This window comes from Eleutherodactylus coqui, chromosome 9 (assembly GCF_035609145.1).
Source record: "Eleutherodactylus coqui strain aEleCoq1 chromosome 9, aEleCoq1.hap1, whole genome shotgun sequence".
Classification (NCBI taxonomy): domain Eukaryota; kingdom Metazoa; phylum Chordata; class Amphibia; order Anura; family Eleutherodactylidae; genus Eleutherodactylus; species Eleutherodactylus coqui.
Genome location: NC_089845.1, coordinates 119,217,100 through 119,289,188, shown reverse-complemented (window position 1 = coordinate 119,289,188; position 72,089 = coordinate 119,217,100). Strand labels below are relative to the sequence as shown.

The 72,089-nt window shown below is 43.5% G+C and overlaps 3 protein-coding genes across 8 annotated transcripts; 2 read left to right on the top strand and 1 right to left on the bottom strand.

Moving 5' to 3' along the window:
- The first annotated feature begins 18,974 nt into the window (after positions 1-18,974).
- Positions 18,975-26,090, top strand: LOC136578383 (RNA-binding protein 12B-B-like). 3 transcript variants are annotated; one of them, XM_066578412.1, is made up of 2 exons: positions 18,975-19,047; positions 23,255-26,090. In XM_066578412.1, the coding sequence occupies exon 2, from the start codon at positions 23,261-23,263 to the stop codon at positions 24,686-24,688; it is 1,428 nt and encodes a 475-aa protein (XP_066434509.1). In that variant the 5' UTR covers positions 18,975-19,047; positions 23,255-23,260; the 3' UTR covers positions 24,689-26,090. The 3 variants fall into 3 exon arrangements, with proteins under 3 accessions (XP_066434509.1, XP_066434508.1, XP_066434510.1); XM_066578411.1 differs by lacking the exon at positions 18,975-19,047 and adding an exon at positions 19,061-19,157; XM_066578413.1 differs by lacking the exon at positions 18,975-19,047 and adding an exon at positions 19,240-19,416.
- Positions 26,091-34,052: 7,962 nt separating this feature from the next.
- RBM12B (RNA binding motif protein 12B) lies at positions 34,053-58,657 on the bottom strand. 4 transcript variants are annotated; one of them, XR_010786626.1, is made up of 4 exons: positions 58,497-58,657; positions 50,309-50,341; positions 44,106-44,150; positions 34,053-34,855 (listed from the first exon to the last, which is right to left on the bottom strand). XR_010786626.1 is itself a non-coding variant. In XM_066578408.1 (3 exons), the coding sequence occupies exon 3, from the start codon at positions 49,517-49,519 to the stop codon at positions 47,621-47,623; it is 1,899 nt and encodes a 632-aa protein (XP_066434505.1). In that variant the 5' UTR covers positions 49,520-49,542; positions 50,309-50,341; positions 58,497-58,657; the 3' UTR covers positions 47,377-47,620. The 4 variants fall into 4 exon arrangements, 2 of the variants coding, with proteins under 2 accessions (XP_066434505.1, XP_066434506.1); XR_010786625.1 differs by lacking the exon at positions 44,106-44,150; XM_066578408.1 differs by lacking the exons at positions 34,053-34,855; positions 44,106-44,150 and adding an exon at positions 47,377-49,542.
- Positions 58,658-59,255: 598 nt separating this feature from the next.
- On the top strand, positions 59,256-71,583 carry LOC136578381 (RNA-binding protein 12B-like). The gene is made up of 3 exons (XM_066578407.1): positions 59,256-59,331; positions 61,527-61,578; positions 69,478-71,583. Exon 3 carries the CDS (start codon positions 69,501-69,503, stop codon positions 71,328-71,330), a length of 1,830 nt encoding a protein of 609 aa, XP_066434504.1. The 5' UTR covers positions 59,256-59,331; positions 61,527-61,578; positions 69,478-69,500; the 3' UTR covers positions 71,331-71,583.
- Positions 71,584-72,089: the final 506 nt, after the last annotated feature.

The window sequence follows — 72,089 nt, the reverse complement described above, 5'->3', positions numbered from 1 at the left end:
CCACCTTTAAGCTACACAATAATTACAAGCTGTGTGGTCGACCCCAATATCAATATGTTCACTGTTATTTAACAAGTTATGGGCTTGTTATAACACAACCAATACCTAGGTAAGATATTGGACAAGCGTGGTGAACAAGAAGTTGGCAGGAGACAGTTTTGAAATGTGCTCTATAAAAGGTCATTAAAAAAAAACATTTCCAAGGCTGTGTTCACATTACGCCCCGTGAACATGTCTGGACAACAGACAAGACCGCTTTCACCGAATGGATGCCAATAGTGGTATTTTGACCTCTGGTAGGGCATTCTGTATCAGACTTTTTATTGGAATCCGCTGCGAAATGTATGTCACTGTGTAGTCGTACATCAGGGTCTTCTATCAGTGGGAAACTTTGGGAAATACTCCTCCCATACTTCTTAATATGCATTAGGGATCAACTCCTCGCGTGCATTTGTTTTTTTATTCCAAGACCCTTACTCTAAAGGAGGGACTTTAGAAATATGCCGTGTCATATTTATTAAATAAAAAATATATATTTTCCCTCAGTCCACGCAGCAGAATCCCCAACTGTACTTCATTGTCCTAAGCCATTAGAACTTGAAGTCGCACTTATTGGAATGGCATTACCATTGTCTACATGTGTATTACTTTTATTCACAATACACAAGGTACTTGGTGCATCATCTACATAGACAGCAGGAGAATCAGGTTCATCGTCATCATCTTCCTGAGTGACATACACATGAGTATTGTCCGTTTGGTGGAAACCTGAATCATCCGGCATGTTGTCATCCGTCTTCTCTTCATCAGGTGAATCATCCTCCTGAGTTACGCAGTCGTAAGGATCAGCCATGAGGCTTACAGATTTTGCACACAAGAAACCTTGCAACCTTTCCTCGGAAATTAGTTTCATTGTAATTCTCCTATCCTGAAAAATTTCCGATGCAGTCTTTGAGCATTCTCCGCAACTTCTTCAGATGAGAAGGTGACTACTACTTCTCCTAGGCCAACTCCATGTTTGTCACATAACAGGGAAATGTCTTCTTCATTGAGGGAAAAGCCACGAAGAACTTCTGAATGTCACTTTTTGCTACAGATGAAAGAAAGTTTCTTACATAAAGGCATTTTCGCCTTTTATAATGTGACTGTAATGTTTTTTTGCCTGTGAGCAAATCTCTCATTTCTGATTTAGAAATGGGAGATATAAACAAAGGAGATCCGTAATATGTAACTTTGTTAAGCTGAAGAACCCTATTAAAATCCATTCGTCTTTTGAACACGAAAAGACATCTTTTTCTTTCACCGTCCTTCTCATCATGCAGAAACTTAACGTCATCCTTAGACAAAATGTTAAATAACTTTTTCAAGTCTTCTCTTGTAGCGGCATAGTTCAGGGTTTTCACAAGTACATGAAAGTATCCATCATATATTGGATCTTGCTTATTTAACGAGGCTTCTGGAGACCTCAGATGCCCTCTTTCATTCCTCATGTTAAAATACTTCATCCACTCTTTTTCACTGGACCTCACCACAGTTACGTCCCTACTATGTCTATATATTCTCTTGGCCTCAAAAGCATCAATACTATTAGAAAACTTAACCAATGCATCACCACGTCCTATTGCTCGGCTATTACTAGTGTTCATTATATCAAGAACATTGAGTCCTTCAAAATATCTTCTGACGAAGTCTTTATTTGAGACAACAGGACCAGCAGTAATATGCAAATAATATGAAGATGTTCTGGGAGATAAAGAATCTCGTCTTTCCAGCTTCCTGTTCTCATAGAATCCACTTCTACTCGGGAAAGACGCTTGATGGTTTTCCAAGGACCGCTCCATTTGTTCTACAGAGCTGGGAGAAACATAAGCGGTAGAACCTTTTATGCGGTGGCCCGATAACCGAACAGCAAATTGTGCATCTGCCGACATGGTAAATTCAATATAAGCCACACCGAGTTTACCCCCAATGATAATTATTCCACCCGAGGGGATTTCTAATCCTGTAAAGTATAATCGGAGGTCTTGCGTGGTAACATCAGCTGAAAGACCATTTAGCCTGACAGTTCGTGACATTTTTACCTGCGAGGGGGAAGAGGGAAAAAAAAAAATACCACACATATTTACTACTAAATGGGTTACAAAAAAAAAGTGCTCTTTGTTACTGAATATGTGAACTACAGCTCTGAAAGGAATCAACAGGCCCCAATCAGACATAACTCCGATGACAGCCATTCTCACACTCAGATGCCGCAGTCAATGCTGACCACATCACCTAAACCATCAGCTGGGAGCCGCCTCTGTCACCACGCAATCCAACTGCTGGATGCTAAGGCTCTCAGACCTCCCATATATTGATGTCTATTAAGCTCTTCTGCAGGTATGGCTTAACAGGCCAACATTGAAAAGTACAATATACTGTAAAGCGGAAGTATTGTAGTAATATTATGCAAGCAGTCAAATATTCAGGTCTCCTACTGCTACAAAAAACAGCTTATATAATAAAATAATAAAAAATTTAATAAAACCTAAAGGGGTATTATCGGCATATTAACCTCTTAATGGCATGGCCTATTTTGGGCCTAAGGCCGGCTGCACACAGCTGAGTCAGATTCCGCATGCAGGATCCCGCAGCAACTCTGTGTCCGGCTGGTGACCCCTGCGTACCTGTCCGCAGTCCTCTTATCTGTATTGCGGTTGTGCGGGCTGGCATTATATATATTACGCTGGGCAGTCACTAGGTGATGACGCAGATCCTGCGACCTTTCCACAATGATGATTGCAGAAGGGCTGCAGGTCGGGCAGCTTCCTTTTACTGCAGTGGAAGCTGTCCATGTGGAATCCACTTAGGAATAGAGCATGCTGCGATTTTTTTTCCCCCACGAGCAGAAAAATCAGTTGATTTCCGCTCGTGGGCAGGTTGGGGAAAAAAAAAATCACTTTTCCATAGCATGCTATTTGTTGCGGAATCCAGAGGCGGATGCTCACCCCCAATTCTGCAATGCAAATCCGCCTGTGTGCATGAGGCCTTAGTACGCAAAGATTTTTTTGGGGGGGGAAGGGGGTGTTCATCTACATATTTCAAACGCCATTATTTTTTCCACTTCCATCACTGCATAACTTCATTTTTCCATGGGCAGAAAAATATCTACTGTATATACTTGAGTATAAGCCGAACCGAGTCAATAAGCTTTACCACAAAAAAAAAAAAACTGGTAAAACTTATTGACTCGAGTATAAGCCCTGCTGTACTCCAGTATATACTAGGTTAAAAAAAAACCTTGTGATGGTCTCCCCGGCAAGCTGCTTGATAATTCTCCTCGCTGTCATCTCCCTGTTTGGCTTTGAGTTCCCCCACCGTCAACGCTGTGTATGTAAGCGCTGTGATTGGATGGAGCGCCAGCCAATCACGGACGGCGCTCGATCATTCACAGCCATTCTGAATGGCTGTGATTGGTTTATCGAGTGCCAGCTGTGATTGGCTGGCACTCTATCCAATCACAGCGCTTACTTACACAGCGCTGACAGCGGGGGGACTCAAAGCCAAACAGGGAGATGACAGCGAGGAGAATTATCAAGCAGCTTGCCGTACCGCCGCAGAGAACATTGCGTCGGAGATGCACACGCCGGCTGAGAGGTGAGCATTGTGGGTTTTTTTTTTTCCTCACTCGAGTATAAGCCGAGGGGGGAAGGGAGGTGTTTAGCACAAAAAAAAGAGTGCTGAAAAACTCGACTTATATTCGAGTATATACGGTAATTTTTTTCTGTAGGTAACTTGAACCAGAAAAACTAGAATTGCCCTCATAATGTATCGCAGTACTACTGTAAGCTGTACTGCAATACATTATAGCTTACAACAGCAGCCATCGTCTTCTAACCCCTTTAACTTCTCTCCACCGCGGCTGATAGAATGCAGCGCCTTCACACCTGAGATCGCGATATCGCTGCGTTTTTTTTAATGCAAATGTCAATAGGACTTTCTAATGTCAAAAACGCATCGCACAAAAATAACACGTTTGTGCTTTGCGATTTTTGTCTGATGCATTTTAAAATTAGAAAGTCATATTGAAATTTGCATTAAAAAAAAATGCAGCGATATCGTGATCGCAAATGTAAAGGCACCCTTAGGTTTAAAAACTTTTTGAAATGGAAAAAAAGGCTTGCAATTATACCATTTTTTTGGGTGGGCGGTTGCTTTTGCAGCTTTCATGGCTCTGTAAGACTGGGTTCACACAGAGCGGATTTGCCGTGGAAATTCTGTCCGAAATTTTGCTACAGCAAATTCGCCATGTGGATGAGATTTGTCAAAAATCTGGGTCACACAGGGTCGCGAATCTGTTGCAGCAAAGCCGGCAGGATCCGGCGCTGCGACGCTGATTTCCCGGCCGCAGCATGTAAATTTTCCTTTTCCGTTGCGGCCACGCTCTCCTCTTTGGGAGCGCAGTCCGCAGCGGAAAAGCACGCGGCCAAGCCGCTCCAAACCCCGCGGCTAAGTGCCGTGGGTTTTGAAGCAGCACTTTCCCGGCAGAAATCTCTGGGTTTTTCGCTGCGGCTAAACCGCAAGATTTCCTCCTGGGATTCTGCCCTGTGGAAACCCAGCCTAAAATGCCATGTTAACCCCTTAGTGACCACCCCATAGACTTTTTATGTCCTGCTTTGCTGGGTTTTAATCTCCAAGGCCGTAAAAACACATTTCCTCTGGGGATTAAAGCACTGCAGGCTGTGGAGGTGACATCTCCATGCTGTCGGTTACCGGAGGTAGCCGACATTCTGGAGCTGTCATGGGGGGCCGTGGGAGCCCCCCTCCCCACGGTCACGCGATCGACAGCGATCGTATTAAAGTCAATATACAGTTAAAAAAAAGTTAAAGTTTCAGCTCCCCTTACGGATCGGATCCGAAAGGAGAGCTGAGGATACTTACTCCTTTCCTCCGTGATGTCCCGCAGCGATCTGGTCCTCCAGGACCTGACACCGGCGTCTGCGCATGTGCGCCAGACACTATTACGTAACGCACAGAGGGCCGGGAAGCCTAGGAAATGTAAAAACTCCCTACTCTCTGCTAGTATGAGTAGCCGAGAGCTATCACTGGGGGCCGCTGTGTAAAAAAAAGATTAAAAAAAGAGATGAAATGACTTATGATTTATCCACGGACCTAACACGGCTTCTGCGCACACGCCCATCGCCAAAATGGCGGATGCATGCACAAAAGCCACGGATTGCCGGGGTAATTTAAATTCGCCCTGCTCCTGGCTGCCAAACGTAGCCGAGAGCCTGGAGATCTCACAGTAAGCCAGGGTCCTTGGTCATGTGATCGCCGTTATCAGTAGCCCTTATCCACGGACCTTTCCCCAGCTTCGACGCATGCACCTGTCACCAAAATGGCGGGCGGAAGTGCAGAAGCTAGGGAGGGCCAAGGAAATTTAAAATCTCCTTGCTTCTGGCTACTAGAGGTAGCCGAGAGCCTGGAGCAGTGACCGAGGGCCGCGGTGAGTGGTCATTTTGGCAGCTTAAGGGCTCTACAAGTGGGAAATGGGGCCTAAAACACCTCCGAGCAAAATGTCTGTTCTGAAAGCCACTGGCTGCTCATTTAATTTTAGGCCCTGTTGTACATCCAGACATAATATTAGGGCCACAATGGGTATGTTTCTGAACACAGGACAAATGGGGGTATCCATTATGGAGCTCAAATCCTCATTTTCATGTGCACTATAGAAAAAAAAACTGTCATTAAAATAACATATTTGCAAAAATATGAAATTTTATTTTTTTCTCCTCTAAATTGCATTAACTCCTGAAAAGAAACTGTGGGGTCAAAATACTCACGACACCCCTCAGTGAATATATTAAGGGGTGTAGTTTTTAAAATGTCATTTGTGGGGTTTTTTTCGCTTTATGTTTTTAGTGCTTCTTCACTGACTTCTTGTTTTAGAAATTTAAATGGTTTCTTTTTTTCACTTATTGCCCCCCTTACAGTCCTTCTATTCATAGTTCTTTTATTTTTGAAGGGTATGAACTGCTCACATGAGGTATTTATGGTGTTTTTAAATGTCTCCCATTTGTCGACTGTACTGTTATTTTTGACGACGTTGTCCCATTTATTGTTGCCAAGAGTAATTCTGAACTGATCAAATTTTGCTTTACTAAAGTTCTGTTTTTTTCTTGCTCCCTGGAAAGGCTTCCTAATGAAGTGGAAATTAATTATGTTGTTGTCACTATTTCCCAGTTATCCCTCAACCTGCACCCTTATGATTCTGTCTGGTCTGTTAGTTAATAAGTCCAGAATGGCCCTCGCTCTCATTGGCTCCCGTACAAGTTGGGTAAGGTAATTATCTTAAATTGTTCTCAAGAACTTATCGCCCATGTGAGATTTGCAGGTTTTATCTTCCCATATTATATCCAGATAATTAAAGTTCCCCATAATAATTACTTCATATAATTTAATTTACCTCTTCTATTTGTCTTAGGCCGCCTGCAGACGGCCTGGCCGGATCCCGCTCACCTCTCCCGCGGCTCCGGCTCTTTTATGTGCTCCGGCAGCCCGGGTGACATTTCTGTGCAGGCCTCTGTAAGACCGCTATTTGTTTTCCACGAGTGATTTCATGTGGACAATTTGCAGCTGCATAGGATTGCATATTGTAATGCAAACCTATGTAGGCGTGCAGGGGGCCTTAGTAATAATCTTAGTAATAAGTTTTTAGTTTTTTGTTATTTTTGTGGCCTGTAGAAAACTCCTATCAGGATTTTATCTGATTTTCCTCCCTAGAGATTCCACTTGTTCATCTCCTACTGTACTAACTTATATCTTCTTGTAGTCTTGGCATTAAGTAGTGTTAGCGCAAATTTCGCTATTATAGATATACCATGTGTTTCCAAATTAAGATAATATGTGCAGGCCTGGAGAGCCTTTCAAAGACCACACGTCTCTACATCATGTGTTCCCAAAAGAGTCTGTCTTTATTCTGCGCGCGTTGAAACTTAAATAAGTTTTCACCCAGGAAGTATACAGTTACATTATTTAGCGTGCTGATTGGTTGTCCTCAGAGGGAGGTATTTGTGAGGTAGCTTGTGATGTCATCCATCTGGGAGGAACTTCAGTGAGCACGCTCAGTTCATTCTTGAATTTAGCTTCATGAGAGAAACATCCTGTATCTCCTCTCTGTTTGCCAAGGACAGAGACATTCCTATGCCATGTGCTTTCAATTGGACCCCCCCCCCCATCTGAAGTAGCCAGTTTCTTTGATCAAAGGTTCAGAATCAACAACTCAATTCCCTAGACAATGCTGATGGTATAACAGGATTAACAAGACTCAACAGATTCCTGGCCATACAATGTATATGGACAGAGTTCAAACAAACCTATACAAATGGAATTGTAGTAAAAGCAGGTAGCATTGTTCTGTATAAGTAAGACCAATATACATATGTTAGACCTCTATCTTATACAAAGAACTAACAAGTCACATACACAGTTCACAGTTACATCAAAGCTTCCTACACCAAACAGGTTTGAAGTCCACATGAATGTTCATAGCTATTCGTATGTAAAATGCAGAATGGAGAATAAAAGAAAATACAAAATGGAGGATGAAGGACAAAATGGAGGGCTACAAATAGTCAATTATATTTGCACCACAATCCACCCTTTAGCTATTTGTAGCCATCATATCACTATTTCATAATGTGATCAAGAAACATAAAATAAACATACGATTTAGGGCTGGAATATGCATTTTGACATATCATGGTTTGATCTTCAAGTTCTATTAATGAACAATTAGCAGCTTCCAAATGTTTCCTTCAAATGTTCCATATTTTATATTCGTTCAATACGTCAAATACTAAAACATGCATATATATATATATATATACATCAGACAATAATATCATGGAACTTTTCATTCCGCTCACAATTCCCTCCTTTGTTGTGCGTATTTTCATTCTCCTGGATAGTTTTTCCTTCCTATTTGTGTTCTCGGGCCTTTCCCTACCGCCTACAGGGGACCCTAGCTGTCACCTTCGCCATGAGGCTGCCTCCCGCAAGGGTGACACCACACGCCTGGGCCCTTTCCCTGTCTCCTGCCTTATCCCTTCCTACTGCTGGGTGATATCCAGGATAAGGAAAATACCACACAACACGTTACAGTTTTCCAACGGTATTCTAGGTAGATGGCTCCTGAAAGATTGATCTTTATTTCACGTTTTCTGCATAAGCCACCTTGTTCATAGTTTAGATGATACAACATTTTGAATGTGACTGGCTTTCCAAGTGTGATCTCAGGTTATATTGTTTGTTACATGTTAACATTGGTCTGATTACACAATATGGCTGAAACATTGGTACACTTACTGCTACCTTATTGCATCTGTTGACATTTTTCTGATCTTTGACACATTACCAGGGGCGTAACTATAGAGTATACAGAGGATGTGATTGCACCCGGGCCCAGGAGCCTTTTGGGGGCCCATAAGGCCTCTCTTCTCCATATAGGGAACCCAGTACTATGAGTAAAGCATTACAGTTCAGGGTCCGGTTCCAAGTTTTTCATCGGGGCCCAGGAGCTTCAAGTTACGCTTCTACACATTACATATGAAACAGTATAACCCTCTTCATAGGATGTACGTCTTTCGTTACCCTTATGAGGAAGAAGAGAAATGACAGCCCAATGACCGCAAGGGTCCTACATATAACAAAGGATTATGGGCTACATTTGTCTTCTTCCTTGATTATCTTTATTCAATGTTTGACATGAACCCAAATTAGCTTTCCTTGAGGTTTCACTGTGACCGTAGTGGTTAATAGTACTTGAAAGGATTCTTTGCATTTTGATCTGGAAACACGGAGAATACACATTTATGAGTGACAGATGATATAACTCCTGATATAAGGCACTCACATGGGAGGTAAGGCCCTCCTTTTTGGCCTGGAATAGGCGTAGGCCTATTACAGCAGCATTACCAAACAAAACCTTCATAGGGACTCAACTTAGTCTTATATTTAGGCGTGGTTCTAACCAAGTAGATGACTAATAAAATGTTTACCTTTATTATTTATTATTACTTCTGGTGTACCCAAATATTCAAAATTACTTTCATAAAACATATTCTTAGGTCATATTTTCGGCGTGTTAAAAATTATTTTTATTTTATTTATTTATTTATTTTTCTCAAGCCACGCCTCCAAATAACATGAAAAGAGGTCTATGCAAACCAACAACTCCAAACACCTACCTGTGGTAGCTGTATGCTATCATCCTGCAGTCACTGATACAGATAGTCTGGCTCGCACCGAGAAGGTACCTTGACCAATTGGCCTGGATTGTAACGGGCGCATATCATGCATCCCCGTACAAACCCTATTGCAGCAGTGTTGAACCCTGGGGTAAGCCAAGCAGAAGACACCATACCACACATTACCTCCTTGGATGAATGGGTTAGCTCAGGGATCAGATGTGACATCATGGAGCACAGCGTGCAGAGGAGGCACAGGCATTTACCTTTCTGCCAGACCCCAGTAGCATTCCGCTCGCTTTTCCACTCCTCCTTTTTCTTCTTTTGAGGCCTGTTCCTGTAATTCAAGCAACAGAGAAATATCTACACCTGTTTCAGGTGCAAGCAGGTTACCAGCCGTTACCTCATTCAAGGGAAGTCAGGCTGCTGCGGTGCCTGCTCTCTGGTCCCTTCCAGCCTCAGTAGTTGTCTCTGTGGCATAAGCCTGGACTCTGATGATAAGTCACCTGTGCGGAAAGAGCTAAAACCTTGTAGAACAAAAGACACTGCTTCTGCGTTCTGGATTGGCGTACTCAAGGACCCCATGAAACTTCCACTGTGCCGTATAAGATGTGAAATCGTGTACGATTCCCAATGTGTACCTTAAATCAGTGCAGACATAAACAGTCTTACCTGCAGCCAGCTTACATATTTCAGTGAGCGCCATCACCTCTATTTCCTGAGTAACTGAGTCTCTCAGGAGGAAAAGAGTGGTTTTTGTACAATTACCTCTTTCTGTCGGTTACCACTGCATAGCCTGTTTTACTTGTCCATTTCACCGATATTTGGAACCATCTATGGGTAAAACTCAAGATTTACATTAATCATGGCAGTTACAACATTATTGTTAGGACCCCTAGTTTCTCTTTTCATTTGTGTTTCTCCAACCATACACTTATGTGCTTGCTATTGAATGTCATGGTCTGCACCTGCCGCCCCTCCTCTCAACCTTCTAAATTCAGTAAAAGACATGAAACGGCATTTGGAACTATACCCCTCTTGATTGCGATATGTGAGGGTGCTAGCAGGGCAGTCTCATACATAGTTAGTCTGGAAGCTGAAAGATGTTTAGTTTGTACTCTATACAGTATTTTATGACCCCTTGAGGGAGCATGACGTTACGGGGCCCCACACCATCTCTGGTACCTGCAGGAAAACGTACAGCAAACAGGAGAGGAAATATTGTTATTACAATCTACGACCATAACAACTGCACCAATGATGGTTAATTACTGGTTTACTAAGAGACTCGTATCCCTGATACCATTTGGGATATACTCAAATTCTGTCATTCAAAATTTTCTTATTTTTCAAATGTAACTATTTTCATGTAAAATACTGTTGTTAATTGAAAATGAGATACACTCTAAAATAGAACTTTTGTTATTAATTTGACTAAAGTACTTATCAGGTGTCTCAAGTACACAACTATCTCATTTTCGTATCTTAATTCAATAATATTCAAATTAACACGACTCAATATTTTTAAATTCTCCACATACTCAAAGAACCTATATATATATATATATATATATATATATATATATATATACACTGTGGCAATCCTGGACTATTATCTCACACAACTACCCTCAGGAATAAAATTAGATGCCCCTCCTTTGGTCACCTCTATTTGTTCAAGTGAGAGACTTAACATGGAGTCTAAGAGTGACCTTCCCTCTATACATTACCACAATATACATATATATACCAACATCCATTTAAATGGAGACACACTTCTCTCCTAGGCTGGTCTGTGTGGAGGGTGGAGCAAGACCTCTTTCTATTGTTCTTCCCTCCCATCTCCTTACATCACCTAGCTCCACCCCCTGTGGCCTGGCTCAGCGTTTGGTCTTTCTTGCCTCATTTCATTTCTAGCCTCCGAACAATACACACCATATAACACAATCTAACTCTCATACGGGCCCTTCATTTATACACACAAATTCACACTCACTGGGGTTTTCACTCGTACACAGACTGATAAGTATCTCATGTGAAGTAGAAATTGGGATTGTATTTACTGTACATAGAACTTCCCATATTGAACAAAGTATATATATAAGAAAAACTCTTATGTACCGCGGTTTTTACATATTTTGTTCAGAATAGGCTATCCAATGACAAACACAATACAACTTATGCCCATTTCCACCCACATACTTATATTCACCACTCCAGATAGCAACCATTTATCATCGTTCATTGTTAAACCTTCTCCCTTTCTCTTAACTCATTGACTTGCTTTTTCCTTCACCCATTTTTGTGTGTCCAGTTATGTTTACAAACATCATCTCACTGAATTTGCTTGCGAGTCATATTTCGATTTTTTTCCCACAACTCACGACACAGGTCTGGCTTATCTTATTAATAAGCACTTACAATTTCACCCCTGCCCATCTTGTCGTAATTGGAAAAATCCTTAATTAATTGAGATTCTCTACTCCTGCACCTCATGGCACAGATCTGTATTTTTGGCACCACATTGTGGAACCTCAACAGCCTGCTTGGCCTGCCATAATCGGAGCAGAATCTCTGGCTAGCCCACATCTTTACTCCAAGCCCAAATTCCCTTGAGTTGATGTATGCAGACATGGCAAATGCAAGCATTCCATGTGCACCCATCCCCCCACATAACAAAGGGAGACCTCTTCAACCACATGTTGAACAATGGAAACTCACCGCATGGACACTCTCAGCAACTTTACTCACTACTATAACCTTCAGCTAAAATTGCTTATATCAACTTTCCTTTTTGCTTTCTTTTAACAAGTTATACTGCACTTTCTTTGTTCCTTATTAACCTGCACAGTCTGTTCACACCATTCACTTCTACAGAGAATATAAACCCCCATAGCTCACACCTTCTTTCACTCAGGACATTTTCTTCACAGACAACATAAAAACAACACAGTATATCTATTTTATAGTTCTTTAGATACAGACTTATAATATTTCAACTCACCCGGCCTGGGGCGGATCATAGCAGAGAGGGAGAGATGGGACAGGTACAAGAATAACTTATTACCTTGTTTGAGCTCATTATCTGTCCGTCTCTGCTTCGAAGTCCCCTTGTGTCCGGATAACGATGAAATATCTTCATATCTCTGTATCTTCATTATCCCAGCGGTGCCTCCAAATTTGTTAGCGCAAATTTCGCTATTATAGATATACCATGTGTTTCCAAATTAAGATAATATGTGCAGGCCTGGAGAGCCTTTCAAAGACCACACGTCTCTACATCATGTGTTCCCAAAAGAGTCTGTCTTTATTCTGCGCGCGTTGAAACTTAAATAAGTTTCCACCCAGGAAGTATACAGTTACATTATTTAGCGTGCTGATTGGTTGTCCTCAGAGGGAGGTATTTGTGAGGTAGCTTGTGATGTCATCCATCTGGGAGGAACTTCAGTGAGCACGCTCAGTTCATTCTTGAATTTAGCTTCATGAGAGAAACATCCTGTATCTCCTCTCTGTTTGCCAAGGACAGAGACATTCCTATGCCATGTGCTTTCAATTGGACCCCCCCCCCATCTGAAGTAGCCAGTTTCTTTGATCAAAGGTTCAGAATCAACAACTCAATTCCCTAGACAATGCTGATGGTATAACAGGATTAACAAGACTCAACAGATTCCTGGCCATACAATGTATATGGACAGAGTTCAAACAAACCTATACAAATGGAATTGTAGTAAAAGCAGGTAGCATTGTTCTGTATAAGTAAGACCAATATACATATGTTAGACCTCTATCTTATACAAAGAACTAACAAGTCACATACACAGTTCACAGTTACATCAAAGCTTCCTACACCAAACAGGTTTGAAGTCCACATGAATGTTCATAGCTATTCGTATGTAAAATGCAGAATGGAGAATAAAAGAAAATACAAAATGGAGGATGAAGGACAAAATGGAGGGCTACAAATAGTCAATTATATTTGCACCACAATCCACCCTTTAGCTATTTGTAGCCATCATATCACTATTTCATAATGTGATCAAGAAACATAAAATAAACATACGATTTAGGGCTGGAATATGCATTTTGACATATCATGGTTTGATCTTCAAGTTCTATTAATGAACAATTAGCAGCTTCCAAATGTTTCCTTCAAATGTTCCATATTTTATATTCGTTCAATACGTCAAATACTAAAACATGCATATATATATATATATATACATCAGACAATAATATCATGGAACTTTTCATTCCGCTCACAGTAGAATTTAACATACCCCCGGTATCCCCTGGCAACAAAGAGCAAATGGGAAGGAGACATTGGACCAATAGAGGAATCATTATGGGATGAGATTCTACAGGCAACACCCAGACTCTCCCTAAGTGAATCCCACAGACTCTCACAATTGTACCTACTACACAGGGTATACCGAACGCCATTGTTCTTATATAATATAGGCCTAAGACAGTCTCCCTTATGTAATAAATGTAAAACCCAAACAGCAGATCTAATACACATGATGTGGCGATGTCCAAAACTAAAGAGGTATTGGATAGAAGTGTGTGAACTAATCCATAATGTGTATGGGGTAACTCTAGAGCACACTCCACTGGTATGTATCCTAGGCTATGTAGAGGATGTACCTTTAGATGAAAACGAAAAACTAGCGATAGCCAGAATTCTATATTTGGCCAGAAAACTAATAGCGCAACACTGGCTGGATGAACCCCCCCCCCCCCCCCCCCAATTTGAATGAACAAGGTCACACAAATTTTAATGTGGGAGAAAAGCATTTATTACAAGAGAAAAACACCACAAAAGTATTACGATATATGGCTTAAATGGCTCCATACCTTTGGCCTTATTGGCTCAGACTTATTCAGAAACTAAGATAGTAAATGTACTAAAACAATTGTTGTTTGGGAAGAGGGAGAAAGACTAGCGTCACCATGGTCACGGAATTAATTATTGAACATGCCACGGATCAACACATGAAAAATCCTCACAAACAAGAAGAGTGGATCATGAGAACGGCGGACTTATCCTCGCGGCGCATGAGAGACTATTTGGGATATGTTTTAGTGTTTTGTATTGTTACTTAAACGTCTTCGGACGAGGAAAATTCAATAAAAAATATTTGAATTTAAAAAAAAAAAGAATTTAACATACCCCAAGAGTAGTTGCATTTATCATCAAGCTGTTATTCCTACCCCCATATTCCTATTTTCTTCAGTCTTCTGACATTTGTTGCCATACAGTTTATATGGTTGTAATAAATCTCGTTATTTGTATAGCGCCAACTTATTCCTCAGCACTTTCAGGTAATTTTTATTAACCAAGCTGGTTCTCATTTTACCATGCAGGGATTGAACTTGCAACCTTCAGGTCATGAGTGAGAGCTTACACTCTGTGCCACACGAGGTGTATGGTTATTATTTGTATTTATTATGCTACATATAGTCCTAATAGCTGCTCTGTGAGTTCTAACTGTACTAACCACCCTACCCCACTCGACCCCCATTTCCATTCCTTAATCCCAGAACTCCATCTAAACTGTCTTCCCCTCTTCCTATTTCTCTTGTTGCCCTCCCCCTATTGATGACCTATTCTCAGGACAGCTCATAAATAGTTGGTTGGCAGGGGTCCGCCACTTGAGATTTAAGTGACAGTGGTCCTCCGATGAGTGCTGTTCTCACTTCAGTCCATACCAGGCACAGCGACATATTGTCTATGCCTGGTAGTACAGCTCAATCCCATTCACTTGAATGGCACTGAACTGCTTTTTGGCCATGTGACCAATTAATGTGATGTCACTGGCTTGAGAAGAGGCCGAAGCTCTCACCTGAGCGCTACAGCCTCGGTATTAGTTTATCTTGACGCCACCAGGAAGTCCTGGTGGAGACAAGATTGACAGCTTGGTCACGGCCCCTGAACCTGATAGGCTGCATAGCTGTCTCCCCAGCAGGTCCTGGCAGCCCACTAGAATTCTGCTCTCACCTCCTAGCTCCCGTCCCGGCTCCTGGCAGTGATAGAAAATCGTGGCTGGTGGCTACAGGGGCTCCTCCCGCATCGTGTGTAAGAGTTTCCGCTCTCCCCACTGCAGTTCTTTATTCCCCGGCGGCTGTAAGTTAGCACCTGCGGTCCTGAGGCTGCTGCTGATTCGTGACCGGCAGTTTTGCGGGAGGTGGTCGTTATCCCCGCTGGCAGGGCAGTATCCTTGGGCAATCGTGCCTCCCGCCCCCCTCTACATTCGCACATGCACTCCTTGTACCTCCCTCGCAGTCGCCGATCACAAAGCAGCACTGACAGCCGCCAGGTGGCACATCTGACCACTGCTAGCGCATGTGCGGCTGCTCATGCAGTGCGGGAGAAGGCAGCAGAGACAGTTGCCGGGCCCCAGATGTGAGCGCTGCTCAGCGGCAATGGAGTATTTTGGGGAAGGACAGTTTTAGGGGCCGCCGGCGGCCTGTATGGGTATTATATCGGACGCACACAGGTGGTCAGACACGCACCATACTGCAGGACAGTATGCAGAGCACCAGAGGGGTTGTGGCTATTAGTGTATGTTGTTGTCCACCTTCCAGGGCCTTGCGGCCTTTACCCAATCGGGAGCTAGGGCTGTGATAGGGGCATTCCTGCATGGAAGACCTGTCAAACCCGGAGCTTCCGGTGGCGTCAAGATACACTAATACCTACAGCATCTTCAATCTGCTGATTGGTAGGGACTGAGCAACGGATCCCAATGATCAACTCTTGGTCACTGCTCCTGAGGATAACTAAAAAATAGTTTACTTCCAGAAAACCCCTTTAAAAGGCTTATCTGGGATTGAATTATTGCTGATACGTCATCAATAGTTGATCAGCAGGGGTCCACTGCCCAAGATCCTTGCTGTTCAGCTTTTTATCAAGCCTTTGTCCTTATGCACTAAGCTGATTTCTGCAGGAAGCAAGCAGCTCTATTATCACTGCAGTGGTCCATCCTCAGATAAGGTTATCAACAGTTGATCAGTGAGTGCCCGTCTCTTGGGATCCCTGCCGATCAGCTGATTGAGGTGATTGCGTGAGCGCTGTTGTCCCTTAGGTCCATATCAGGCACAGCGCCATACATTGTATAGGGGCTGTGCTTGGTATCGTACCTTGGTCCCATTCACTCTGACCTCTGTGTATTTGTGGCATTGACAGCATGTGCCCGCTCAGCTAATCAGTCGGGGTCCTGAAAAATGGACGCCGGCCGATCAATTATTGATGACCTATCCTGATGATAGGTCATAAAAAGTACTTCCCTAGAAAACCCCTTCAAGGATATGTTCACAAGGGGTGGACAAACTGCAGATTTTCCATGCTGATTTTGCTGGTGGAAAATCTGCAGAGTGCTACAATATCAGCAAAGTGGATGAGATTTTAACAACTCTCATCCACAGTCTGCAGAAAAAAAACCAAAACATGTAGTGCGGATTTGAAATCTGCATCACGTCATGTGGATTTTCACTATGAATCTTACCCTTTACGAAGCGTACAGTGAAATCCACTGCAAATCCAGAACAAAGTCAGTATGTAACACGTGTATTTGGTTTAGAAAAATCCACTCCATGCATATACTACAAGCAGAAACACATGGCAACAGCAATCATACACATATTAATATCTGAATAAAATTGCTTAACTCTTATATGCACTAATCACATAAAAAAGGTTATTGGCACATCTTTTGATCAAAACATGTGGGCCCATGCACTATGTTCAGGTGATCTTTCTTTCAGATGGGTCCTACCACTATAAAACACCCATGTTCTGGGCCTCAGCCTCCAACTGATTCAAGATAGCAGGATACCAGGCTATATGGTCTAATTAAAATGGCTTGGGAAACATGGGTTTCCTATTTTTAGCAGACATCATTCCTTAGGCTCTGACCTTTCAAATGAATCCAAGGAAAGTACCAAACTATATAGTCTAATTTAAAAGACTTGGGACAGAAAAGTGAAATAATTGCATTTTTATGTGGTCAGTAGAGATGAGCGAGCACGCTCAGTTAAGGCAGTTACTCGAGCGTGCATCGCTCTTCTCAAGTAAATGCATACTCGTCTGAGCAGATTTGGGGGGCGGCGGGGGTGAGCGGGGTGGGGGGAGAGAGAGATCGCTCTCACTCTCCCCCCCACCGCCCCCCGAATCTGCTCGGACCAGTACGCAGTTACTTGAGAAGAGCGATGCTGGCTAGAGTAACTGCCTTAACCGAGCGTGCTCGCTCATTTCTAGTGGTTAGTATATACAAAAGTTATGCAATTTTCAATGACTGCTTGAGTGGTATTGCCAAAACCTTCTAAGGTCGCCTGCACACGGCAGAGCCGGTTTTCACACGTGGAATTCGGCTCTGGCAGCAACGGTGTCCACAAATACCTGCTTTGTCGCTGTCTTTTCTGTACAGCGGACAGACCCGTCAGCTCGCCGTTGTACATGCACAGTACAGAAATATTTTCAAAATTTTTTCCTCGCGCTGTAGCTAGGAGACGACGAAGAATCCGCGACCTGCCCGCAATGTTCATTGCTGACAGGCCGCCGTCCGAGCGGAGTCCGCATGAAAATGGAGCATGCTGTGATTCTTCCTTCGCGAGCAAAATACGAGCTCCCTACACAACCCCTTCAATGGAAAATGTTAAAAGTTATGGGGCTCAGAATATGGTGACAAACAGCTATTTTTTTTCCTTAAAAGGGGTTTTAAATTTTTTTTAAAGTAGAAAAACATAAACAAATCCATAAACATAGTGTCGTATTGGTTCTGACTATAGATGAGCGAGTATACTCGCTAAAGGCATTTGCTCGAGCGAGCATTGCCTTTAGCGAGTACCTGCCCGCTCGAGACTGCAGGTTCGGGTGCCGGCAGCGGGCACGGAGCTGCGGGGGAGAGCGGGGTGGAACGAAGGGGAGATCTCTCTCTGCCTCCGCCCCCCCCCCCCCCCCCCGCTCCCTCCTGCTGACTGCCGCTACTCACCGCTCCCCTGCGCCGGCACCCGAACCTTCTGTCTCGAGCGGGCAGGTACTCGATAAAGGCAATGCTCGCTCGAGCAATTGCCTTTAGAGAGTATACTCGCTCATCTCTAGTTCTGACCCATAAACTAAATATAACGTCACTTTTACCGTTACTTTTATGCAGGCTGCAAGTGCAAAACGCCCATAAAAATGGCAAAGTTCCTTTCTTCCCATTTCACCCCACTTAAAAAATTTTTAAATAAATGATATGGTGCGTCAAACGCTACTATTAAAAAATAAGTCTCCTTCCGCAAAAAGAAAGCCCTTGTACGACTATGGCGACAGAAAACTAAATAAGTTACAGCTCTTGAAAAGTGAGCATGCATAAAACAAAAACCCCAAGTTAAAGGGTTAAATGTGGCAAGTAATAAAGAATGTGGTTTTTCCCCCCAACACTCTGTCATGAGGTTTGATTCATGCAATCCTGCCCGCCGCCTTGCTGATTGTTTCTGATCAGACGTTATGGTTTCAGGTTGACTCCCATATTTTACTCCCTCGTGTACTTGTGGTTTATATTGTGTGTTTTGTACAGTTTTTTTCACAATATGCTCTCAATAGTTTATTATAGAATTAAACCGCCCTGGCCATCAATGGGTTAATAATGTATCCCACTACTACGGTATGTAACAACAGCAGCTTCTAACAGCCTCCTACGTTAATGTCGCTTCCCCTTTAAACCATTAGTCGACGGCATTGGACGTCAGAGCACTTCCGCCCTTGAACGAGAAGTGACGTCACGGCTGCGCTGTGGCGACAGTGGAAGGACCCTACACAGGTGATCGCGCGCTACTTGTTGTAAGTGCCGTAAAACGAACAGCCGGCTGTGATTGTGTGTGCAGGCTGGCGTGCCCGCGCTGGTGCACATGCGCAGTGATTACTTCCTGGCTGTGGTTGCCTTGCGAACGGTGAGCTGCGGGCTATGCTGGTGATGTAGTAGTAGAGCTGCAGCCTGCATGTCGCCTATATAACATACAGCACGGGGGGAGGGAGACTGCAGCTCCTGCAGCTCTTCTTCCTCACTCAGGCGGGCCTCCCCTAGAATTTCCATGTCTCCACTGCTTTCTACCACTGTTAAAGGGGTTGGAAAAACATGGCTGCTCTGTGCCAGAAGCTGTGCCTCACCTGTCCACAGGTTGTCCGGTGTTGAAGCTTGGAGCCATTGAAGTAATAATATGTTTTATTTGTATAGCGTCACAAGTACTGAGCTGCAGTACCCGACATGGCCACAAGTGTGGGCAGATGAGGGGCTGCTCCAGGAAGAAGCCCCACATATTGGGGGGGGGGGGGAGCTTATTAAGATCCCCATATGAAACGCTGGAGTTAGTGAGTTTTCCAGCAGCGCCCGGGATGCCTAATGTGTGGCGAGGAGCGCAGCTCTCTGTTTTCTCACCACCTGCCCAGGAACGTATGGCATCCCATCTGGCGTTAGTCTCTGGCATAATTTGCACCAGTTTCTGGTGACCGTTCCGCATGATCTGTCGGTTTGGGGACATATGGTGGACGGTAGCGCACATTTTTCTGCAAATTTCCACTTTTGACTTTTAAGGCCGGCTGCACACGGCCGTGACGGACTCTGCGGTGGAGCCCGTCATGGCGCCCCCCCAGAGACCCCAATACTTACCTGCGGATCCGGCGTCTTCCGTCCTGCATGACGCTTCGGCGCGCATGCGCAATAGAACGCGTGACGCGCTGGCCTCGTCATGTGACACAGGCGGTGGGCGGGGAAGCGGTTTCACGCTATCTTCCGCACGTACACCCGCGGTAAATAGAGCATGCCGCGGGTGAGGACGGGTGATTTTACGGTGCGGAATTCCACACTGTGAGCATTGAGCTATTAGGTTCAATAGAACCTAATAGCTGCGGGCAACGCGGCGGAAATCCGTCCGTGGGAAGGAGGCCTTAATGCAGGAAATCTGGTGTAAAATCTTTTAGGAATGTCCCCCATTTTTTCTTAATCCTGTAAGCCTGTTAAAGCCCCCTTTTTATAACCCCCCCCCCCCCCCCAAGATGGCTGGGGGGGGGGGGGCCTAATAACTAAGTATAGATATATCAGGGGACAATACAGAGATCTCTCCCATAATCTCTTATAACCAGGAATGGGTCTGTAACAAGGGGGCGCCCTCTACATCTAGAGGAAAGAAGGTTTTTACACCGAAATAGAAGGGGGTTCTTTACTGTTAGAGCAGTGAGACTATGGAGCTCTCTGCCTGAGGAAGTGGTAATGGCGAACTCGATAAGAGTACAAGAGGGGTTTGGACGTCTGTCTTGAGCGATACCATATTACATGTTATAATCCCTAATGACTTCAGACGGGTCGGTGATCCGGGGATTATTCTGATTGCCAGATTGGAGTCAGGAAGGAATTTTCTTTTTAATCTTAAATATGGAAAATTGGCTTCTGGATGAACATTGGGGGTAATGGGCTGAACCGGATGGACTAGTCTGTTTCAGCCTATTATACTATATTACAGGATGTAGGGCGATCATGCATTTCCAATTCTATACAGTTAGTCCCCTACTTGCGAACAGGTTCCGTTCCAGGAACCTGTTCGCAAGTCCGAACAAATGCTTGTATGGAGCAGGATCGCGGGTGGATCCCACTCCATACAACGTCAGGTGCCGGCTGTTCTTACAGCAGACACCCGGCGGCAGCAGTTCAGACGAGCCGCGCCGCTTGTCGGAACTGTTAACACTTTAAATACCGCTCTATCAGCGGTATTTAAAGTGTTAACAGTTCTGACGAGCGGCGCGGCTCGTCAGAACTGCTGCCGCCGGGTGGCCGCTGTAAGAAACAGCCTGCACCCGACGTTCAGGGGGCCCGTACAGCGTCCCACGATGAGATCACGGGACGCTGTGTGGTTGCTAGGCAGCCGGGGACCTCCTGAAAGGTCCCAGGGCTGCCTATCCAGTGTGTCCATCAAGCGCACGGCTTGATAGGCGCTCTGCATAGACAGCCCTAGGGTGAAAGGCCCCCGGCTGCCTAGCTGCCGCGATCTGACCGGACAGGCTTGATAGAAGCCTCTCCGGCCCCTGCACAGTATGATGTAATGCCATAGCAGGACATCATACTGTGCAGGACAGATAGTTCATATCTTGCGAAATTCGTAAGTCGCATGTTCACAAGTAGGGGACTATCTGTACATATATTTTTATGTGGGCCTCACAGAATGGGATTGTGGGACGCATCTAGTGTCAGACAGTGTCTGGTGGCGGCTCACATATATTCTCTATCGGAGAGAAGCGGAGTGTCTTGTACTACAGGAGCAAGGGCAGGCCAGTACTAATGGTGCACTGTGCGCCATCTCGGGAGCCCACATATATTGGCAGGATCGGGGTCTCTGGACCCTGCATGGCCCTCCAGAATGAGCCCGCCATGTACCTGTCTTCATTGTAGATTATGGGAGCAGTGAAACACTCAGCTCCCAAACAATGGGAAGGATACCATCCAGGGTCTCTTCCTCCTTCCAGTGTGACTAGGGGGGATAAAGAGATGGATGGGAGTCCTGGAAGTACAACTGTCAGCTACCAGTCAATTATGGCATATATTTTATTATGCCTACAGATATCTCAGCTGGTAATACCCCTTTTTATTGCAGCCCTTGGAATTGGTTACTTCTGTGACAATGTGGCCCTCAGAGCAGGACAGGTTGTCATCCCTGATACATGTGAGGTTTAGAACAGTTATGCCACTTTGTACCAGTTTAAAGCTATTGACACCAGTGATCGCTGTGCAGGATACAAAATGTGGCACTAGTTTTGGCTCTTACAGATGTGGCCGTATGGATTATGTTTATCATTTTATCTTTTTAACTTTGCAATTTTCCCCCTTAGGCCGGCTGAACACGGGCGGGTCCGTTTCTGCATGCAGAATCCCGCAGTGGAATCCGACCCTGTGGCCCGCCAGCATCTGTGCGACCTGCCTTTCATTTATCTTCTCTGTACTGCAGATGGTCACCCGTCGGACATGCGCCATGCAGATTAAAAATAAAAAAACTAGCATGTTATGGGAAGTATTTGCTGCGGAATTCGGAGACGGACACCTGCTCCGGATTCCACAATGCAAATCTGCCCAAGTGTAGGCGGCCTTAAAAAAAAGCTGTGGGGTATTTTTAAACTTAAAAGGCTTTTCCAGGCTCTTTTTATTGCTGATCCATCCTCAGGCTTGGTCGTCAGTAATGGATCACCCTGACCGATCAGCTGTCGGAGTGCCCACTGTAAATAACAAAGTTCAGAGCATAGGCAGATTGCATCGGCCATTACACAGAGGTCAGGCATGTGCTTCTCCTCTGTGTCTTTTGCCAGTGACAGCGGGCACCAGAACAGCTGATCGGTTGGGGTCTCGGCGGTAGACCCAATTTGATGATCAGTTTTGATGAACTAGCATGAAGGTAGAATATCAATTAAAAAAAAAAAAAAAAACAAGGCTGGAAGACCCATTTTATTTTTGACCCACAAGGGGTCCTGAACTTTTGACCAGTTATATAATATACTATAATACTTCTGCATTGCTGCATCTTATACTTTTTAATGTCGAACTCTTATAAATGCATGGAAAGAAGTGTCAAGCAGGGCCTAATGGACATTAATATGTGACAGGCCTGAGAGCCTTCACTAGCCCTGGGCTACCATGCCTACCCATCGACAAGCAGAAATTGTGTTGCCAGGGTGGTGGATTTGGGATGACAGAGGGGGCTCCCAGCTAATGGCTTAAATTCCGTAGTCAGCATTGACGTGGCATCTGACTGGTTAAATAGCCGTGATCTCTGGAGTTGGTTTCGGGTCGGCATGGAGTGGGCTTGAATCACCTGTAACCTATGACATACATGTATGTCATAGGAAGTAGCGATAAGATGAATCAACACCATCTTCCTGTATCTCTGTAGTTCCTTTGTTCAGTAACAGACTGTACTGGCATTTTTATATCCATTTAGTAGTGTATATGTACTAATAAGGAAGAATGATTATAAAAAATTCTAAATTATTCCCTCACCCCCATTTACAGGTAAAAATGTCGCGAACTGTCAGGTTAGAAGGTCTTCCAGATGATGTTAACACACGAGACCTCCGATTACACTTTGCAGGACTGGAAATCCCCCAGGGTGGAGTTACTATCATTGGGGGTCAACGCGGAGTGGCTTACCTTGATTTTATCACTCGGGCAGATGCACGAAGCGCTCTTCGGTTATCCGGTGACCGCATAAACAATTCTACTATTTACATTTATCCCAGCTCTATAGCGGAAACGGAGCGGTCCTTGAAAAACTATCAAACTCGTTTCCCGAGTAGAAGGAGTTTCCATGAGGATGGGAAGCAACAGGAAGGACGAGATTCTTTATCCCCCGGCACACACTTGTATTTGCGGTTTACCGCTGGTCCTGCAGTTGGAAGTAAAAAATTTGTAAGAAGATGCTTTGAAGGACTCAATGTCGTTGATCTAATGAACACTAGTGATAGCCCTGCAATAAGACACGGTGATGCATTGGTTAGGTTTTCTAATAGCACTGATGCTTATGAGGCCAAGCGAAGATTTCGAGATGATAAGGATATAACCATGATATGGTCAAGTGAAAGAGAGTGGGCAAAATGCTGTATGATGAGGAGCGAAAAAAGTCCAAAGTTTGCGAAAGCCCTGGAGAATCCAATATTTGATGGAGACTTTCATGTTTGTTTGACAAATGTGAACCATGCCACTACGAAAGAAGATTTGAAGAAGTTGTTTTTTCACCTCGTGAGTGAGAATGACATTATGATTCTGTGTGATGAGAAGGGCCAAAGAACAAAAGTGTGGATTGTCATGTTCAAAAGGAGAGAGGACTATGAGAGGGTTCTTAAACTTAACAACGTCACTTGCAACGGATCTCCTCTGTTCATATCTGCGATCTCCAAATCAAGGTTAAGATATTTGCTGAAATCCAGGAAAGTACCGTGCTTGCACTATCTTAAAACAGGAAATTGCCTTTATTTAAGAAACTTTCCTTCATCTGTTTCAAAAAGGGACATTCAAGAATTCTTCGCTGGCTTTTCTCTCAATAGAGAAGACATTTCCCTGCTATGTGACAAGGATGGAGTTGGCCTAGGAGAAGTAGTAGTCACCTTCTCATCGGAAGAAGGTACGGATAAAGCTCAAAAACTGCATCGGAAAAAGTTTCAGGATAAGCGAATTAGAATGAAACGAATTTCCGAGGAAAGGTTGCAAGATTTCTTGTGTGCAAAATCTGTAAGCCTCATGGCTGATCCTTACGACTGCGTAACTCAGGAGGATGATGATGATTCACCTGATGAAGAGAAGACGGATGACAACATGCCGGATGAGGATTCGGGTTTCCACCAAATGGACAATACTCATGTTTATGTCACTCAGGAAGATGACGACGATGAACCTGATACTCCTGCTGGCCATGTAGATGAAGCACCAAGTACCTCAAGTGTATTTTGAATGAAAATATACATGTAGACAATGGTAATGCCGATCTGATAGGTGCGACTTCCAAATTCTGATGGCTTAGAGCAATGAAGTACAGTGGAAGATTCTGCTGCGTGGCCTGAGGGTGAATATTTTCATCCTTCCCAAGGGCTAGTTCACGCAAGCGTATTTGCGCAGTGAATAAATGCCATTGATTTCAATGGGTTTGTTCACATGTGCATATTATTATTATTATTTTTTTTTTTGAGATGTCTGGTCATGTGAAAGGGGGGAAAAAAAGGCATGTCCTATTTGGGTGCATGTTACGTACCGCAATAGGCCATTGAAATGAATGAAAGTGTATTTACATGTACAAAGGCTCACAGGAATGGCCGTAATACTCCAGGCAACTGCAATTCTTGGTTGCATAAATATGCAGTGTATCTATGCAACCGAAACCCGCTCCCATAGAAACCCCCTGTGTATGTCACTGTGTAGTCGTATAGTGGCATAAATCTCTTATTTGCTTTCTATAAAAGGTACACCGATGCATAATGCCCTGACAGAGGCCAAAATAACACCCTTTTGGATATAAGGGTTCCTTAGGATTGGCCAAAAATGTTCATGAGAGGTGATGTGAACGTAGCTTTAGAAATGTCTTTCTCTTTGGAAATGTACTATACAAATGCCATCGGTCTCCTAGCACACTTACTGTACACCACACTTGTCCAAAGTCTTACCTATAAAAGCCCGTATTGTTTAACGGTGATCAGATGACCATATTAATATTGGGGACAACCACACAATCCAGCTTACAAATATTGTGTAACTTGAAGGTGGCGTCTGACCCCTTTTAAAATAAGCGTCATATGTAGAATGGAAGTTGTAGTTCTGAGATTCGCTGGGGAGCACTGCCCCAATTTGGTGCACGGTTTTTCTTTTTAGGCTGTAATATTCAGTCTAGTTTTTAAACCTGCCTAGCTCTGTCTATGACCTCCAGCTTTACCAGGCAGCTTCTATAATTGTCTTCCATCACATTAGTTTGCATTGTATAAGTAGTCTCCTAAGGCTATCCTGCTACTAAAGTTTAATCTGCATGACTTGGCCTGACTTGGTAACTCTTCTTCATTGCCCAGTCGATTGTACATCTTATTGCAGCTGCTTCAAAATTGTTTTTTATATTAAAGGTTTTGCGCCAAGAATGCGGAGCATCGGGCAATCGGCTGATGTTGGAGGAATCTGTGGCCAGGTCGAAAAGCAGTATTGCAGGATGGCAGAAGGTGCACCAAGACAGGAGCCGCTCTTGGCCTCTTTTCTGACTACTTTTTTAAAAAACCCAGCACTGGTTCCTATCTTCCCTGCGAAAAACTAGGGGTAGAACCATAGGGGGCAGTATGTGAGAAAGAGCTCTTTGGTTTCCATCTCGTGTAGTTTCAGTCCCGCGGTGGGCGTGTCACATGACGCGACGGCGGTGGGCGGGGAAGCGTCTTCACGCTATCTTCCGCTGGTAAGTATGGGGTCTCTGGGTGGCGCCGTGACGGGCTTCACTGCGGAATATTCCGCAGCGGAGCCCGTCGCGCTCGTGTGAAGCCGGCCTTAGAGTCTTTTAAGCTGGATAGAAAAGCGCCAAAGATGACCCTTTTCTATCCAGTTTAAGAGTACATTCACGCGTTGCGGTTTTGGTGCGACTCTGTAGCAAAATTCATAATCTGCTTAATGCTGCGGATTGTTGTGCATATCCGCAATGGATTTCACTTTTTCAATTGAGTTCTTCTGTGAATCCACATTGCTGCAGATTTTGATGTGATTTTTTTTTTTTTGGTCATGGAAATTGCTGTGGATTTTCCGCTATCTTTGAAATACTGACTGGGATGGAAACTAAGTGAATCTGCGACCAAAGAGGTCTCGGATTTGCATCTTGATCCTCTATGATTCAATCCTTGCATGGAGAATGGAAAGTTGAGATGGTACATACCCTGGTGGCCAAACTGAATTTGAACAGCTTTTTATTCTAAGACCTGATGTACATATACCTTAATAGGGCATATGAACAGGGGCTGCCGTCTTGGCACAACCCCTTTAATCTTCCATTGTATAATCCCACAGCAGTACATTGTGTTCATGTTCAGGAGGGATCAGTATGTTTCAGTGCCACAGGACCCCAACAAACTAGTAGACGAGTCCAGCAATTTACTCATCTGCAGCTCCCAAGGACGTGTTTCAGTGAAGTCAATGGAAGCCGTCCGACTTGCTGCCCTTCTGTAATTGACATTGCGGAAAGGTCTCGGGACCCATGTCATAGCCTAGTGACAGCGCGGGAAATGTAAACATTCAAAAGAAAATATCTGTATTGCACATGTCCGACAGCTCGCCGGACGGACCATCCGCAGTACAGAAGACAAGAAATGACATGTATGCGCAGACACTGGCTAAGCACGGGGTTGGATTCTGCTGTGGGCTCCCGCATCCAGAATTTGACCCATTCATGTGCAGGTGGCCTTATAGTATGTTCCATTCTGTGAGAGGGTATTGTCTTCATATAAAGCACACCATGGAACATCTTTAAGCTGATTGACTTTTCCTGTTACACTCACATTTACTTAAGTGCAACTGTGACTTACGGGGGTTCTTTGAGGACTGGTGTTGATAAATATTGCTTTATTCTATATTGCTGAGACTGAATGCCCAATGGGGTGTGCCAGTGCTTCAAAACACTCCATTTTTGCCCAACTATTCGTGGACACCTTTTTAAGCAATTTTCCAATCTGCTTAAAATTTGTCCAGGAACCAGAGAGCTACATTTCCTGTGGCGCCTGCTGATCCGCTTCTTCCAACTTGGCCAATGGATCCTGTCCACCTCTCCTCGGTATGCTGCACCTGATGTTCCAGTCTGTAGTCTAGTCTCTGTTGTTGGACATCACCTCCTCTCCATATCCACGTGCTTACAGGTTTGCTTCAGCTTCATTTGCAGCGCTGTACACCGGTTTTTCCTGCAACTCATTTTTTCTACTGCAATCTCTTCCTTGACACTTCAAAACTATGAGCAATCTGGATATAGTTTGTCACACCGCATCCATAGCCAAAACTGCACGCTGCTTTCTGATTGGCTAATGCTGCTCACATGAGTGACTCTTGCTAATCAGAGCAGCGTGTAATGTTTTAGCTTATCTACGCACCAACAGTCCTCAGTGGGCATCAGGTGATGTAAGAATCGTTGTGGCTATCTTGAAATAATGAAGAGGGGCCCAGGAGCAAACAGATCAGCAATGGAACCAGATAGTATAACTTTACTGCATAATGCTGGAAGTCAGAAGAACAGACCTTGCTACTGAAGGCCGGGACCTCAGAGTTGGCTAATCAGAAGTCTGACTGAATTAGATTGCTAATGCGTTTGATTCAAAACACTTGCTTTAATATGAACACAGAGCCAATTATTTATTTTACTGCTTATTTTGAGTTTTACTGTTTCAACAGATTTTTGTTTTCCCTTCTAATGAAGAACCTACGCTGATAAATGTCTGTATTGGCTTAACAGTAAAATAAATGTTTTGTATCACTTTAGGTTTGGGTTACATTATTTGAAAGTGGTAATGTATAAAGCTTCCAATGAGTGCATTAAGTGACTTGAGGTGCTGCTCTCATTCCATACGTACAAGGGTGCATTCCCACGAACGTATATCGGCTCGGTTTTCACGCCGAGCCGATATACGTTGTTCTCATGTGCAGGGGGGGGGGAGGCTGGAAGAGCCAGGAGCAGGAAATGAGCTCCTGCCCCCTCTCCGCCCCTCTGCACTAGTTGCAATGGGGAGAGGCAGGATGGAGGCGGGGGCTAATTCTTGGAACTTAGCCCTGCCCCCACCTCCTCTCATTGCAAATAGTGCAGAGGGGTAGAGAGGAGGCGGGAGCTCAGTTCCTGCTCCTGGCTCTTCCATCTCTCCCCCCCCCCCCCCCCCCTCCCCCTGCACACGAGGACAACGTATATCGGCTTGGCGTGAAAACCAAGCCGATATGTTCGTGGGAATGTACCCTAAGGGTGGTTTCACATCTGCGCTGGGGATTCCGCTTTCTTGTTCTTTTTTGGGGAATTGAAATCCTTGCGGCCAAACTATTCCGTCTTAGGATGGAACCGAACAGCACTCAACGGACTCCATTTATTATAATGAGGTCTGTCCTGTTTCCGCCCAGCTAGCTGCATAAAGCCCTTTTTCTTTTGGTATTTTCAGCCACATCTGTGATGAAACAACCATTACCTGCAACAGAAATCATTTTTTTTTTGTATATTTGAACTTTGTTCTTGCAGTGCGGTGTTTTTTTGGTGGCACATTTCAAACAAAAGTCTGTTGTGATTACACAGCAAAGTCCACCGAACTTCTACATGTTACACATATGGATTTCATTGTTCTACATTGAAAGGAGTGAAATCCGCAACAGACATTAATGTGCCGCACATTTAAAAATCTTCAGTTCAGTCACTTCTACACCCAGAAGTTTTCTACAGCATGTGCCTGAGATCTGTTTTAATCTCTCCAGCGCGAGTCTTCCATATGCAAATCCAGACAGAAGATTGGTCTCGTTTTTAGTAAGTGGGGACAGGCCCATCACTAACCTGTTTAGGGGGGACTCACACGGGCGTATTTGTGCGCAATACACAGAGAATAGAACCCATTGATTTCAATGCTTTAACTCAAATTATGCATTTTTGTGCACACGAAAAAAAAATGCGACATGTTTTTTTGTACGCACTTACACACCAGAGGCCCCATAGGGGTCTATGGGGATGTGCAAATTAACACATGATACCTACGAAATTGCGCAATACCCTATACAATTTTGAATGGGCTCGTGCACATGAGCGATGTTTTCTTGTGTGGCGATGCTATGCAGGAAACAATTTGCAGCACGTTCTATCTTTTCTCTCGTATCGCAGTGCCCGTTGCATCCAATAGGGCCGGCGGCAGCATTTCAAGGTCTCCCACAGAAAGCAATGGGAAAACTCCACAAATCCTCTGCTGCAACTGTCAGTCGCAGCCCTAGAAACGATGAAGTGGCAGCATAAAAGGATGTCATTAAAAAAAAAAAATCTTTATTCTTCCATGCTTGTTCTATAAAAGGATAGGCTACGTTTTGGCCCACATGAGGCCTTTTTCAAGCTGCCCAACACACGTACTGCGGCCGGACTGAAGTATGGAGACTCCTCTGCTATATCTTGCATCATCACATCTGCCGTCATCCACTGTGCGAGAATAAATCAATATCGCGGTATTTCCCTGCATCAAAGTTGTAATGCACTGCACATGTGTCATAACTATGGTAACCACAATGCCAAGCAGGCATCGGGTCTAATCCTCAAAGTAATCATGCAGCAAAGTTATGTGATTCAAATAGTCATATGTCATAAATCCCAAACAACCTCCAGAGGGGACAAATGCAGTCGCATACACAAAGAACTACATCAAAATCAAAAGCAGTAATCCAAACACTTGGATATATTAATATAGAGAAAAAGCTAAATTAATTTTGAAAAGCATTAATTAGCAACATACCGATAGAATGCAAGAGTTGATTTCACATTTTTATTTATTTGAAAGTCAAAAAACAACAATAGAAGGACCAAGCAGAGGAGACATTCAGCCGAACCGGAGTACAGAATCTGTAAAGAATGATGAAAAAATATATAAAAACAACAATGATCATTAAGAATATATATAGTAAGAAAAAAAATAAAAGAGGGGGAAAAAAGAAGGGAAGAGGGGGTGGGGAAGAAAAAAAGAACATAGCTAAAAGGAATGCTTAGCAGAATCAATCATACATAGTGGTAATCTAAATTTAATCCATTAGGTCTTAAAGTGTTTAAATGATAAATTCCTCTTAACTCTTTTTTTTTTTTAAGAATAGACTCCCGATCCCCACCTCTCTGCAAAGGGGGTACGTGGGCAATGACCCAGAAGCGGAGTTAACTCGCGCTATGTTTTTTTCTGAGAAGTGTTTGGGAACTGGGAATTCCGTATTACCAGTATCCGTAGTCGACTTGTGTTTTATTATCCAGGAACGTACCTCCATTGTTGTCTCACCAATATACATCAGCCCACAAGGTCATGTGATCATGTATATTACATGAGACGATAAACACGTATAGCGATTTTTAATTTTGTATCTAGCACTCATATACATCAGTCACAGCAGGAGGATTGCTTCTTCCCCTGAAGTGATGTGAGGCTGTTTTGACATGAAACCACCTTGCATCCTCAGGGAGTTAACATGGTGTGGAGAGCGATATGGGGCTGTGGTTCACAGCCCCAGATCGTGCTGGCCAGTGTGAAGTTAGCCTTAGGCTGCGATCAGAAATGCAGTTTTTATTTAGCTGGAAGAGGATACAACAGAACAGTGTAAGTACTTCTAAGGCGCTCATACACAAAAGCTATGCCAGGATTGGCCAACTATCTGATGTGTATGGAGGTGTTCTAACCCTCCATAGCATAGTGTTCGGGTCACAGCTGCTGTATGTGTATACAGTTATCAGTCTGTAAAGTCCATTCTCTCATACTTCTCTTTCCTTCTGGATCCAGTCCCGGCTTTTGCTACAAAAACGGCATATAATTCTACTCATAAACAGTTGTTGGTGCAGTTGGTTTTAGCCGCAATCAAAAAAAAAAGTGTGTGTGTGTGTGTGTGTGAAACCACCTCTTAGGGAACTTTCACATATTGATTGAAAATAAAGTTTACTAGTAATTTGAAATATTGTTTGTGGTAGGAAGCGCATGCCGTTGATTTAACCTCTTAAGGACCAAGTGCGTTAAATATATGGCGCTTGGTCCTGGCCTTTAATCCTGCCCGATAGCAGAAATATGGCGCGGGATTAAAGCCTCTGATCCTGCAATCAAGCAGGTCGGGTTCTGTTGGTCGCAGCTGAGAACCCAGAGGAGGAGGGAGAAACAAGTTTTAACCCCTTCTACCTTATCCTTTCCAAGGTACATAGCATTCAACTGTTTAAAAAAAAAAAAAAAAGCTAAAAATAATGTACGAAACAGATAAATGTATTTAAAAAAAACACCTTTTTTGTGCTTTTTCTCTTATTAGCATAAAAAATAAATATGCACATCTTTGGTATTGTCGTGTCCATAACGACGTGTGCAATACGTTGAACACTATTTATATCCTGTCACAGAGGATAAAGAGCATAAAAAAAAAAGCTGCATGTACCCCAAAATGGTACCAATAAAAACTACAAAACCCACAAAAAATAAGCCCTCAGGGAGCTCCGGCCTTGGAAAAATAAAAGAGTTATAGGACTTTGAATGCAGTGATTTAGAAAAAAAAATCTAAAAAAGGGGTTTTATTGCAGAAAAGTGGAAAAACCTAAAAAATAAAAGTCTTGGTACCCGCAGAAAGAATGTATTGTGTCATTTATGCTGCATTATTAACACTGTAAAAAAAACAAAAAACAATCTATAGCAGACTTGATGCGTTTTTCTCACCAATAATCCTTTTGCTCTGATATTATAATCACATAACTCATATCAATGTTACGTTGCACCTTCTTGGTGCATGATTTTTTTTTTTAACAATAAGTATTTTATTCCAACAATTTTATCCACTGACTGTCTCCACGAATGGTCATTTTCACTTATTGTTTAAGTAAAACACAAAAAAAGGAATTTGCCACTTTCAGACTGGTGTAATTTGGGTCTTTTTACTGCCTATATTAAGAACACAACGCATGAATCTTCCACAGTTCATCCAAATCAATTTAGGTCCTAATGAACCATAAGAGATTTGAATGTTGTGTCCATATAATTTTACACCCATCCGTAAGTTAGCATATTACGTTAGGGTTTTACAGAGTTAAACTATGTATAAGGGTAACTAAATTTATATACCTATAAAATCCCAAATCTAATGTGAATGGAAAAATTGGTTGGCACATTCTTGTTATTTTTTGTTTTTCTTTGACACATGCACCTGCAAATGTAGACATATGTGGTATGCAAACCTAGAGATAGTATGGCTACATGTTAAATAACTGATGTCTTCACTTGTAATTGTATTACCTGCTGAAATGGAATAAAAACTTTGCTTTACAGATTGAGTGGCGCTTTACAATTCTATCTATCGATCTAGTAGACATTTTTTTTGCAGAGTATACCTTGTCTGCTTGAGTGAAAATGCAAGTTTATGTCTAAAATGCACAAGCATTTGTTGCTTATTATGACTGATGCAAAGCTGCATGGAGGTAGTTGTATGCATACATTAGGCCTTCACACGAGTGACAAAGTCACGGGAATTTAGTTGCGTTGCTACAAATCACATGTATGTGAAGCCCATGCTTTCCCATGGATTAATTCACACACATGAGGGTTTGCAGCCTGCAACATCCTGACACAAAAACATTGCGGGTCCGGCGACAGCATGTGACCTGCAAGGTTTTGTAGCCCATGTTTCCCTATTGAGCCTTCCTCTCTATTGCATAGCATTGCATGAAAACGCGATAGGAAATCCTACTATCAAAGCCCTAATCTAAGCCCTGGTTGCAGGAAATAAAAATAGTATACATAACCTTAGAAGCACTGTCCGAATCCACTGCATCTTTCCCAGCACTATTCTCCTTCATCTCTTCTAGCCGGGGATGGAAAATGCCATAGCATTACATCATACTGCTATCGGGCAAGCAGTCTATCAAGCCACCCCACAGACTCTTCTCCTGGGTGGCTTGGTGGCCAGGAAACCTCAACAAGCACCTCCAGGTCGCCTCTAATGGCGGCGGTAAGCAGGAGACAGCCAGGCTCCATACATACACAAGCCTCTTCAATTGAGCCAGCATTACAATGGTCCCTACTCCCTTCTTCCTCCTTCCCCCTCAGCCAATCACTCATCATCCTCTTTTCCCAGCTAGAGGGATTGAAATATCCACCCCAGCAGCAGTGGATTTGGAGGAATGAAACTGGAAGGCCCATTTAACCCCTTTAGTTGCACGCCCGGAAATTTTCCGGGACGAGCTCCACTACCCATAGTGATATATACCGAAAGATTTCCGGGCTATGTTTCACTATGGGACCTGCAGAACACAATGCCATACGCTGTGTCATTGTGTTCTGCCTGCACAGACCCACAGAGAACAGTGCAGGGCTTTAAAAAAAGAAGCAGGGAGCTATAACCGATCTGCTGGCAACTTTCCGCTTTTTTTTATACTACTGCACTAATTACAGGTTGCCACGAAGACCATCGGCTTGTCAGAAGCCGGCCTATGGTCCCACGTGGCAGGGCGAGCTGGTGATCCGCTGTCAGGTGATAGCCAGGCACCAGCTCTTACAGCGGAGAACAGAGAAAAACTCTGATCTCCGCAGTTTAGGCAATCTGTGTGACTTTTGGAGATTGGCTTCTAGCTTCATTCATTGGTGCATTTAACATGTAAGTTTTTATTGCTTATCTTTTTATACAATGTAAGTGTTACTGCATATCATACTTGAAAAAGTCACGGTCATCGCGATGAAACGCGTTGTATGCTATATATAGTTTTATACATTAAATATCAAATTATCTTTCAGTTCTCTTGAGAGGTTTTTCTTCCACAGGAGTGCCGGGTTCCTTTTTTTTCATTTTTGTTTTTTTGGGTTTTGATGGCCTCCCACACTTTCCGCCTCTTTGGGGCGGTGAGTCAGGATACTTCCATTGCATCAACTAGACTAGTCTTCGGTTCACAGTGATGGCTTTCATCTTGTGTTATCAGTCTGTTGAATAAGTCCTCCTGGTTTCCATGGCACATCGTCAAAAGAGCCTGGGACTCATTTTTGCTTCTGGAAAGGTGTGAGCAGCTGGGAAACCCAGCAAGCGGATACCTTATACATATGAAGATGGTCTTGGATGAGTTTTTTAACATGGACCTCACACTAATCTTGACATTTTGAGATAGGTCATAAATGGTTATGCAGTGATTTTCCAAAATGGCAGCCTCAACTTGCTGGATGGTGTGCATCGATAGCAAAATGGGGTCACCCTGGCATTGCACCCATTTCCACTGGTCCGAACACATTTGAATTGATGATGCCAGTTGTTGTGTACATCATATAGTAGGGAATCTTCCCCCATAAACCTCTTTCATCTCATCGAATGTCTCCCTTGGGATGTGGCCTTTCAAGTAAAGGGACTTTATGACTGCTCTGTATTCCACTGGGCCCATTATCAGACCTTGCACCACGTCAGCACCTGCAAAAGAAAAACGGTTATCAGTTCATTGTTGCAAATTGGCACATAACATTATATCATTACACATGAACAGTTTCAGCATCTTACAATAAATAGTAGTGGGTCACAGGGTAATCTTTAATCAGCCAATGCAAACTTAGTAATCTTCATATCTGTGGAGACCAATTCTGTCTGGTAGGCATTCCGTAGCTGTAGTCATCTAATAAAACTGTGTATATGGTAGTGTGATTAATTAATATCTGGTCAAATGCTTATTTACTGTTTTGCCGACAGAACTTGTGAGACGTGTCTTATACCCCCCCCCCCCAATTAAAATCTTTCAACTTATTTAGTTCTGGCAACCAGGAGGGGGGTATCCCAAATAGTTGCATATTGTGTGCAGCCCTCGATCCCCACAATGCCTCCTGCCCTCCACCAGAGTTTATGCATTAAAGAGATTGTAGGAAATTGTTGGGCATTGCCCTTGACTCTATAGGCCTCTATATGCTGCATCTGCAAGGTCAGAAAAAATGTAATGGAATTAGGTATGCCAACCTGCCTTCTTTTTTAACGTTGTTTTATTAAACACTAAATGAATTTGGTATACAGGTACATTCCATATATCATTGTTGGTGTTATGACAATAAACTCAAATTACATAGTTCTTATTTGTTACCAAGTATTATTTACAACTTCTATTGTCTGTTGCATGTATCTCATGCACCATTGTAATAGAACCTTTTCCAATCTTCAGATGACAAATAGCGAACCAGTCTGCATTAGTAGTAGTTTGCTTTTTTGTTGCTATAAAGTACTAGTGCGAACATGTGGTAGTACAGGTATCTACCCAAAGATCTCAATTTTGTTTAAATTTAGCTGGGCAGCCTCTGTGCTGATCAACAACCTTTTCATATGGCAGCACAGTAGCTTATCCATCCTGAAGCGGATGGGGACAAGTCAGCCATCTATTTCAGAGCAACTGCTTTCTGAGTCAAAAACAGCACCTTCTTTAACTTTTTCCAATCCAATTTGTATCCTGGTTTTCCAAGGGGGCTTACTCTTTTTCTGCCGTTATACAACGGCGCTATATGCTGGTTAAAGCCAGTACTGCATGAGGTGACACATTGGATAGGCTCCGACAGCAGAGAGGCTGGCAATATACAGTAAGAGAACCCCGATGGACGTCTTCCAACATCGAAGCTGTACAGCCCTAAATCATAATGTCTTAAGACATCAGAGAGTGGATTTGGAAAGGGTTAAAAAGATTTGTATGTGAGGAGGCCACTGTTCTTCATCCACTAGACCAAATATTGCTATTTTGGCATCCAGAGTAATTGTGTAGGGGGGAGAAAAGCCCCGATACAAATGCTCTCATCTCACCTCCTTCCAGAAATCCCTGATGTAGAAGCATCCCATAAAATACACCAGAAATCAACAACTCTACGATGACATCTGACATTCTGATGTCCATGTTCTGCCCATTTTGTGTAGTCATATGTGTGCAATATAAGATTATTGTATTATATACAAATGTATTAATCTAGTATTTACTGCTGGGGTGACTAATCTAGTATTTACTGCTGGGGTGACCCCCAAGTGGACTCTAGTATATTCTGCCAGTCTTCCAACGTTATATATGGGACAAGAGCCTGTCACTTATTTTGAGCCATTAGTGAGGTATAACTTATTTCAGTATAGGATACTCATAATTAAGTATAGGATATGAACATATTGGTCTTATATATATTTCCGAGCGTTACTACCCCCAAGCCCACCCAGAATTGAGGAACTGGTACCGAACCCATGGCGGCGAGAATAGGGTTATTCCATAATGGCATTTCCGCTATTGTGTCTTTAAAATGTTGCAGACTTGGCTAAATGCCAAACAGATAAGGCTAATTTATGTAGCGGCAGTATGCCTTGAACCTTACTGTATTCTGGTCCTTCCAGGTAGCTTACCAAGCTTTTCTCCTTTAGTGTTTCAGCTAGAAAGTGATCCACGATGGGGAGCTCTTCATTCAAGAGCCACGGTGTTAGATTTCTTAGCCGTCTCAGCAGGTAATAAAGTTTGAGATGTGGGAGGGCCATACCTGCCTCGTTCTTAGGTCTTTGTAACATGGTTAGTCTCATCTTAGCACGGCACCACCCCCATATAAAATGTTGTAAGTGTGGAATCTTGACTAGTACGTGCTGCATAATATACAAGCATTTGGGCTGAATGACCATTTTAATAAAGGGGGGGGGGGAATGTCGATAGTTTTGACTAAGGCATGTTTGTGATCACACACCATTGTTATGCCCAAGTATTTGACTTTAGACACTAGTGGTAACTTGCACCTGGTTATATATGAATCTGATTGGACTTTGCATGGTAAAACAATATTGCAGACTTCTGCCAATTCATGTATAGGCGAGAGTATTGAGAAGACGTGTCAATGATATACATGGCATGAGGAAGCGGTTGCTCTGGGTTACGGAGAAAGAGTATAATATAGTCTGCATATAGTCCAATTACATTCCCACCCCCTCTTGACAACCGATCCATGATCGTGGGAGTATCTCTTATCCGGATAGCCACAGCTTCGATGGCCAGTGAGAACAGAGCAGGGGACAATGGACATCCCTGTTTGGTCCTCCTTGCGAGAAAAAAAGGTTCAGAAGGCATACTTTTTACTTGGACATTGGCATTTGGAGATTTGTAGATGAGCTTAATCCATTTTTGGAACTATGGGCCAAATCGATGGAGGCAAGCGTCCGAAACGTTCCATTCTAGAGTCAAATGCCTTTTTGGTGTCTAGTGAAGCCAGGGCCCAAGGCATATCATATTTCCTACCGATTTAGATAGTGATCTGTACACTTTACGTATATTATTAGTCGTGGATTTACCTGGCATAAACCCAATTTGGTCAGGATGAATGAGTATTAGGATAACCTGGAACGTACTGAAATCTGACCTGACTGGCAGCTGAAAAGGATTGCAAATCCTTCTCACAGAGCTGCCGGACGTTCACATGCACAGCAGGAGAGCACAGCGGTGGACAACAGAAGATTGCTGGGGGAGCAGTTGTACGGGCAGGCGACATAGCAGCGCCTGTATAGCTGATTAGTAAGAGGGAACTGCTTCTCTCACCCCCCCCCCCCCCCCCTCCTGTTTTATCAATCAGCTGTAGGTGGATTATGCCTGGGTCTATATAGAAAATGACATTGTGGACACTTGACATTCCCACACTTGCTGAGCAGGTGCAGGGCATAATGCAAATTAAAGAACCCTGCGCACCCCACAGCATCCCAGGGGAGAGCATGCTCTGATTACAGGCAGGGATAAAAGGAGTGAGAAAGTAAAACAGCAAAAGGAAGCCAATGGACATTTATCTGTCGGCTACATAAGCTGAGGGAGCTGCCTGTATGGACTATATATTTGTGCCTAGTTGAGCACAAATGTATACACCATAATGAGACATGCCATGCAGGATCCTGGAAAGTTGAGTGACAACTAAAAGAATCATTATTACATTGTCACTCAGCTCTTCAAGGATCCTGAATGCCAACTGCAGAGTTATGCAAGCATGTATACCACATGCATTGCTATAACTAGTCAAACATGGCATTCAAGGCTCCTGGATAGCTGCATCATAAGTAATAAGATCAGCATTACCGTTACACTCCGCTTTCCTGGATCCTGAATGGCAGGTTGACAACTGGTGTAGACTTCATTCTGAGGCAGTACTACTGCTCTTTATTCCTCCTGCAATACCTCCCTGCCTGGTTCTGTTTAAATTTCAACAGTAGTGGGTCTAGATTTAATTTAATATAATCCAGAATGGTTCTTGATATATAAACCAAGTACTTTAACACAGGTGTACAAATCAAAATGGCATATATAGAGAGCAGACAGGACTTGGCCTGTTCCAGTTTTACATGGATGTGGGCAATAGTGCAGGCAGGGCTATATTCCCCACAAGGAGGGCAAGTGTCTGTCCTCCAAGAAAAGGAGGTACAACGACTCTGCTAAAGTTGATAGTAACCCACCAGCCATAGTGTCCCCATCATGAAGCACTCCCATCCTCTCTAAAGGACGGCAAGCAGATGGGCCTCACTGCTGGAGATGAGCGAATCACAGAAGATCCCTTAAAACTATAATATTTTATTTCAGTATCTTAAAAAACACATTGGGCTCGAGACAATCATCAACTGATGAAATACAGGACAAGACAACAAACAAGACACACGTGCTCATAAATGTCACGGTGTTGCCACACAGATCAATTCAGAATTCAAGGTTCAGAATTCTGAACCTTGAATTCTGAATTGATCTAGTTGTTCATTATATTAACCTATTAAGGTCCGGAACTATTTGCTCATTTAGGCTAACTTTTATATGAACAGTAACAAGTGTTTGGTCAGTCCATCAAATTGAATCAATAAACAAAAGTGCTCAACCACACCAATAAATAGACTGGGACAATATATTGTGCTGAGGTGCGACCCCAAACGATCACACTACAATACGAGATACAATTTGAAACACCGGTTTCTCTAATGGGAAAGTTCTTACGTCTCAAATATAGCTACGTAAATCTCGTGCTGTATGAATTTAGTCTCACTCTGAACTTCCCCTGTGTGGCACACCGTGACATTTATGAGCACGTGTGTCTTATCCTTGTCCTGTATTTCATCAGTTGATGATTGTCTCGAGCCCAATGGGTTTAACATATTGAAATATAATATTATAGTTTTAAGGGATCTTCTTTCTGTAATTCGGGCTTTTATATAAATTAGTTCCCTCTGCCTCTGTGATTCTGCTGGAGATGAGGGAGCATCTCTCAGCATCAGGCACCCGGCAGAGTAGTTATTAAACAATGCGATTTATTAACTATTGTTGTCGTATCTTACTGACTTCTCCTACTGCTTGCATACAAACTGACCTAGATTCTGCCTCCAGCAGGGTTATAGCTAGTGGGAGGAATTGACACTTTTTATGCTTAGTATCACCTCCTAGTGGCAGCAGCTATACCCAAGGCCTTTGCCGTGTCTCCCCATAAAGAGGTCGAGAATGAGATTTTATGGTAGGTTATATCAAAAATCCCGTTTTAAACATCTGTGTTCAGCAGGGAGATAAGTCTATAGGAGTTAACCGGTAGGGGATTTCTCTTGCTTAGGGATAATTGTAATTATGGCTTCCCTCATAGATAGGGTTAACTCTAAATCAATGTTTGGCCTTATGAAATGGCTCTAGTAAGTGTGGGAGAATCAGTTCTCCAAACTTCTAGTACATTTCCAGAGGTAAACCATCCATACATGGAGCTTTATTGTTTTGTAGGGAGGCCACTGCCTCTTGCAATTTCTTCAGACTCACCAGAGCACCGAGGAATTCTCTATGCTAACATGGCAGGCAAGGTACAGTTATAGTAGATATTCAGCAGAGGCTTTAAGAGCTTTCTTCATGCATTTGTTGGATGAAAGAGGACTGTGGATGTTTAACCCGTTTAGGACCAGCCACCGTAAATTTACGGCGGCTGGTCCTGGGCTTAGAGCACCGCCGATAGTAAGATTACAGCGGTGCTCTAAGTCTCCTGCTCTGCAATCAGTCAGAGGCAGGAACGGGTTATCAGCTGTTAGTGACAGCTAATAACCCAGAGCAGAAGGCAGGAGGGGTTTTTAACCCTTCCTGCCTTCTGCTTCCCCGATCTACAGTGCTCAATGAGCACTGTATGGGCAAAGTGAAAGTAAGAAGTACTTTCACTACGGGAGCCTCAGGGAGTCATGTGACCTCCCGGGATTCCCTGCTAATTCAGAGCTGGAGGGTCAGACTGGACCCTGGCAGCTCTGCAGGTGACTAATGTCACCACGGGGGTTGCTTTCCCCTATAACTAGGGCTTCTATGGACACCCTAGCTACAGTGGGAAAGTTTCAAATAAAGGAGGAAAAAAAAAATGTGAATGTCCCCCCAGAGGTCTTATATGACATCATGGGGGACACAGATAGTAAAAAACACAATTAGACACATAAGTAAAACAAAACAGAATAAAACAACAATACATACAAAAGAAAGAGAATAACACAAAGCAGACGCCAACAAAAACCGTCGCCGTATGCGCCCTATAAACCAAAACCATACATACTATATATCAAAATGTCCGAAACAAATAGAGGAACCCATTCCCATACTTTATTTTAGTGTAAATGTTAAAAATAATTTTTAAAAAATATATAAAATGTTAAGAAAACGATTTTTTTCTAAAGCATTTTACCCCTAATAAAACTAAAAAAAACGGGAAAAAAAAGTCAGTGAAAAAGATATAAAAAAAAAAAATAGTCCTATATGTAACGGGAGAAAAACGCAGCAAAAATTATTTTGGTAGCTAAAGGGAAAAAAAAAAATAGCGCAGTAAAACCACCACATGGGTAAAATCCCTAAAAAGTGTCTGGTCCTTAAGGTACAAAACAACTTGGTCCTTAAGGGGTTAACATATTCCCTGGGAGCTTACTCAGTGTAACTGGCAAGTGGGTACTGAATACAGTCTGGCATTGCTTTTACTAGAACTTTGAATTGTAGAAAATATAACTTAAAATTCCAAGTTGAATTAAACAATGACGATAAAGCTTAAATAAAAAGAAGTTAGATGTCAGTTTCAACCTTTTTATTTGTAGGCCTTATAGTGGCCTCAAACTGTATGTCAGATTTATGGCCAGTTATGCTCACTGCCCCTCTTCTTGGATACTTGGCTATACTCCAATCATGTATCCTAAAGCATTCTTTACTTTTCCCTCGTTGATCCCTATTAACTCTTATTGCAGCAGTAGGAAAAAAATCTACTTGCAGGAATTGGCAATCCTGGATCCTACTTCTCCATTACCAGATAAACAGTTTTACCCAAGCAAAAGAAGTAGTCCAAAAGCAAAAGCACATTGACCATCTGTGATATCCTGTTCACTTTGCGTTACATCTTGTACAAGGAAAGAAACAGCCTGAAAAAGAAAGCTACACCAAGACAAGGACTCCTAAAAGTAATAAAATTGTAAATAAAAGATGAATTTATGCAGTGGTAGTGAGAATTGTAACAGACCATAAAGAATAACTTGTGCTGCTTTTGTGATTGGGTCTGAAATTCTTTGAAGTGTACTTAACTTTTCAGAATGAACTACTTTGGTGTATTTGATTACCAGCAAAATTTCTGGCTGTTGGAGTTGTATATGGAATTTTTCACCAAATTTTCCCCTCTGCATGTTCTAGGTTTAATTCTCAGCCTTCTCCAGGCTGGTGGTAGATTAGCTATTGTGAGGTCTCCTATATACTGCACACAGAAGGAAAGGTAGAGAATCAGAATCATCATCTTTCTCAAAAGCAGAAGCAGCAGCATGGAGGACATTATAGTGAGCAGTGTTGCTGTGAATACAGCATTCAAGTGTGATAAAACACAAGAATCTGCAGCACCATCTCTGTGAGAGTCTGTTTCCATCTCCTTCCAACAGCTACTTCCCTTCATAGGCCAAAATGGTCAGCATGAAATAGTAACAAGCAAACTCCTATTCCCTATAATCGGTCTTTGCTGATCGAGACGGATTTCACATAACAGGCAGTGAACAAGTTAACTAGTAGCCAGAGCTTTAGACACACTTTTCTCTATTTAGGTAATTTGCAGTTCTGCTACTCTTCACATTCGCCATCACATGAGCGAGCACAAGTTTGTTTAAAGAAAAAAAATTACCATTTAATGCAAATCTCTGAAGTATGCCACATGTAAAATCTAGTTCTTCAAAACAAAAACCTAGACATTTGTTGAAAGGGGAATGGCCTAAGTGAGAATATGCGTTTTCTGCATTAATAGGTGTTGTGCCAAGATATGAATTGTAGCCCCCTATACAAACTAATGTAAGGAGGATCTAAAATGCAGTTATTCAGGTTTCACTCCCCCACACTACTACCCCTCTCCTTTTTGTTGTATTACTGTTGTCCATAGTCCGGTGCTGCAGAAATTCCATGGGTTCCTGGTTGAGCATGTGCAGATGTCCACAATCTTCCCTTCACATCCATTCTATTTCTTCTGCCGCGAGACAGCATGTATGTGTTAAGAGTCACGCCTGCTCCCAGCCAATTAAAGAGGCACCTTGTCTGGATTCACTTCAACTCACTGGCTGATTTAGTGGGTGAGCGATGAAGGAAGATCGCATTAGACATGGCTAACTCTACTTCCCCGCAGTGAGGATACCTAACCAGTCAGCCCTCTCAAAGCAGCGCAGTCCAACTGTAGTAATGTTCTTTTCCTTGGCAGCAGTTCTTCCTTTCCTTCCCAGGTGCCCTGGGAGCTTGCATGCATATTCAAAGAGGCTCCTCCTACATGTCACATAGGAACCTGTCTTTGATCACAAGAGCTGCTAAGGACAGTGAGACTTTGCAGATGTGAGGGAGCAGGCCAGTGGGTGCCCGCCCTGGGGTTGAGAAGATATACAATGATGGATATAAATAATTTTCTGCTGGGGAGAGTGAGGAAAGGCAATATACTGTGTGAGGGAGATTATATATTGTGTGTGCATTAGCTGATCATTGCCCCTTAATGTATTTGAAATAGAATAATGCCCCCCAGAGAAATCTGCAGCGAGGTGGCGCTGCTTTAATAAAAAATTATCCCCCCCCCCCCTCAAAAAGTAATTTAATGTGACAAAATCTGCTGTGAAATTGACAGGAGCAAAATTCTTCAGTTTGCTACAAATTTACACTATGACTCATTTCAGACAGCTAGATTAGCTTTACATTAGTGTCCATATTACGGTCAAAAGTACTAGCCTAAGCATAGATAATACCGATGGTGATAGTTCATTTGATTAAACCCGCCATCCATCAACAATTTTAAAGTGAAAGCTAAAATGTAGAGGTTTAATGTGTAGAAAAAAAACCTACTCACCTTACTAGGCTCCTGACACTTACATTGCAGCAATTACCTGCTTACTCCCAACATGGTATCTGTCTCCTGGCCTTACCTGATGACTTGTCATGTTAACCTGGGCTGGCTTCAGCTCTCACAACCCTGTCATGTTTCACAATCTCTCACATGTGTACACCTATACATACCGGTATGTATGGAGGCATTTACACATGTAAATAGTTGCAGTGGCATGAATAAATAACATGGGCATAACCTCTGTGTATCATTTTATTGATCCCACTTGTCACATTCTTTAGTAGACTTTAGTTATAGATGGAGAGGACGCTAGTGGGAGGATCACAGCACACCCAAGATTACAGTGTGCTCATTGTAATTGTTTTTAGTACCTCACAGCTCCAGGACCACTCAGAGGAGGGTTTTAAAAGGGCCAGCTTCATCAGTCATGGAAGGTACCAAAATAGAAGAACAGGTGGTTAGTGAATATAGTTACTGCATTATGATGATGTTACTTTTCTGCCAAATGGAAACTAAAGTTACATATAAAATCAGACTAACAACATAATACCTGTTTCTTCAGTTAGCAAGATATTTTATACACCACTCCTACCATTAAAGCTACTGTTATATGAAGGGAACAACATTGATCATCTTGTTACGATGACACCTGTCAAGAGATGGGATGAATTAGACCACATGTGAAATTACTTCTTGAAATTGCTGTGTTGGAAGCTGGAAAAATTGACAATTTCTGAGCAACTTTGATTTAGGAGACACTATGATGGCTAGGCACCTGCATCAGAGTAGCTCCAACACTGTAGGTCTTGTGTAGTGTTCCTGATATGCAAGAGAGGGTGAACAGAGTAAAGGAAAAAAAAACTAAAGAAAATCGGTGAACCCAAATGACAGGGTCATGAGCGCCCAAGGTTCATTGATGGACGTGGAAAGTAAAGGCTGACATGTCTGCTCCAATCCCAAAGGAGAGCTACTTTAAAGCACACTGCTGAAAAAGTTTATGCTGCTATTATAGAAAGGTGTCAAAACACACTTTCATAGCTTCCTGTGTAGCCACAGACTTGTCGGAATACCCATGCTGTCCAACACTGGCAGCTCTTACAATGGGATAGTGAACATCAGAACTGAACCATTGAGAAATAGAAAAACCAAAAAAAGTGACCTTGTCTCATCAATTATGTTTTCTTTGATATCAGATAGATGTCGAGTCCATGTGCAACACTTTAAGTGTGGAAGAAATATCATCAGGATGCACTATTTGGAAGGAGGCAAGCCAGGGTGCTCTTGGCAATGTTCTCCTGGGAAACTTCTGGTCCTGGCATTTATGTGGCTGCTACTTTGACACATACCACTTACCTAATCATTCTTGATGATTAAGTATATCCTTTATAGCAATGGTATCCCCCCTCACAGCAGTCACCCCTTTCGGCAGGAGGATACACTTTGCTAGTGGAAAAATTGCTCAGGAATAGTTTGTGGAACTTGATAGGATTTAAAGATGTTGATTTGACCACTAACATCTCCAGATCTCAATCCAATCCAGCATCTGTGGGATGCACTGCGAAAACAAAGTCCATGCATCAGTTCTGCAATTGACAGGACTTAAAAGGATCTGCCTTTAAAGAACTGATGCCAGATGGCATAGGACACCTTTAGAAATCTTGCGAAGGCTGCACCTCAACAGGTTAGAGCTCTTTTCGTGGCTCAAGTGAGGGTGGCGACAATATTGGGCAGGTGATTTTAATGGTCTGGCTCCTTTGCAGCAAATGTACAAAGTACTTGTGCACAGAGTGTTTTATCACTTTAGCTGTACATTCATTCAAAATTCCTCCAACTCATTACATAGGTCATTGCTCTGAGGAGATTGGATGATGATGCATTAATATACAGGTTATTCTTGGACCCATACTACTCGTACTGAGCTCACAGTGAAAGAGGGGAAAAAGAAGAGTGGGGGTTGGGGAGGGGGGAAAAAGAAGAGTGGGGGTTGGGGAGGGGCACACCAAAGCCTGGGCTATACCGTGGATATTTTAGCAGACGATCTTACAAGGCATTTATATCCATGTGATATTTACCATAAATTGACATTCCAAAAAAAAAAAGTGGACTTAAGATCTTGATTCTTCATCCATTTGTAGTCCATGTTTTTCTGACTTATCTTGCTTTCAGCAGCAAAATGGATCTGAAATTGGCTGCCACTGTCCACATTATGTCCAGGTTGAAGATATAACATCTGCTTAGCTTGGGTCCAACATTATGTGCAGTTCCATTTACCAATTGCATTCTTAGGAATGTGCTGAAAAACTTAATCACACCTTTTAATTATCTTTCTGCAGCTGTTCAAAATTATGCCATTTGCTGTACCTCACTGTGCGTTTGTACATCTAGCATTTGAGGTATTTTTACAGAGAGAACTCTATAACCCTCAACTTGACCAAGTTCAATTGACGCAAATTCCATTTACCAGTTTCAAATATCTTCAACTCCGCTTACTCATCATTTCACCCAGTAGTCAACTTTACACAGATGTGCCTCATTATTTGCCACTATGTATTGAAATGTGAAGATAAGGGTGAAATATCTTGACCATGTCACATCACAATAGCAGTGACATAAATGATTGTACAAACATCATTTTCAGCCAATTTTAAAAACAAACCGATCACGGATCTGGTAAGGTAGCAGTGCAGTTTTTAGAATTCCCTGAAAACTCATGCCCTAAATCCAAAACAAATACTAACATTTAAACAAAGATATAGTCCACTCTATGTAAAAGATTCCTTGCTACATACAACTATGTGTTCTCCAAAGTGTTGCCTGTCATTTCCATTTTATATATCTTGACATTGCTGCTGATCAGAAAAGCCTTATAAAGCCAGTTTGCATTTCATCTGCAAAACATATCCTGGGTTTTGCCACTTCACAGCACGTCAACAAACTGCTTAGAATTCATAGAACTTTAGCTGAAATGTTCTCCAACACAATGCCATAAATGAGTCTCTCAGCAGGCCTTCAATTCTGCTAGATTTCACAGTTTATGTATCACTTCCATAATCCAAATCTTGTAGTTAAACACCGAACAAGGAATTGACTGATATAAAATAAGGTGGATAATGCTCTTATTATTCAGGAATTGCTGAAATGGCAAGAGCAGAATCCTCAAGAAAAAAAAAAAAAGTCTTCAAATTTGCAGTTGTCCAAATATAAAGTAAAAAAAACCCAAATACTAAATGTCTCAAACAAATTACACAAGTGACCAAAAAAAGGAAGCACAAAATGGAAAGGAGAAAGAAAAAAAAAGAAAGGCCACCGATGCCTGGTACCCATTACAGCAAATATCACAAAGTATAGTTTAATCACTACTCAACTTTCAGCCATGTATATTGCAGAACAATATCACAGGCTACTAATGCACCTCTGCAGTTCACATCAGTAAAATGCTTAAATACCCTAAATCTGCAACATCACATTTTATCTAAATGTTTTTGGAAAAATTAAAAACGGGGCTTCGCAATACCATTGTTAAAATGTAGAAACCTATATTTTTAGTCCCAAATAAAACGCCTAGAAATACACCTTGCATTTTACAAGATATACTTACAAGAATGGTATATTCACTACTTGATTTCTAAAGAAATTTCCAGACATACTTGCATGGTTATAGGTCAACATTTTAATCCAAAAACGAATATAGAACAAGCATAACTGAAGACAAAATGTGGAATGTGTTCAATAACAAAAATTAATTTTGCTTCTCGTTGTAGCCAACTGTTTATAATGAAAAAGTCCAGACTTCTAAAATAAAAACTTTCCAACTACTGTGAAATACTGTCATACATCTGATACATGGTGGTAAAAGGGAATTTAAAACCAAATCCATACGGTCCTCTCAGATCCTAGTCAAGGTCAGAGTAATTTTCCGTGATCCAATAGGTCTTTCACTAAGCTCATTCACGGCAGCCATTGCTTCATCGTAGTTGCCAGAACAGACAGTAGCATGTCCTGTGGCCATTCCTTTTGTATTAAATTTTATATCTACGGAATCGCGGATGATGTTATAACCATAGAAAAAATCTAAAATTTCTGCATTGGTAATAGTATATGGCAGGTTTCTCATGCGTATTATTGCTCCTACAGACCTGCCTTCAAGACTCTGGCGAGAAGCTGATAAAGAATGATCATATTCAATATGATTGTTTCCGGTGTCAAACCTGCCATAAGACTCATCTCTACCACCATACTCCATTGGATAAGAACCACGTTGCCTTTCTGAAGCACCTTTAAACTGCCTACGGTCATATTCAGGGAATCCATAAGACCTGTCATGAGCTTCTGGTGGTCGATTTTCCATGTATTCATTTCTATATCCTGGTGAATGTGTCATATGTGATTCACCTGGAGTATTAGTGAAAGCACCAAACTTTTTCATCTGTTCATCAGGAATACGCCTTAAAAGAACTTCTGTCCCCAAAAAACGTTGACGATTCAATTCTTCAGCATGCATAGCTTGTTCTTCAGTTGGGAACCTTACTAGAGCTTCTCCCAATCCAACTCCTTTGCTATCAAAAAGCAAGATTATATCATCTTCATGCACAAGAAATCCAGTAAAAAACTTTTGAACCTCAGTTTTAGTTACATCGAAGGGAAAATTCCTTATGTATATACATCTCTTTAGATTTGATGGCTCTCTCCTTGAATAATCCTCATATGTGCGCTCTTGCTTTGGTGGGGTTTGTGTTTCATATGATTCTATTATTTCCAACATTGCTTTCCGAGGGATAGGATTGATGAACAGTGGCCGACCCTTTATGTTGCTTTTGTGTAAACTAAGACACTTCTCGTATTGCCTCTCACTTCTCAACATGACAAAGCCTTCCCTTGTCCTGTTGCCATACTTATCAACCAGAAGTTTGATCTGTGAGTCCGCCATATCAGGTTCTCCAAAAAAATATCTAATGTCATCGCTATCTACACTATATGTTAAATTTTTCAAATGCAGATAAAGCTGTTGGTTTTGTGGTGATCTAGACCGGGTTCGCCTTCTGGATTGCTTGGGGTAAGTTTCACTAACTGTACCTCCAGCCTCCACCCACTTTTGTTCAGTCGTTTTCGATATGGATATAAACCTGCTACCGATATATTCATTGTTAAAATTCATAGCTCCCTCAGCATCCCTTATACTTCCAAATTTCACAAAGGCATTTCCATTCTTAAGCCCATTTGGTCGCAAAACAAAAAGAATATCAGTTACATCGAGGCCTTTAAAAAACTGTCTGATGACATCCTCCGTTGCACTGTATGGTAGCCCAAATAAAAAAAAATAGAGGTCATCATTGGAAAATTTCTCTTCTTTTGTGTTATATTTCTGGATATAGGTTTCATTATGTTTTGACCCGCTGCTGTTCAAATCAGCATCGTAATTCTTTTTCTCAAATTTATTTTGATTGGGTCCTCTCTTCATCACTGAAGATCGATTCATATCACCAGAAGGTGGTACAGCTAGACGCTTTAGATTCTTGTTAGCTTTACGGCTTATTTCTAGAGTATTCTGCATTTCCGTCTTGCTGCTCAGAAAAAGCTGAACACGCGAGTTCTTAATGATACCTCCAGTACGACTCATGGCTCGTCTGGCATCTTCATCTGTTGCAAATATAACGAATGCATCACCACGGTTTCCACCAATAATATGCACTCCTCCATCAGGAATTTGCAAACCAGTAAAGAAATGCCGAATATCAACTGAACCAGCAACAACAGGAAGCCCCTGTAAGCGGATCACTACAGCCATTTTTACGTCTGAAAGAATGTCACCTGAAAACAGAAGTGCACAACAGAAATTGTAAATACATTGTACAAATCACATATATAACAAGACATTTAGGCCGGGCTCACATGGGTGGACCGGATTCCGCATGCGGGAGGCTCGCAGTGGATTCCGGCTGTGAACCTGGCCAGTGACCCTACATACCTGAATTAACTGTAATGAGGATGACCGTGGCAGCTCGCGGTCTGTCACGAGCAGTACAATTTTTTTTCTCCTTCAATATTTGTATTTCCCGTGCTGTCACTTAGCAATGACGCGGGTACCCGGTTAGTTGCATATAGGCTGTGGGTCGGGCAGCCTCCATTGACTTCAATAGAGTCCGTCCGCAGCAAAATAAAGCATGCTGCGATTTTTCCTCTGCTGGCAGAACACGCAAATAGCATATGTGAGTGTGAGCGAAAAAGCAAAAAGGTACATGCTTTTCTTTGTCTGCGTTTTATCCCAGACACCAGTTGCAGATTCTGCAATTGGGATACGCCAGTGTGAGCCCGGCCTTTACCTGTGCAGTACATAAAGTTGTTTTGTCACCTAAAAAGGGTAGCACAAAGCAACTTACAAAGATCTGAGAAAAAGCAGGGTAACGTGATATCCAAGACAATTGAACACAAACAAAAAATGTACAACCTGATTACATACAAGTACACACAGGGGTCAAACAGGTGGGGGATTTAAAGCATCATGCTGCCCGCAACAACCACGAAGCTTTCAGCGATCAGCCTTCAAGTTCACAAGTCTACCTCACTATCTTCTTACCTGTTTAAATTTTGAAGCTCTTTTGGAATTTAACTGTAAAAATAAAAACAAAAAACATATATAAATTTCTGGGAAGATGCAAGAAAAAAAATGTACACTGCAAAGTCTCTCAAGTAACAAAACAGGGCAAATTCAGATGAGGCGAATTTGTATCATAGATTCTGTAGCACACATTTGTCAAAATTTACAGTTGAAAGCACCATTCACATGTAGTGGAAAAAAAATCTGTGGATTTTCATATCAGCAGCATTCTCATTATTTTGTAAAGATTCTGCAGATTTTAGCCCTATGTTAAAGCTGATTTAGACGCAACGTTTTTCGCTCAAAAATCACTCAAAGCAGTCTTTTGAGCAATAATCGTTGTGTCTAACTGCACTGACATCGCGCAGTTTTAGTTAAGGAATCGCTGATCGTTGTCTTTCAGCATGCTGTAAAAGACCAATCAGCCTTATCAGGAATTCACAGTGGGATACAGCTGATACTGTTGTTTCAGCTGTATCCTGCTCCCTGAACACAGGCAGGGTATGAAGAACAAAGCGTTCCAGCTGTGTTCTGCATCCCCCGCTCAGTGCACTCATCTGTATAACAGTCAGGCGCTCCGAGCAGAGAACAGCTGGATGCAAAAGACAAGCGGCCCTGCTTGTCTTCTGCATCCCCTGCTCGGAGCGCAAAGCGATTGCTCAACGTTTGAGCGATCACCTTGCGCTTAAAGGCACACAACGATTATCACTCAAAAGACATCTTTTAAACTATAATCGTTGTGTCTAAACCAGGCTTAACTCGTACTCCAAAATCACCATGAATTTGTATCAAGATGCACAGAAGAATTTTTCCAGCATGTATAAATTCAAATAGTTCTTCGAATAGCTTTATAACAAAACACGTATTGCTGCTCACTGAGGCTGGGTTCACACAGGCAGTTCTGGAAAGTGTTCTAGCGAGAAAAAAAGTTATTAAAATCTATATATCTATGGGTATGCATATATAGAAATAGAAGGGAGTTGGCAACTTTATGCCCAAAATACACAATGGGGCAGATTTTTTTTTGTCTAAGGCTTCATGCCCACGGCCGGGTCGGAATTAGACTGTGAAGTCAGACCCTGTGCCCCGGCATTGACCCCCGCGTACCTGTCTTGAAGTCTTCTTTCTGCTCTGCAGATGTGCCAGATGACACACTGCCACACATGCGCAGTGTAGTAAGTGGCATCCGCTGCGACTTGTCATGGGACGGACGGCTTCCATTGACTGCAATGGAAGCCATCCGTGCGAGGCTCGTACTAGAATAGGACATGCTGCGATTTCCCCCCGCGAGCGGGGGGGAAAAAAGAAAAAAGAAAAAGGGGGAAGAAAAATAAATTTAAAAAAAATAAAAAAAATCGCTGTTGATTTCCGCTCGCGGGCATGGAAGAGCGTTTTCCATAAAATCTCCTATGGGGAGTATTTGCTGCAGGATCAGGAGGCGAACTCCCGTTTCGGACCCCACAGTGCAAATACAGCCATGTGCGTTGGACCTTATTAACAGTTCAAACCTAGACTAGACAGTCTTAAAATGTGCCAGGTTTATTACATTCGCTCAGCTTAATGATACATTTGAAGACTGTTTAGTCTAACCTTATACCAAATATGACTTTGCTTAGTTTATGCAGAACATTGAACCAATTTTTGGCAGTGACATTCAGGCCACACTTCCTTTTTAATGAATAAATGTCTCACTGTAAGACAGTGAAAAAAAAAAAAAGCATCCGCGGGTCCTCTCACACATGAATGCGGCACAGCGATTTTACTTTCGCTTTCGGACGCAGCTCTCTGCGGCCAACAGCGTGTTTTAGTTCACCCTATCATTATGATGGGCGATGTGGTGCACTAAGCGGCCAAAGATAGTGCAGACAGCACTTGAAAAATCGCCGTCCAGCGGTTCGATCAAACGCATATCTGCGAGGCCCCATTAATTTCAATGGGAGTGTTATATCGCGATTAATATGACGTTCAAAAGGCTGCGTTTATCGCGGTAAGAAGCATATGTGTAAGAGGCCCCATGCACATAGTAAATGTGGCGCAGAACACATTTGACAGTTTTATGCACAGAACTATCAAATTTTCATGATGCTTAAAAGCATACCCAATTTTCAGAATAAGCTGGCGTGTGTGTACATGAGGAATAGCACTCTTTCTGGCCATTACATGACCTATAACCTGCTTTTTCCCCCATTTCCTACTGTGCAGGCTGTATATCTGATTCTCCATACTCTCAAGACTGTTGGGAGAAGCTGCTGCTGAGCTGTTCTATACATTGTACACAGAGAATTACAGTGATCTTGCTTTCTAAATGCCTATTACAGACACATAACTTCGTCAGGCAGGAGCGTACAGAAGGATTTAGCAATGAATGTGTACAAACAGAAGACTTCCCCATTTAATTGTACTTGCAGCCCTTCATGCCTCAGTCTTTCCCTTCTCAATCTACCTGCAGACAGTTCAATGATCAGGACGACTCATCTCCTGCTCTGGAGGTGCTTTTAGATGGAACGATTATATCGTTCAAATGAGCAAAAGGGAATGATAAATTGTTCAGTCTAAACACAGCCAACGACTGGATCAAACTAAAATACAAAGTCACTGTGTGTGTAGAATCCCTTTTAATAATGTCTGGTGAAGCGAGTGTACATGCATGCTAGAAGGAAATAAAAATTCCCTCAAAAATCCCCTAGAATCCATAACATTTGTTGCATGTAACACTCAATGCATTATTGCGAGAGGCTATGTAAAAGGACTAGAGAGGAGTGAGCACCCAAATGCTCGGGCCCGCGTTATTCGAGTCGAGCTTTTCGTAAAATTCGAGAGCTCTACTCGAGTAACGAACCCCATTGACTACAATGGGAGACTCGAGCAATTTTGTATGTGGAACGCCGGGTCCCGAGCTTTTTTTTTTCTCCCTTGGTGTGTCTCTCTCTGACCAAAAATTTGCAAATGACGCGCGCTGTGTCGCGGCAGGGAGGGGGCAAAAGCTGGGGCGGGGTCAAACGTGATTTGATGCTCGTTCGAGTACGCTAATACTCGAACGAGCATCAAGCTCGCCAGAGTATGTTCGCTCAACTCTAATAAGGACACATATTATACAGTGGTCCATTCTAACCACCCACATTTTATTGCTTCACAAAGCAGAAAGTATGAATGGTAGGAAAGTGAAGCTACAGGAACATACAAGGACAATGCTGCCTTCCAAGAGGTGGAGCTGGAGAGGCACTGTTCCATCTTTCCATTTGCATATTTCCCCAGAGGAAAATGCATGGCCTTATCAGTCTCCTCACGCACCTTCTAGCTGCTCTCCTTAAGGAGAAATGATACCCTTCCCGACCCACGTCATAGACCTCTCACTAGTCAAGCCACAATCCTACTGCACAGTGATAAGGGGGCAAAAACCATGTCTGTGTATGGTTTCCCTGGCTTAGGGCTCCGGCTCATGGGCGGATATTTGCTGCAGAATCCAGTCGGCATCTGCACCCGTTACTTCCTACGGAGATCTGCTGCTTCCTACCCACAAGCAGAGATAAATTGTGAGGGGAAAAAAATAAAAATCGCAGCATGCTCGATTTTCATGCGGATTCCATTGATGTTAGTGGAAGCTGTCTGACCCGCGGCCTGTCCTTAACCCCTTAGTGAGGGCGCTATCGTAAAACTACGTCCTGCTGTTGCAGGATGTGTATGGAGGGAGGTAGCGCCGCTATCTCCCCCCATACAGCGCGGGCGTCAGCTGTTTATTACAGCTGACACCCGCGGGCAATAGCCGCGCTCGGCCGTTCGCGGCTATTAACCCTTTAAATGCCGCTGTCAATTCTGACAGCGGCATTTAAATCCCCCGAACGCTGTTTGGGGGTCCCGCACGGCCCCCCCGTGGTGAGATCGGGGGAGCCATGCAGGTGTCATGGCAGCCGGGGGCCTAATGAACGGCCCCAGGGCTGCCTTAGCAGACTGCCTATCAAGCCATCCACACAGGGTGGCTTGATAGACTGCCTGTAAAAAAGCAGTATGAAGTAATGCTATAGCATTAGGTCATACTGCAGGAGCGATCAAAGCATCGCATGTTAAAGTCCCCCAGGGGGACTTCAAAGTAAAGTAAGAAAAAAAGATCAATAAAGTTTTTTAAATTGTTAAAAAAAAAAAAGTTATAAAAGTTTAAATCACCCCCCTTTTGCCATATCAATTATTTAAAAATCTAAATCATAAAATAAAAATATGTATTTGGTATCGCCGCGTCCGTAAAAGTCCGATCTATCAAAGTAGTGCATTATTTTTCCTGCACGGTGAACGTCGTCCGAAAAACAAAATAAAGAATGCCAGAAATACACTTTTTTAGTTACCCTGTCTTCCAGAAAAAAATGCAATAAAAAGCGATCAAAAAGTTGTATGTATTCCAAATTGATACTATCGGAAACTACAGGACATCCCACAAAAATTGAGCCCTTGCTTAACTACATTGACGGAAAAATAAAAAAGTTATTGCGCGCACAAAATGACTGCAGAAAATAATTGAAAAAAATTAAATATCTTTAAAAAAAAAATACAAGTACTACAGCAAAAAAAAAAAAACTATATAAGTATCGTAATCATACGTAGACCCATAGAATAAAAATATCAGGTCGTTTTTGTTGCAGTTTGTGCGCCGTAGAAACAGGACGCACCGAAAGATGGTGGAATGTCGTTTTTTTTTTTTCCAATTCTCTCCGCTAAGAATTTTTAAATAAATAGTGCCATTGAAAAATACAACTCATCCCGCAAAAAACAAGCCCTCATAGAGCGACTTCGATGGATAAATAAAGCAGCTACGATTTTTTAAAAGGGAGTAGGAAAAAACAAAAATGGAAAAAAGCTCCGTCACTAAGGGGTTAATGAACATTGTGGACATGCTGAGGATTCCGTGCCCTCACCTTTCAAAAATAATGTTGGGGGAAAAAAAAAAATCTGTACTGCGCATGCACGATGGCGAACCTCTGGGTTCATCAGTCAGACAAGACGGCTGAATGACCGGTACGTTCAGATGACGCTGCTGCCAGAACCGGATTTCCGCAAGCATAATCCGGCTCTGCCGTGTGTAGGAGGTCGTAGGCCTCATGTCTACGGGCCCGCATGTTTTCCCCATGCCGAATCCTACAGCGGATTCCATCCGGCCTGCAGACGTGAGGCCATAAAATAAATGATACTTACCTGTCCAGACGCTGCATGGCTCTCCTGCGTGGAGGCCAGATCTTCCTTCTTCTGCATGACAGATGTGCTCGGGATGCATGCGCAGTGCCGTCTTTTTTTTTTTTTTTTATAAACTCCTGCTTTTTCACAGCTGCGTCTGTACCGCAGATCCGGACGGCTCCCATTGGCTTCAATGGAGGCTGCAGGAGCCATCCGTGTGGGGAAAAGTGGAGCATGCTGCAGTTGTTTTTTCCACGCTGGGGAAAAGGAGATCCGCAGGCATTTAATTACCTGCGTGTGTCCAATGATTCCCTATGGGTGCAGAAGCTCCACACACTTTTTAAAATTACATCTTTGCCATGGCCTTAGGCTGCCTGTCTGTGGCCATGACGGAGTATCGCTAGCAATAGTCCGCCGCAGGGGAGAGCACTGACAGGTCTCTGCGATGAGCCATCTGACAGGCTCACCGCGGCAAATCGCTGCATGCCACGACTTCAATCCCACGAGCAGCGTATTGCTATGCTCTCTGCTCATAGACATCGGGCTGCACTTTCCATAGTTAGCCTATTGAAAGCGTGTCATGCAAGGTCCGCAGGCGATTTATCGCCACGATTCTCGCAAGAACACCTCGCCCGTGGACAGCAGGCTTTAGGCTTATAATTCCTTGTCGTTGCTATAATGCTTGTCTGAAAAGTCTAACATTGACCTGCAGGAATGCTGCTTTACAATAGTCGGCGCTGCAGTTATTGTTCCCCCTTCCCATTTAAAAAATTTGACCCACTATTAAACTCCATGTGTCCCACTTGTAGCAAAAAATATCCAGTCTGTACTAAATTTCTGGCCAATTTCTCTCAAATATGTCCACTGTTACAGTAGCAATCTTATCATGGATGCAGGCGTGCAAAGCCAGGGGATCATTCACTGTATTCGTGAATACATAATCCTTCACGTAATTCCAGAGGAAGACTTAGGCCTCATGTCCACGGGGAAAATCAGGCCCGCTACGGATTCTCCATGTAGAATCCGTAGCAGGTCCCTCCTGCCCCGCGGACATGAGGCATAAAAATAAGAATTAACTCACCTCTCGCACGCTCTGGATCTTCCCTTCGCTGCGGCTTCATCTTCTCTCCGTCCAGCCGGATCTTCTTTCTTCGGCCCGGCGGATGCGCAGGGCATGTCGGTTGCGTGCCCCACGCATACGCCGGCCCGAAGAAAAAAGATCCGGCCGCGACAGAGAGAAGATGAAGCCGCGGTGAAGGGAAGAACCGGAGCAGGTGAGTAAATTCCGATTTTGGTCTCCCGCACGAAAATGGAGCATGGGCCAGATTTTTTCATGCTCCATTTTTTTAAAAATCACTTTTATTGACGATCCGCGGATATTTACCCGCGGGTGGTCAATGCATCCCTATGGGATGCGGATCTGCGGGCAGGAGAAGAGTTAAAATCCGCTGCGGATTTTAATTCTTCTTTTGCCCGTGGACATGAGGCCTAAGATCTGGTGAACCGGGCAACCACCAAGTTGGTCCGCGGCATTCAATCCAGCGATACAGAAGGGTATGTACATTTTTTCTGTCCGTATTTTTTAGTGACCAGGGGCTTCTTCACATGGGCGCGATTTCGTGATAATCACAGTTGAATAACGGGACTAAACAAAACCATTGATTTCAATGGTGTGGTTATCAGCGACATTCCCGTTCGTTAATAGTACGGGCAACGAAGATAGGGCAAGACCTATCCTCCCACTTTTTTTGTTTGTTCAAACTCGCGGAGTTGAATGGCCTGATAAGGGGGTGGAACCTTGTGAACTCCGCAACTGCGCTCCGTAGCGGCAAGTGTAGTTGCGCATTTTTGGCCGTGTGAAAATGCCCAAAATATAAACAGCAGAGACCCATTATATTGTTGTATCAGAGGGGCGGTTTTTTTCCTTTAAACCTGCACTAATGGGTTTATGGAGGGGGATATAAAAATAAAAAAAATTTTAAAAAGGGGCTGCAAACACGCATTAGCATCCATGTGCTCCATTTTTTTTTGTTCCCCGTTTTCTGTACATGTAACAAAACTGACATCACTTGGGCCTTCTTGCTCTTTGCTCGTGCGTGTAAACTGGAACTCAACCCCCCCCCCCTCCTCCCCCCCCCAAAAAAAAACCACACAGCAAAAAAAGTATACAACACACACACTGAAAACTGAGTTTTTTTTTCGAAAACCAAAATTGCAGAGGGGTGTGTGAAAGGGCCATTACTGAGGTACGGGAACCACCCGCACCCCAATATTTAGCAGCCGCATCTTGCTGAAAGTTGATGTTGGGTTGCCCCTAGAAACCAATCGCCGCAGAGCTTCCCTTAGGCCGGGCTCACGCGTCCATAAACGTAAACCTCTACCCACAATGGCGCACGTACCCGGCGCCAATCGCCAATGTAGTTGCGTATGGGCCCGCGTACATATGCGCCCATAGAAGACGGACTATCTTGCGTATATATGCGGAAAAATAGAACATACTGCGGTCTTTTTTTTTTGCTCTTGCGTATTATGGAGTTCCGACAAGCCAACATGAGCGGAACTGCGAAACAATGTAATCGATTGCCTGCAGGTTACCGCATATCGCACGGGCGTAATAATACACTGTAATCATACGCCGGCCTTATACTGGTGCGGTAAAATGAAAGCTGAGCGGCGGTAGGTTGCTACGGGTAACCAAACCATCTTACTACTAGTCAGGTTGGATAAACAAGGCCCCGAATTTCCATTAATTTAGTGCTAATTACAAGCTGGTAACAGAGGAGGTTGGACCAGAACACCCCGTATAACCTCCATACAGCCCTCTGAGGTAACCTCCACCATATAACACTGCCTCACACATCCCAGCGCAGGGCAACAGCTGATTGCCACACGTGCAAGCACTACAAATCCCAGCACAGGCTTCTACCACCACAGTCCCTTAGAAACGGCACCAGCTTAGCTTCCTCACAGAAAAATGGCGGGAAAAGGATGTCCACAATCCTCTTACCGTTGTTTCGGCGACCCGTTCTCCTAAACGGAGCTATTACACAACCCGCAGCTCGTATTCACCACCTATTACACCTCGGCAGGGATAGTAGACAAGCACACCAACAACTAAACATCTACTTCAAGACCTCCCAAGATGGCGGCTGATCCGAGCCCTCGGAACGCATATTACCCTTTTCAGCCGCAGTTCTCCGGCGCAGCGCATTCAGCCAATCAGCTGGCTGGAATCGGCACCACGTGACTACACAGCGTGCACTACACACTACAGTTAAGCAGACGTGCACTACACTTAAGCAGCACGGGGTTAGGGTATAGGGTTAGTGTTTAGGGTTAGGTAACCCTAAACCTAACCCCGTGCTGCTTAAATGTGTGTAGTGCACACGGCTGCTGAAGGCAATCCGCGTGCACGCTGTGTAGTCACGTGGTGCCGATTCCAGCCAGCTGATTGGCTGAATGCGCCGCGCCGGAGAACTGCGGCTGAAAAGGGAAATATGCCCTCGGAACGCCTAGAATTTTCTTGGTTGACGGGCAAGTGACGTCACGCAGCAGGTATTGGCGGGCAAGCAAGAGTCGCTGACAGAGCGCAGACATTTTGCTGGTTTGCAGCCTCGGCGGTATGTGATAGTATTGTTAGCATTTATGGCTTACCGATCGTATTTCTTTTAGGAATGACAGGTAAAGGCACTAGACGCGGTTTTTGAGGGGCTCTGAGTGACGGCTGAGGTAAAGCGGAACTGCGCGCATGCGCAGTGAGGAGAACGCTGCGCGAGGCCGCCATTTCGCCTCATACGTCGTGGTGTAGGCCCCGTAGCGGAGGACCGGGCTCGGAGTCCATGGTATATATGACTATATTGATGATTGGCGTTAGTGTTAGACTCAGATATGTGACGGGGGAGGCCGACACCTGCAGGGGGACCGTGTGGTACCGAGCAGCGTCGCGTCCATAGGCTAGTTTCCTCGGTGTTTGTAGTTCCCTCTCTCCGTGAGGTGTGATGCTTCCGCTCACGGCTTTCATCTTCTGTTCTGCCCGATGGGAGTCTGGCTGTGTGAGAATCTTCTCTACTTTTTCTTCATCCGGCCCAGAAATGGAGATTTTTCAAAAACAAAGCTGTTACCCATGGCAACCAGTCTAGGGCCATGCGGCGCCATCATGGTTGATGGGGAAAAGTGCGTTTGAGGGCAGTGCTGCCATTTTTTTTATTTTTTAATTAATTTATTTTTTTGCTTCTGCACAACAATGACTTAGCCCGGCTCACATGAGCGTGTATGGCGCCGCGGCGTACCGCCACGTAGGGCAGTGATTTCTGGTTACACATGACCGTGTATCTCACGCACGCCGCCATGCGCACGCCTCCTGGTTTTATTTAGTTTTTTTTTTTTTGCTTTACCGCTGTGTCGCTTAGCGATGATGCGTGTCAACACCGCACATGCGCAATGTACTTGCATATGTGCAGCGCTAAAGAATAATAGGGCTCCATCGCGCACAATTCGCGGTAAACTAGAATATGCTGTTATTGTTTTTTTTTTATTCGTGCATTATACGCAATAAAAAAACACGCTAGTGTGAGTGGAACAGCGAAAGTCAATGTATGTGATATACCGCGTATTATACGCACGTACGGCGCCGTTCAAATACACGCCTGTGAGCCCGGCCTTTTTTGGAACATAATTCAACTTTCCTTTTTTTTTTCTCCCATCGCTGTAATGTAAGACCCACAACTTTAAAAAACAATTTTTTCTTGCATGGTGAGCTGTAGTTTCTATTTTGCATTTGACTTTTTTTATCACTTTTAGGCTCCTGCACACGGCCCGGTCGGATGCCGCTGTGAGAATGCTCGCCACAGGATCCGACCCGCGCCCCTGCAGTGACCAGCACGGCTCACCTGCTCCCGCGTCTCCTCCGCTCATCTTTGTGCCAGCTGCTGCCCAGCCGGCGCAGAGCGGAAGCTGTGTGTTACTAGTGACGTTTCTGTGCCACTATTTGTTTTCCGTGCGTGTTTTCACGTAGAATTCCTGTAGTGAAGTTCCACCCGGTGCCTGGCTTGTGACCACAGCGTTGCCTGTCCCGGAGTCTTCTCCTTTGCTGCGATGTGCGAGCCGATGCGCCATCACATATGCGCAGTACAGAGGACAGTGCGCCGTTGCTATGGCGATGACGCGGCTCCCACGACCGTTCTGCAATGATGATTGCAGAATGGCCGCTTCCATTGACGTCTTCCAAATGTATGGCGTTTTGTGGGAACCCAATCCCCTCCATGCTGTTCGTGTACATCAAGGGCCTTGAAGGGGTTAAACATAGGCCTAGCACTTTCTTTTAAGTACAGTGTCATTTTCCGATTTAAGATAAAAACACTTCACAACCGCAAGGAGATTACGTGTTGGCGAGCACCATATCGGGCCATGAATCACACCCTGATATCGCACTCGCCCGTTTGAAGTTAGCTTAAATAAGTTATCCAGGTCAGCAAAAAGTTGGGAAAACTGCTCAGTGTTGTGAAAAACATAAAAGAAGGCATACCTGGCGCATACGACCGCCCTCTGCGCCCTACCTCCTCCTGCAGCAGCAATCGCATCACCGATAAACGAGCTGCAACCACTGAAGCCAATCACAGACTCGCTTCGGCCGCTGACGAGCTGAAAGGTCTCATGTCCTCTTATATGAATGTCAGTGTTGCTGCAGCGGCCGGGGAGTGGTGAGGTGAAGATGTCCACTTCTATGTTTTTCCGCCATGCTGAGCAGCTTTGCATGTGGCCTGTCTTAAATCTGATGTGTCGTTTGTTTACTGTCTATTCGCATACTACGATTAAATTGAATTATTTGCTGTGATTTTTACAAAAATCATGTGAAAAATTGCAAAATAACTGCACAGTGGTCCCTTTATGAGTAAAATTTCTCATATCGGTGTATCAAAAAAAAAATCACAAAATGGGAAGATTCAGGATATTAAAATCATTCCGGAGGCACAGTCCAGCATTTCTTTTGGTTTTGTAATATTTCTGTGATTCATCCTTGTTTTTTTTCTGTTTGCAGGTAATAATACAAATATAATAACCAGCAAGCGGCTGCCAGAAATAACGTGCAGGTATGCGATTTTTTTGACATGTAACCTCTTATTGAAAAAGGATGAAAATGCAGCTCTAATAATTGTTTGTGTGATGTAGAAAGCTCCATTGTTGGCCGCATCTTGTATTGGGGACACGGGTTCCTGAGCGAGGGCGCCCTGATAACTGTACCTGTTTAAGTCATTCCCCTGTGTATCTATTACATGGCAAGGACGGATGTATCCACCTCATGCTTCCCAGTAAATGACTAAAAGTAGAAATGACAGTTAACCATTTTGGTAAGTTCCCACGAGACAGCTTCACCGCGGAAATCTCACGGTTTTGCCACAGCGAAAAACCACAAAATTTCCGTGGGATTAGCGCAGCTTCAAAACCTGTGGCACTTAGCCGTGGGTTTTGAGTCAGCTTCGCTGCATGCTTTTCCGTTGCCGCCCGCTCTCCCATAGAGAGGAGCGAGGCCGCAACAGGAAAAAAAAAAAAGAATTGACATGCTGCGTCCCGGGAATCCGCACTGCAGCACCGGCTTTGCTGCGACGGATTGTCTGCCGCGTGTGGACAAGATTTTTGACAAATCTCCACATGGCTGGCTAATCCCGGGATTAGCAGTCCACGGGCGGATTTGCCGGAGGGAAATGCATTCCTGTTCGATGGTCTTTTGATCTGTACTGCGGATGGCCCGACCGGCGCACACGTGCAGTACGGATTATGCCACCACACCGTCGCTTGAGGATGATTGCAGAAGGGCCTTAATTCGGTCGGGTTCCATTGACTTCAATGGAAGACGTCCAATGCGGAATCCGCACAGAATCGTAGCATGCTGCTATTTCTCCTCTGCTAGCGCAAAATCTCAAGATTGCTCATTTGCATTAAACAATGGCAATTTAAAAGGCTAATTTTTTTTAGATTTATTTTTAATAAGGCACCATTAGAAATGTACTTTTTTGTAGTCTAAGAGTTTTTGAGATAGAACATGTATAATCAGTCAAGTGATAGGTACACTTTAAACGGAATCTGTTACCATGAAAACAGGGCTGAACTACTACATTGTGAGGATAATTGAAGGGGTGCAGATCCCAATGTTGGAATTATCTCTAAACTATCACTCCCTTGGAGTAAAGGACCATTTACATGCAAAGATAATCTTTCAAAAGACTAAAAGATTTTGCGATCTATTTGCATGAAGTGTAAATGGCCATTAACACTTTATCATCTTCATTTGCATGTAAAATGGCCTACAGGAGCTGTTTGCAAAGCCCAGTGTGTGATTAATCACACGCCTAGCTGTGCACACAGCTGCATTGTCTTTTTCATGGCTGCCGCCAGGTCACAATGTTATCTGCCGTCTCCCGTGCAGTCTATTGAGAGACACTTTGGCTGAGTGTACACGGGCGGGACGGAATATCACGAGCGATTTTCCGCCGCGAGGGAGCACTAATGTCACCACGATTTTCTGTGGTGAACTTCTCTCTAATGATAGGTTCATCGCAGAGAATCGCAACATAATACGATTTTTAAATGCGAGCGGAAAATCGCTTGCGATTTTACACTTGTGTACATTGGGCTGCACTTTCCATAGTTATGGCTGCAGATCACTCTATGACAAATCGCCCGTGGACAGCCAGCCTTTATCTCTCACTAGCTGAACAATGGATTTTAAGTTCACTTTAAAATCATTGTTCACATGAAAACAGCTCGATGCTTGTTTACATGTAACGATTATCGCTCATTTTCAGTTGTTTGAACAAATTTTGACTGATCATTACGTGTAAAGGGGCCTTGAGCTGGCAACTGGTCTGTCCTCTGCGTTGTAATGTATCTTTTGGAGTCCTAATGTCTGATCAACACCACAGTGGGACTAGATCTAAGAACTGGGAATGATTTGTCCAGGCGTTCTCTAACCACTTGTGGTGTCTTTAGGCACTTCTGTTTCATGGGAACATAGCATCACAGTACTTTTCCAGATTGCCAGCATGGGGAGGTTGTAGTAAATTTGCACTTTTTGTTTTCTTGCAGTACTACTTGAAGCTTTTGTCCAGTCGGCCAGTCTAGATACACAATACATTAATCGTGTGCTAAACTTCAGAATAGTGAACTTGCCAATACGTTTCTTTTAGAAGTTCTCAGCTGTTTTCTTCCAATATGAAGCCATGCTCCCTGTTTCATAATATGGTTACATGCGGAGGAGCTCATGACTTCCATTAAAAGCCACTGCGCATGTGACTGTCCGGAACTCGTGAAGCACAGAGGAAACTAGCGCATCGGCTTTCATCAAAGGTTTTGGACAGCCGTCTGTTGCTGCACATTCCTCCATGTGCAGCTATGTTATAGAAAGACCATCGCACTAACGGGGGTCAAGGACATGGGAAATAGGGGGCGGGACTAAAGCAAATGTTTTAGTGAGTGCATTCTAAGTATGCCGGAGTTTAGCACACATTTGGACTTTGTGTAACTACAATAGCTAACCCATGTAAAGGGGTTGAAATACAATTACAAGTTCTCCCCCTGGCTGAGATCCCCGTTGATCTCGAGAATAGGACTCCCATGTTCTGCTGGTCAGTTCAAGGTTCGCTCCTCCCCCAGCATTTACATCTCTGAGTCAGCGCTCAATTCATTTCAATGGGGCTGACAGAAATACTCAAGCAGGTGCTGCTCAGCTATCTCCGCAGTCCCATTGAAAGTGAATGAAGCACTAGTGCGTTTTGGTCTCCTTCTGTAGTGGAATCCATAATGCTCATGCCAGATTTTTTGCTCAATAGAGCCCACTGAGTTCTACGAATGTGTCTGTCAAGTATTTTGGAATCTGCACTGTAGGCTCCCAACATGGCCCCAGACGGAGATCTCTAAAGAGAGACTTGGGTCCTGTTCACATCAAGTTATTAGTGTTTGATGTATACTACCCATAGAAGCCTGTGATGTGTCCCACTGTATAGGCATAGAGTGCCAAATGTTGCCCGTGGCGTCCTATTATGGTAAATGTATGATGGACTAGATTATTCCATACATTTTTATGGTATGCAGATGGAAGCCATAAGGGACAGTCTTTTTGGCCTTGATTGGATTAATTGAGTCCTAGACTATGTATATCAGGAGCTTTTTCCAGCGCATCTGCTAAGCGGAGACCAATTAATGTGGTCTGAACATGGTCTTACCTTTGTTCGGATGTGATTCCTGGTAGCGTTTATCTATTTCATACGGTTACCTAATATTGCTGCAGATTTTCAGCTTGCACGATATTATGCACTATCTTCATGTATACTTTGTAGATGTCACCCATTTGGATGTGGAAATCTGCCCACAACTATTTTATACTAATTTACAATGCAGATATCGAGCAAATTTTGCAGATTACTAGCGTCATGTAAAAATACCACAAAAGTTACTATTGACAGTTGGCCTCTTGCTGATAATCCTGTGATTGCTAAAGCATTTATTTAAATGTTTTATGTTAAAGGGGTTGTCTCGCGAAAGCAAGTGGGGTTATACACTTCTGTATGGCCATATTAATGCACTTTGTAATATACATCGTGCATTAAATATGAGCCATACAGAAGTTATTCACTTACCTTCCCTGCGCTGGCGTCCCCGTCTCCATGGCTCCATCTAACTTCAGCGTCTAATCGCCCGATTAGACGCGCTTGCGCAGAAGGGTCTTCTGCCTTCGGCTCGGTCTGGCACGAGTGGCGTTCTGGCTCCGCCCCCTTCTACGCGTCATTGCGTAGCCCCGCCCGTAACGTGTGCCGATTCCAGCCAATAAGGAGGCTGGAATCGGCACACGTGACGGGGCGGAGCTACGCGATGACGTGCAGAAGTGGCGGAGCCAGAACGCCCCTGCTGCCTGACAGACCCGAAGGCAAAAGACCCTTCTGCGTAAGCGCGTCTAATCGGGCGATTAGACGCTGAAGTTAGACGGAGCCATGGAGACGGGGATGCCAGCGCAGGGAAGGTAAGTGAATAACTTCTGTATGGCTCATATTTAATGCACAATGTGTATTATAAAGTGCATTAATATGGCCATACAGAAGTGCTGAACCCCACTTGCTTTCGCGAGACAACCCCTTTAATGATGTAAGCTCTGAGCTAAACTATTTCAAATACACTTATGACAAAGTCATTATGTCGCATACTTTTTTAATGCACAACACCTAGTTGCTCTGAAGGGGCATTTGGTTACTACTTGGATATTACTTGGAAAAGTCACATTCTAGTAAAAGTGAAGGGTATTATTGTACCTTGTCACCACTGAAAGTTAGGGGTGGTTGCAAGGTAGCAGCTGTCAAATCATTTAGTAACGCCCCCAGCTTCTGATTGGCTGCGGGACGTTACTAAATGCATAGAGACCAGGAGAACAGCTGCGAAGCAGGGTGCGCGCGGCCCAACCAGAGCCGCCGGAGGACAGCGGGCACTGGCGTTCAGCTACGGCAGCAATACTGAGTGGAGCCTAGGAGCGGCAGCAGAGACGCTGGAAGAAATACAGCGTGGAGGCTGGGAGCGGCAGGAGAGTCGCCAGAGGACACCTGCGACTGCACTAGTGGTGGGCAGTGTAATCCTCCCAAGTGCCATCCTGACACCCTAGGAGGAGGACCACGGCAAAACTAGGTGGGGCGGCTGAGGCAGACGCACAGCGGACAGCAACTGTGAGTGAGTGGGCAAGACGCAATTGACGGGCAAGACGCAGCTCACAGCAGCTGCAAAAAACTGCCCAGACGGAGCACTTACGGAGCGCAGGGACAGCTGCAGCGTTGGTAGTGATTTTTGGCAGCCCTGGAGGGTTGGGGTTAGGGGTTAGTTTACCAGTTAGACTTACATTTTTAGCTGTAAAAGCTTCTGCATTTACAGCAAATAATGTAAGCCTAACTTGAAAATGAACCCCTAACCCTCCAGGGCTGCCAAAAATCACTACCAACGCTGCAGCTAGGACCATCAAGGACCTTACTGCATTCACCGGATCGGGAGTTAGGGGTGTGACAGGGGCGTTCCTGCATCCAAGCCCTGTCAAACCTCTAACTTCCTGGTGGTGACAAGATACAATAATACCGACCCGAAGTGCATCACAAGATTTGGTCCTACTATGCCTGAGATTGCTTAGTAAAAGTCATGGTCAAGCATTAGCCTAAGGATGTGTTCTCATGAGGACTTGAAGTGGTTGTGCCACAAAACTGTTATCTGCTATCAAAAGGATAGGGGAAAACCACCTGATTGGCAAAATCCCAATTACTGGGATCCCCACCAATCGTGTAAACAGGGCTCCCAAAGGTCCCCAAATGTATGGAGCGGCGCTCAACCATGTGCACCGCTGCTACATTCATTTCAATGGGATTATCAGAAATGGCTGAGTTCAAACACTCTATCTTCAGCAGACCCATTGAAATGAAGGAAGCTGCTGTGCACATGCTTGACTGCTATTCAGGAGCCCCATTCTTATGGTCGTGGGGGTTCCAGCAGTTGGACCCTCATTAGTTAGTTATTTCCTATCCTATGGAGAGGGGATAACTTTGTTTTGTGGGACAGCCCCTTTAAAGGCATTGTTCCACTTCTAAGATGACCTATCCTCAGGATAAGTCATCAATAGCTGATTGGCAGGGGTGTGCTGTACTGGACCCCTGCTGATCATCTGGTCACCGGGACTGCTATAGTAATGTATGGAGTTGCTTTGTTGCTGAAAGCAAACAGCTCTGTATATTGTAATAGCCTGGCATGGTACTGTAGGCTGAGTCTCATTGAAGTAAATGGGATATTACATTAGAACACTGGCCCCAGCAATCAGCTGATTGGTTTACTGCTGATCAGCTATTGATGACTGAGGCCGGGCTCACACGAGTGGACCCAATTCCACATGTAGGAGGCCCTTAGGGAATTCAGTCTGTGAGCTCTGCGTACCTCACTTAACTGTATTGCGTATGATTGCTGAGGCTCGTAGGCGCTCATGCGCAGTACAGTTCTTTTTGTTTTTTTTAATATTTCCCGCACCGTCTCTTAGCGATGATGCGGGTACCCATAGCCTATACACAATGTTAATTGTGTATTGACATCAATGGAAGCCATCCATGCGGATTCCGTGGTAAAATAGAGAATGCACAATTCGTATCTGCGATTTGTTAAGGAAAGTTTTAAAATGCATGCCTTTAAATGCCTGCGCTCTACTGTGGATCATATGTGCAGATGCGATTTGCGGAATACGCAATTCAAATCTGGTCATGTGAGCCCGGCCTTATCCTGAGGATAGGTAATCTGACTTAGGCTGCCTGCGCACAGCGGGGTCGGATTCCGCATGCAAGATACTGCAGTGGAATCCGACACTGTGCCCGACCGGCGACCCCGCGTACCTGTCCGTAGTTTTCATAATCTGTGCTGACCACGCTACAGATTATGCTGCGCTGTCCCTAGGTGATGATGTGGATCTCCGCGATCTTTCTGCAATGATGATTGCGGAAGCGCCTCGGGGTGGACGACTTCCATTGACTTCAATGGAAGCTGTGCGCACGGAAGCCGCACAAAATTGCAGCATGCTGCGATTTCTCCTCCGCAAGCAGAAAATCACAATTCATTTCAGCTCGTGTAGAGGAAATCTCATTTTGCCATAGCATGTTATGGGTGGCATTTGCTGTGGAATCCACAATGCAAATCCGCCCGTGTGCAGGAGGTCTTAGAAGCGGAACAACCCCATTTAAAACCAGCGTTTACTATTGTTTACTTTTCATTTGTCAATCACTTTCAAGTAGCATACAAATCATCGCTGATTCGCTCACTTCTCGCTGCGTGTGAACGCTCCTTGCTCTGTGATTCATATAGAATGTGAAGCGAGAAGTGAGCAGTTCTTCAGCAGTGATCTGCCTTTCTAAGTGCTCTGCACGCGCGCTAACAACTAGCGGTGACGTCCGCTCTTGTACAGATCGTTTAGCTGACAGTCGTCCCATGTAAGGCCGCCTGCACATGAACAGCTTTGCATTGTGGAATCCGCGATCGGCGTTCGCATCGCAGATCCGCAGCAAATACTTCTGCATAGTATGCTATGGAAAATCAATTCTTCCTGCACACTCGCTGAAACGAATATCGGTTTCCTTGAGCAGAGGTAAAATCTCAGCATGCTCTTTTTTTTTTTTCTTGCAGTGCCTGCACGGACGGCTTCCGTTGAAGTCAATGAAAGCTGTCCGACCTGTGGCCCATTCGCAATTGACATTGCGGACAGGTCAACGATTCCGCATCATCGCCTAGCGACCGCGCGGGAAAAATAAACATCTAAAAAAGAATCTACTGCGCAAGGCTCACTGTGACCATCCATAGTACAAATGAAGGGAGTAAAAGGCAGGTGCATGCGGATGCCAGCTGGGCACAGGGTCTGATTCCGCTGCGGGCTCCTGCATGCGGAATTCGTCTTTGCCGTGTGCAGGCCGCCTAAGTGAAACATAATAGAATAATATCTGTGCTTCAAAGGTTTCTGTATGGCCCTGGCATTAGTAAGGCTTGTTTTACACTATATCCCTGTAATGTGCTTTTCTCTACCAGATGCTACTATGGGTATGTTGACACGATAGATTATTCAATGCGAAATCCGCAATGATTCTGCGGCACATCCCCATTCAGTTACTTTAAATGGGAATCTGGGCTGACTTTGGCCACTCGAAGATTTCATATCCGCTTGTGGGGAAAAAATGACATGTTACGTCCTAATGCCAATTTTGCATAATTAATTCTGCACAGGGATTTGCTCATTGGAAAGGGTAAAATTTTTGTGCGGGCCTGCAACCCTACATCTGCATAACTGCTATTTTTTTTTTGTTTTTTTTTTTCAAGGTGGAATCCACATAGAAAAATCTGTGTCTGTTTCCCATAATGTAAAATTAGCTTTTATCAGTAACACCTATCCATTTTCTAATTGCAAGAAAATTACAGACATTATACACTTCTTTCCCTATCCGCAGGTGTAATTGCTTTAAACCCGAAAATGTCGCTAGTCGTCCGGCTGCGGGGTCTTCCTGCTGTAGCAGATTCTTTTGACGTTCGACAGTTCTTTTGCGGATTGAATATTCCCAGAGGAGGTGTGTATATCACTGGGGGAAGATTCGGCGAAGCTTATATTGTGTTTGCAACCTACGAAGATGCCCGGTATGCCTTGAGCCTGTCAGGACATCTTCTTAAGGATTCCTGTATCCATCTGACATACAGCAATGAAGAGGAAATGAGACATGCTTTGGAGATATTCCAGATAGGACTTAGGCCATCAACAAGTGCTTCATATAGCCCACAGGTTAATTCAAGAGGTCCGTTAACATTCTCATATTTATACTTACATGGGATGCCAGTCAAAGCCACAAAAGTGGAAATACGAGAGTTTTTCAGGGGTCTCCTTGTGGAAGATGTCTTGTTTTTGAAATTCGTAAATGGAATTAGGAATGGAAATGCCATTGTTAAGTTTGGAAGAAGTACTGATGCTAGCGAAGGACTGAAACTCAACAATCGTCTCATTTGTGGTTCACCAACAACACTCAAGCTTTCTAATGAGCTTGAATGGATCAAAAATGATGGAGAAAAAGGTCCAAAGAGGCGACGGTCTCCTCCGCGTTTTCGTCTCAATACAAGACGACGGAGCAGATCCAGATCACCAGTAAAGAGAAGAAGTAGACGTGGATCACCTTATGTGCGTGAATATTTTGTGCATCTTATTAATTTGAGCTATAGAGCTGAGAAAAGAGATATCAAGAAGTTCTTTTTTGATCTTGACATGAAAGACTCTCAGATTACCTTCCTAGTTGACAAAGAGGGCAAAAGGACCAGAGAAGGTTTCGCCATGTTCACTACAGAAAAGGACTATAAAAGAGCACTCGGCTTGAACAAGGAAAGTTTCAAGGGCCACACTGTAAATATATTACCCATTCCCAAAAAGGCCATGTTGGAGTTAATCGATCGTATGAAAGTCAGAGTCTGTAAAGATAGCACAAACAAGAAAAAATCTCCAAGTCGATCCTCAAAAGAACGAAAGTACTTATATCTGCGAAATTTTGCATTTGATATTACTAAAGCCGATGTCCAGAAATTCTTTACTGGGTCGTCTGTGAAAGAAGATGACGTTTTTCTTTTACAAGACAATAAAGGGGTCGGGCTCGGAGAAGCATTGGTAACATTTGCAGATGAAAAAGTGGCATCCAAAGCAGAAACAGAAAATAAACAAACCTATCTAGGACTTAAAATCCTCCTGAGCCGCATTACGGAGCAGCAAATGAAGGCATTGCAGGAAGCTAATCAAGCAAATGCGTTCATAGTTACTGAAGCAGAGGAGATGCCTGATTTTACTTCGGATGCAATACCTGATCTCCTTACCAGTGAGAACGCACCAGCGGAGCAAACCAACGGAGAGAAAACAGCGCTGGACTCCAAAGAGGCAGGGAAACAGTCCAATTCGGAAAGTGTGCCGCTATCGAGCAAACAACCCAAAGACCCATCAGGATCGGATTTTGTACAGGCAGCCACTTTGACCGAGGAGAATCCTATGGAGGAAGGTCTGGAGGATGCAATTGGTGGCGAAGAGGAACCGACTGAAGAGGCAAAAAACAGTGCAGTCACTTTACTGTTTATTAGAAACTTGCCTGCTTCTGTCACCGTTGCCGAAATTTTAGACTTATTTCATGACTACAAAGTGAGCTCTGTGAATCTTAAAAATATTGAAAAGGGCGTAGCCACTGTGCGCATGCAAAATTATGCAGAAGCAGAATCTGCCATAACGACCCTTAACAAGAAAGAAGTGGGCCTTAAGCAGGTGTTCCTCAGTTTGTTTTGAGTTCTGGTGACGTTTCCTTGGTAAGTGTTTGCCTTTAGTAATTCCCTACCTTTTAACAATGAGCTTGTTTTTTCGAATTGTTACAATGTCCTTCATATTGGCCAATGTTGTGTTATGTGACAAATCGATTAATTTGAACAAAGTGAAATGTTTAATAGAAAAAAAAGTCACAAGGATTTTATTTCCCCCCAATTTATTGTAGATTAGACTTTAACATTACATTAATAAAGCAGCAAAATATCAATTCTGAAAATCACTTTTCCGCTGTAATTTCAGTACAACTTTGTAACTTCGGAATTAAAATTGCATCCATGATCTCTTGTGAAGAGCACAGTGTCGGATAAATCGGTCCTTTTTTTTTTTTCTTTCCATATTTGTGTTTTGGGTACTAGTTTGGAACACCTAGGCCGTGAACATCACCCCACAAACGTTATGTAGTAATAGATTATTAGTCAGTATGAAAAGGCAACGTATGAACAGCGTATTACCGCAAATCAATCAAATGCATTGGATTACGCACTTCCGCTCACATTAGCGAGTTGGAATTGTGTAATCTGCCCGCAGAAAGTAGAACGCGGCATGTTCTATTTTACTGCAGAATATGCGACATAAGGCCCACAGTGCTCTATAGTCAATATACCCACAGCCCATACACAATTACATTGTGTATGGTTTGCGGGTACCCGTGTCATTGTTAATGGCGCAGGAAATACGGGAAAAAAGTGTACTGCGCATGACCATCTGTGAGAGTATGTGGTC

Coding starts and splice junctions, on each gene's coding strand:
- LOC136578383 (XM_066578411.1), top strand. CDS start 19,116: ATGCGCAGTGATTACTTCCTGGCTGTGGTTGCCTTGCGAACG. Junction 19,158..23,254: donor CTGTGGTTGCCTTGCGAACG/GTGAGCTGCGGG, acceptor CCCCATTTACAG/GTAAAAATGTCGCGAACTGT.
- LOC136578381 (XM_066578407.1), top strand. CDS start 69,501: ATGTCGCTAGTCGTCCGGCTGCGGGGTCTTCCTGCTGTAGCAGATTCT.
- RBM12B (XM_066578408.1), bottom strand. CDS start 49,519: ATGGCTGTAGTGATCCGCTTACAGGGGCTTCCTGTTGTTGCTGGTTCA.